The 72,089-nt window shown below is 32.1% G+C and overlaps 3 protein-coding genes across 4 annotated transcripts; 2 read left to right on the top strand and 1 right to left on the bottom strand.

Moving 5' to 3' along the window:
• Nucleotides 1-28,028: 28,028 nt before the first annotated feature.
• LOC124938286 lies at nucleotides 28,029-32,073 on the top strand. 2 transcript variants are annotated; one of them, XM_047478705.1, is made up of 5 exons: nucleotides 28,029-28,410; nucleotides 29,156-29,244; nucleotides 29,320-30,699; nucleotides 31,078-31,252; nucleotides 31,336-32,073. In XM_047478705.1, exons 1-5 carry the CDS (start codon nucleotides 28,383-28,385, stop codon nucleotides 31,929-31,931), a joined length of 2,268 nt encoding a protein of 755 aa, XP_047334661.1. In that variant the 5' UTR covers nucleotides 28,029-28,382; the 3' UTR covers nucleotides 31,932-32,073. The 2 variants fall into 2 exon arrangements, with proteins under 2 accessions (XP_047334661.1, XP_047334662.1); XM_047478706.1 differs by having other exon boundaries at nucleotides 29,143-29,244.
• Nucleotides 32,074-36,425: 4,352 nt separating this feature from the next.
• On the bottom strand, nucleotides 36,426-37,992 carry LOC124940679 (protein SODIUM POTASSIUM ROOT DEFECTIVE 3-like). The gene is made up of 3 exons (XM_047481211.1): nucleotides 37,480-37,992; nucleotides 36,775-36,850; nucleotides 36,426-36,653 (listed from the first exon to the last, which is right to left on the bottom strand). Exons 1-3 carry the CDS (start codon nucleotides 37,942-37,944, stop codon nucleotides 36,487-36,489), a joined length of 708 nt encoding a protein of 235 aa, XP_047337167.1. The 5' UTR covers nucleotides 37,945-37,992; the 3' UTR covers nucleotides 36,426-36,486.
• Nucleotides 37,993-57,860: 19,868 nt separating this feature from the next.
• LOC124939797 (ankyrin repeat-containing protein At5g02620-like) lies at nucleotides 57,861-60,872 on the top strand. Its single transcript, XM_047480244.1, has 4 exons — nucleotides 57,861-57,963; nucleotides 58,088-58,657; nucleotides 58,741-59,034; nucleotides 59,663-60,872. The coding sequence occupies exons 2-4, from the start codon at nucleotides 58,357-58,359 to the stop codon at nucleotides 60,652-60,654; spliced, it is 1,587 nt and encodes a 528-aa protein (XP_047336200.1). The 5' UTR covers nucleotides 57,861-57,963; nucleotides 58,088-58,356; the 3' UTR covers nucleotides 60,655-60,872.
• Nucleotides 60,873-72,089: the final 11,217 nt, after the last annotated feature.

Genomic DNA, 72,089 nt, shown 5'->3' with positions numbered 1-72,089 from the left:
TAGACATATTTTTTATGACATCTGTGCTTCACATGATTATACATGCTTACTCTACTATCATAATATATTCATATCTTGTACAAATTACATCCATATTCTTGCATGTGTTGTGGGCTTTCATTTTTTTTTTTTATATATGGTTATCAAAAGTGTTAGATTAAATATAATCTTTTATTTATGTACTACAAAATTTGTTCGTGTCCATACTAAACGAATTAGTTCGTGTCCATACTAAACGGTCGACCGTCTATGTGGATCCACACTTAGCATTATGGTTAACACGGTAAGGGTAAGGCAAAAACAAAATAAACATATTAAAATAAAGGTAAAATATTTCTAAAATATGGTTAAAATATTAACGGTAGAGACTATTCTTAACGGGAATGTGAGACATAGCGTCAATATTTTTTTTCACGTGTAACCAAACACCGAACACCAAAGGAATCTTTTTTTGAGGGCATTATTGTCTTACATGACAAAATAGATTTTTTCCTAATTTTGAAAGAAAAATTAGATGGCGACTCTTAAGTCACAAACTAGTTTTAACCAATATCCCAATTTGATTCAATTTAATTATTTCAAAATATTCGGAAAAAATTATATTTTATTTCTATTTTAAAAATTCGAAAACTGAGCATTTTTTCGGGGCGGACATTTTAGAATAAACTTTGCATAAACTTAAGAACAATTCGAAATCATCGAAACTTTGTTTTTAGGTGCTGCAATCACCCTGATATGTGTTATATAGAATAATATACATGTTCGCCCTTGTTCTCAAATAAGAGCCCAAGAACATTGTCAATCCAAATAAAAATTTCTTTTTCAAAATTTGTGCGTTTCTAAATGAAAATGAATCGACTAAATATGGGTGAACAAAAAGTTTTAAAACAAGTTAGACAATCTAAATATACAATCAATATATAATTAAAATCTCATAATTATGCAAAAATTTCGAAAATGCCAATGTACTAGCTTTAGAATAAATAAAAATGGGGTTCTGTTCTAGTAAATTTGGGAGACCCACTTGCTATGGAGCTAGCAAATAGTATATATAAGCTACTGTGAAAAATGAGAGGCTAATTTTAATCCTAGAGCCTAAATTTATGAAAATTGTTATATATAGGTGACCATTCGTACTTCAGAATTAATGGAAGATTATGAGACTCTCATTTGCTCCAAATTGCTGGCGCAGTTATATTCCTTCTTACGTTCACAGCGTCATGCATCTTTTTTCGGAGCTTGATTTGGCCAAGAAACGAGAGAGATATCTCTCCTCTACGAAATTGAAAATGCGTGGGGCGTGGGGCTTCCGAGAAAAACAGGAAAGAGGATGAAGGACAGTTGAAGAACAACTTAAAGGGCGGAAAGAAATTGCATTTGTTTTTAAAAAATAATTATTTTGACTTACTGTTTTTACATAAATGATAAGGAGAAAAGTAGTAGGAACTAGCCTCCATTTGAAAACACAAAGGTTTAGGTGGTTATCAAATAATACATAGTGCCATACAGGAAAATCAAGGTACTTTAGTAAGAAAAAATAGCTACCTCGATAAACTTTTCAATGGGGTCAAGCAGTTCCGCTTTCACGGTCTGAGAAGTGCATTGTTAGAACTAGGTTGGAAGGGCATTTTCCATTTTTATAGGAACTTCTTTCATGTTCAATTCTATAGTAGAGATGAAATTTAGAAACAACCATCAACTATAACCCTAAAAAAGAACTAGATTTTGTAAACAACATAGAGGACGAATGAAGGAAATATCTTTTCGAGGTAATCATGTTTGTTTGGCTAAATATGGTATTCAAGACCTTAAACTCGCTTGGATCACATTTAGACAAATAGAAGTAGGTCGACGAGGAATGACATGAACCAGAATAGAAGAGTTTGCCCCACCCATGAGTAAATATTTCATGGTAGCCTACTTTCATTAAATGATAAATTAGATGATCGAAAACAAAGGGTTAAGGATTTACCGGTGTGAGATATCACAACTTGTTATCCAAGAACTTGTTCAGAAATACGTTCGAGGAACCCTAAATGTTGTCGGAGTAATGAATTCGTAAGGGGGGCGTTCCAAGTAATGCGTTGTAGATTCTTATCAAAGACTTGTATCATTTGATGATCCACTTATTTATGTTGCTTCTGTTATTGATGTTGGATTGAAAGTAGGACTTGCTTCTATTAGACCTGGAGTTAGTCAAGGCCTAGGTCTGGGCTGTGTTGGTGGGACAGCTGGACTGCTGGAGGCTTGCCGACTGCGACTTTTCCGGCGAAAATTTATGTGACATTTATTTTATTTTATTTTCCAGATACCTATAAAACAAATAAAAATAACATTAATAATAGATAAATATATATATATATTCATATTTACCCCATTTACTAGTTTGTTTTTTATTTTGGATTTGTATCCCGGAATTAATTATTTTTAGAAAACGATTGCTACAATGCCTTCTCTAAGAAAATTGTTAATTTAAAATATGTACAATAAGCCTTAAATAATTTTTTAGAAAATAGTAGGCTCGAGATAAAAATATTATATATATCATTAATTGGGAAAAAAAATGAGTGTCTATTAAGTGTTTGTTTTTTTAACGTTTGGAGCCTAACTTTCAAAATAAAAATAAAATAAATAAAAATAAAAAGTTAACTTCAATATTACAATTGAATAAGGATATTCAGCAACCTCCACATCCTTTTAATGTGTACACTTATTAAAAAACAGTATCTGTTTAGGAATATTAAATGGGATGAAAAAAATTCATTTATCTCCAATCAACTATGGATTAATCAAGAAGAATTAAATAGGAAGCTGGTATGATTCTAACATAGAATTAGGATTTAGTATGACAAAATTGTAAACATTTTTCAATACACCATGAAGTTTATAAAAATTAAGTTTAATCGTAAACTTAATATTAACATATATTTTATCCCCTCGACACCTACTTAACCCCTTAATTGACCCTCACACTTTTTCATATGCAATTTTTATCCCCTCGGCAAACCACTCACCAATCTTAGTCGACCTCAATTGATGACACACCTCTTATATCTCGTCAAACTCAACCACTAATCCTCCAATTGACCATAATCTTGTGACTTACACTTTTTCATATTTCTCTTTATCACCTTGACAAATCACCCATTGATCATAATCTTGTGACTCATGTTTTTTCATATGTCTTTATCCCTCGATAAACCATTCACCAATCTTAGTCAACCTCTCTTTTATTCTCACTTTAACAAATCAACAATCATTCTCAATTGATCACAGACCTCTTATCCAACGTCAAATCAACCACTAACCACCACCCGACATTCATCTTGTGACATCACACTTTAAAATGCTCGTCAAACCAACCATTAATTCCAACCTCACACTCGACAAACCACCCACCACAAGAGCCTTAAATTTTGGTTAGGCCCGTTGGGTTGGCCCGCCCCGCCAAACAATTTAGACAGGTTGGGTTGAAATATTAGCAATTCATTTGGAAGTGGGCCTACACGGGCTAGTCCGCTCGGGTCGCGAGCCTAGGCGGGTCGGGCTTGGGTTGGCCCGTGTGTTGGCAAAAAAACATTTAATCTGATTTATAGCCTTATAGATATATGCCGCATAGACCTAGTTTTTTTTCTCTCCCAGGCAGCACTGCAGCAGTCAATACTCAATACTTTGCCCATCGACCGCTGGCTACTTATTTGTTCCACATTTCTTCTCTTCGTTCTCGCCTTCAAGGGTTCTTCACAACCACGATCTTTTAGCGCACACACCTCTCCAAAGTGTAGGAGCAGTTAAAGGAAATAACAAGAGAATCTTTGATGTAAGTTTTTTAATGTTATTTTACTTGTACTTTCTAATTAGTTATATTTTCTAATTATAACTATTTAAATTAATGTAGGAATTGATGGCATATGAGAGCCAAACAATTACAAGTGCTGGAAAATCTCAATTGGATCTCTATTTGGAGGAGCCAAAACTTGAATTTGTATATTATCAAGATTGGGATGTTTTGGAGCATTGGAAGAATCAAAAGAATCGGTACACAATCCTTTCACTTATGGCATGTGATGTTTTGACTATTCCTATAACTATTGTTGCATCAGAATCATCTTTTTCCATTGGTGCTCGGGTGCTTACCAAGTATAAAAGTTTCATTATTCCTAAAAATGTGCAAGCTCTTATTTGTACTCACAATTGGTTACATGGATATGCTATCGGTAATTTTATTTACAAATTTTTAATTATGTTCTTGACTTATTTGTGACTTATGACTTCATATATTAGTTTATTTTGATTTGAATTTTTAAATACCTTCATTTTGTGTATTTCATATGTAGATAAAAATCAAGAAGGCAACGTAATAGTTACATCAATATTGTCCAAGTAAATGTTCTAGAGGATGTTGATGCAGACAATGAAGAGAAAGGCGATGAAGGAGAAGGATTTGACATGGATTATATCTCGATTGATGATATTTAAAGAACGTTGACTTTACTAAAATTTCTATTTTATGAATTTTTCAAATCTATTTATATATAATGATGCTTAATTTTTAAAGTGTCCGGATTGCCGGGTCGAGAGTTGTGGTTAATTTGGATACTTGGGTCGGATTGTGGGTTGACCCGTTTTTAAATTTAAAACGGTTAAAAATAAAATTAAAAATGCTAGAGATATGTTTCGAACTTGCAACCTAACAAAACAAGTACAACTCTTTAACCAACTAGACTACAAAGACTTTATATTTTAAATTCAACACCAAATTTGATAAACGCGGGACGTTTTAATATTAATATAAGTTCAACTATTTAACTAACTAATCTATATATACTAGCATGATTTCCGTGCGATGCAAACGGACAAATTTATAAAAATAATTTAATCACACTATATACTATATTAACGGTTTTCATATTGTGTGTATATATTCTTTCCCATTTCCATTTTTATTAATATTTTGTGAAGTTATCTAATCTTAAATTTATTACAATTTTTCTTTATAAAATTTTTTTTTTAAATACAACTAAAATAAAATAATACAAATATGGTCATTTATTCAAAAATTTAGTTTTTTAGTTTTATTAATTTAATTAAAAAAAAAAATTAACGTGAATTATCACACTATCTTAAATTGGCGAAAATAATATTTGAGGAAAATATGTTTGATTTTTTTTCTCTTTTGTACATAATTATTTCAGCTTCATTATATCCTCTCAAAATTTCGAAATCAGTTTATTATACATTAAAAGTCAAAATATTAATTAAAATATATGTGAAATGTCTATTAAAAAACAATATTGAACCATCTTTTTTATGTCAACACCGTAAAACTCTTGTTTCAAAACTATATATATATATATATATATATATATATATATAATTTTATTTTGGTTAAACAATATCATTAATTATTATTTTTATTAAAAAAATAATTTAATTTTATAATATTTTGTATAAATATATATATATATATTTATAATAATATTATAAATTAAATTAATAAATATTTATCAATTATTTAAAACATATCAAAATATAGAGTTAAATATATTTTGTATTATATATATATATATATATATATAATATATATAATATATTTATTATATTTTTGTATTATATATATATATAAATAATTAAAATATTAATATTATTTGTTAAAATACAATTTTATTTATAATTTTCTTATAAAATATCTTATTAGGTTTTGTTATAGAAAAAAAAATAATAATAATAAAAAATCTAAATCTTTGGAGAAAGAGAATTATCGGGTTCCTCTTGATTTCAAATCATCGTCTTCTTTTGCTTCCCATTTTTTTCAAATCAAGATCGAATTTTTTCTTCTAGGTCTCTCTTACGTCGTCGTCGCCCTCCTTCGTCGTGTCGTCGTTGCCCACCTCCACTTCTCGTGTCGTCGTTTCCCCCCTCCACTTCTCGTGCTACTTATACCTAAGGAGAAATGAGAGTCAATTTAAGAAATACCTAGACCTAAGAAGAAAGGAGAGACGAATTTGATGAGAAATTCATATAAAATCATCGTCTTGATTTCAAATCATCGTCTTCTTTTGCTTCCCATTTTTCTTCAAATCAAGATCGAATTTTTTTCTTCTAGGTCTCTCTTACGTCGTCGTCTCCCTCCTTCGTCGCGTCGTCGTTGCCCACCTCCACTTCTCGTGCTACTTATACCTAAGGAGAAATGAGAGTCAATTTAAGAAATACCTAGACCTAAGAAGAAAGGTGAGACGGATTTGATGAGAAATTCATATAAAATGTGTAAAAAAAAATTATTTTCTTTTCTAAATCTACGGAGACAGAGAATACTCGTTTTCCTCTTGATTTCGAATCTTCGTCTTCATTCTCTTCTCATTTTTTTTCAAATCAAGATCGAATATTTTCCTCTATGTCTCTCTTGCGTCATCGTCGCCCTTCTCCGTTACATCATCGTCACTCTTCTCCATCACGTCGGCATCGCCCTCCTCCTCTTCTCATGCTACATATACCTAAAGAGAAAGGAGTGTCGATTTAAGAAAAACTTAAACCTAAGGAGAAAGGAGAGACAAATGTAACGTGAAAATTTGATAAACCGTGAGAATTTGATTAGAAAATCATATAAAATGTGTAAAAATAAAAAAAAATTAATTAATTTTAATTCTTTTTTTAAAAAATATCAGAATCCACGGAGGTAGAGAAATCCTCGATTTCCTTTTAATTTCGAATCCTCGTATTCATTCGCTTCCCGTTTTTTCTTCAAATTAAGATCGAATATTTTTCTCTGGTCTTTCTTCCGTTGTCGACACCCACCTCCTAAGAAGAAAAGAGAGATAATTGTACTGCGAGAATTTGATGAGAAATTCATATAAAATGTGTAAAATTTTGGTAAATATCACCTTAATTTTTTTGTTTTAAACATTATTATATATATTATCTTCGTTTACGTAGGGACTCAAACATGCCATCTTACCCTTACTTTTGGTCTTCCCCATCAATCACAAATTCACATACGCATTTACGTAGGGACTCACACATGCCATCTTACCCTTAATTTTGGTCTTCCCCATCAATCACAAATTCACACACGCATTTACGTAGGGACTCACACATTCCATCCACATAGACCACAAATTCACCCACTCATACCCGCATTTACGTAGGGACTCACACATGTCATCTTACCCTTAATTTTGGCCTTCCCCATCAATCACAAATTCACATACGCATTTACGTAGGGACTCACACATGCCATCCACATAGACCACAAATTCACCCACTCATACCCACTACGTAGGGACTCACACATGCCACCCACATCGACCACAAATTCACCCACTCATACCCACATGCACAATCATTTATAAATTCGCGTAAACTGAGACTCGAACTCTGGTCTCTAAAATGAAATTTGAACACTTTAACCATTAGACCACTTGTGTTTTTTGAATTTAATTTAAAATTTTATGTATGTATAAATATTTAATCCTTGTTAAATAAAATATATAATGAATAAAAAAAAAATTAATTAATTAATTATATAAATAATAAATATGTGAACAGTTTAACCATTACCACTTGTATTTTTTAAATTGAATTTAAAATTTTATGTATGTATAAATATTTAATCCTTGTTAATTAATAATAGATAAAATATATAATGAATAAAAGAAAATTAATTAATTAAGTATATAAATAATAAATATGCATAGAAGAATAATAGGAAAAAATATATATTTATATAAAATTAATGATAAAATATACTATATATAGATTTTAGGAGAGAGAAATGCTTAATATTAATTTTTTAATAAATTAAAATATTTATAATTTTTATTTTATGAAAAAAATTATAAAAATGATATGTAAGAAAATATGAAATATATATATATATATATATATTATATATATATATATATATATATATAAATATATAAATGAGGAAAAAAAATAAAAAATAAATTAATTATTAGTGTTATTAGGAAGGTATATTATGAATATGAGAGAGAAATGAATATAAAAGTAAAATTTGTAATTTTATTTTATGATTAATAAATTATTTAAACCGTTATTATATATTATATATAGTATTATTATGTATATTTTAAATATATATATATAATATTAAATATAAGTTTATATAAAATTAATGAAGAAAAATAATATGTATAATTAGGAAAGAAAAATTAGTAAAATAAAATAAAAATTAATTAGAAAAGATAAATTAATAATTATGGTACGAGAGATAAATTAGTAATTATGAATAGGTAATTATGACAAGAGAGAGAAATAGTTATAAAATATAATAAGTCTATGTGATATGTGGTGAGAGCGTGAATATCACCCTACATTTTATTTCTTAAGCATTATTAAATATATATAGATATATATTAGTTAGTTAAAAAGTTGAACTTATATTGTTAAAATGTCACACGTTTATCAAATTTTGGGTTGAATTTAAAATATAAAGTGTTATTAGCCTAGTTGTTAAAAAGTTGTACTTGTTTTTGTTAGGTTGCAAGTTCGAACCATACCTTTAACATTTTTAAATTTATTTTTAACCGTTTTAAGTTTATGGACGGGTCAACCCACAATCCGACCCAAGTATCCATTTACTTTCACATATATCCAAATTAACCACAACTCTCGACCTGGCAATCCGGACACTTTAAAAATTAAGCATCATTATATATAGATAGATAATGATGCTTAATTTTTAAAGTGTCCGGATTGCCGGGTCGAGAGCTGTGGTTAATTTGGATACTTGGGTCGGATTGTGGGTTGACCCGCCTTTAAATTTAAAACGGTTAAAAATAAAATTAAAAATGCTAGAGGTATGTTTCGAACTTTCAACCTAACAAAACAAGTACAACTCTTTAACCAACTAGGCTACAAAGACTTTATATTTTAAATTCAACACCAAATTTGATAAATGCGGGACGTTTTAATATTAATATAAGTTCAACTTTTTAACTAACTAATATATATATATATATATAATGATGTTGAGTAAATGGATATTTGGGTCCGATTGTGGGTTGATCCACCCATAAACTTAAAACGGTTAAAAATAAAATTAAAAATATTATCCGTAATTTTTTTTCACGGTTTTTTATATTATTAATCGTGCAAATGCACGGGCTAAATGCTAGTTTTAGTTACTTTGTTGAACTATTTTGTCAATTAATGTGTAACGATAGACAAGACTCTTGTTTGGTGTGTATTATGATTATTTGATCATGTTCTTGAACTCTTGTTTTCTAGAACTATTAATGATTTTTATTTATTTTTATTTGTAGTGAGACAACCCGTTGGTTGGCCCGCCTAACCCGCAACCCACCTTGGGTTGGGTTGGGTTGGGTTAAGGATTTTTAGCCCGCCAGGATGGTGGGCCGGCCCGCCGTCGACCCATCAAATAATAGATTTTGGTGGGTAGGCTCGCCCCGCTAGGGGCGGAGCCAGATGAAAAATTACATGGAGCTGACTCCAATTTTTTTCGCAAACCAAATCCTCAGCACCTCAGATTTAACTTTTTATGCTTTGCTTCTTTTTTCTTGTAATTGATACAATAAATTAATTAATTCAAACATATAAAATAAAATATGTATGAACATTTACTTTATGAAATTATGAAATAAAACAGTGATTCAAAGTATTTAGCTTACACATTATTGAAATTGTGTCCTTCTATTCTTCTTAATAAAAATAAATTTAAAAAAAGTAAAACACTAAAAAATATTTAAATTAAAAAATTAAAAATATATTTAATTAATCATTTTAAATTTTAAATTAGACTTATCATTCATCAAAATTAGATAATATATACCTTAAAAATAATTTGTAAATTTACATAAAATTTAAAAAGAAAACATACCAATTATTTATTGAATTAACTAAAAAAACTAAATTATTAGATTTTCTTTTATAGTTAATTTTTATTATATATTTATACTTTTAATATTTTTTTAACTCAAATCACTTATATTTTAATAATTAAAAAAACAAATAACCTAACTAGCAATTACTTAGAACACGTCCATTAATTATTTGACCAATAAATAATATTATAATTAAGTTAGGTAAGAATAAAAAGTCTTTTGTATTCATATTAAAAAAGATTAACCAAATATTTCAAAAAATGTTTTTCAACAAAACTAATGTCTTATGAATTATTGTCACTAAATTGCTAATTCAAATAAATTTTGATGTGGAGAAAGAAATTGTATTAAAAATGCGAAATTAACTTCTACACTAACTTATTCGAATATCAGAAAAACATAAAAACATAAAGTGCTAATTTAATTTTATTTATAAAAATAAAAGGCAAAAAGAAGTTTTGCTAGGTGGGACCAGACATATGGGAATCTAATAGTAGAGGAGAGAGAAAAGGGTAATTGCTCCCATTTTTATTTTATTTTTAATTTAATTGGGGCTAGAGCCCATCCTAGTCAAGTATTTTTTTTAATTTAGGTGGGGCTGGAGCCCACCCTAGTCCAAGCGTGGCTCCGCTCCTACGCCCCGCCATGGGTTGGCTCGTCTGACCGCTCTAACCACCACTCGACCTCCATCTCGTGATCTCACACTTTCAAATGCTCGTCAAACCAACCACTAATTCCGACCTCAAACTCGACAAACACCCACCACCGACCTCCATCTCATGACCTCACACTTTCAAATGATCGCCAAACCAACCGTTAATTTCAACTTCACACTCGACAAACCACCCACCACCCGACCTCCATCTCGTGACCTCGCACTTTCAAATGCTTGTCATACCAACCACTAATTATGACCTCACACTCGATAAACCATCCACCACCCGACCTTTATCTCGTGACCTCACACTTTCAAATGTTCGTCAAATCAACCCTAATTCTGACCTCACACTTTCAGATGTAGTTTTATGCATGAAATGTGAACACTTAAACCGTTAAACCACTAATAATTGTTAAAATAATTTTATTATTTTGTGTATGTATATATATTTTGTATTTAACATTTATTACTAATTAGTTAATTTTTATATTAACATAAAAATTATTTATACTCTATTTTATATATATATAGGGTTGTAAACGAATCGAATCGAATCGAAGCGAATATTACTGTATTTGATTCGTATTCGTGAAACTATTCGAATATTCGTATTCGTATTCGAAATTTTTTCGAATAATTAATGTGATTCATATTCGATTTGAAATTGATATTCGTATTATTCGATTCGAGTATTCGATTCGATTTTTTTTAAAACATATTTTATACAATTTATTCGGAAATTTGAAAAATAATATTTTTACATAATATATAACAATATTCAATAAAATTACCTAATAAAAATTAAATAATAATGTTCAAATTACAATTTCAATATTCAACTCCCAATTAGGGTTGTAAATGAATCAAATACTTTTGATTCGATTCGGTATTCGTATTCGAATTTTGATATTCGTATTTGTAATTTTGTGATTCAAATTCGAATAAAAATATTCGATTCGATAATAAACGAATACGAATACAAAATCAAGATATTCGATTCGGTATTCGCTAATATTCGATTAAATATTCGATTATATTTATATATTATATATATATATAAATATAATATATATATATATTATATATATATATACTATATATATATAATATATATATATATATATAAATATAATATATATATATAAATATAATATATATATATATATATTATATATATATATACCATTTTATTAATTTTAATTTTATAAATATTATTTATTCTAAAACCCTAGTATATATATATATATTTCTTCGGTTGAAAACTTGAAACCCGCGTCTAGTCATTCTACTGCTAATCACTCAAAATATATCGCCGCCTCCATGTAGTTCTCTTCTCCGCTCGTCGTCTTCTCCACTCGACACTACTCCAATGATTTCTCTGGTGAGTCCTTTTCTTCTCCGGCCATGTATTTCTTGACCAGTTGTAACCCATATCTAATGTAACCCATATCTAATATGACTATTAAATATTGTATATCATTTAGAATATAGATATATTTTTTAACATTTTAAGCTCTAATTACATATTTGTTATGAAAAGGGGAGAAAACTATGATCGAGATAAATGATGATGAATGTGATGGTACCTTGCGAATTGAGAATGTGAATGTTGATGGAGAGAAATATAAGAAAGAAAGTAAAGATGATGAAGTTGAGAAAGAAGGTAAAAATGTGGAAGATGATAAATATGATGAAGTTGAGGAAGATAAGGGGCATTTTGAAAGGAAAAAGAGAAAGAAAGTTTCCAAAGCTCATATCGAATTCATTGAAGTGATCGGAAATGATGGAAATTTTAAGTACCAATGTATATATTGCAAAAGTCTTCTTTCTAGGCCAACTACCGGTATAACAAGTCATCTTTGGAATCACTTGAAGAGGTGCGTGCAAAAGAAAATGCACACTGAAAATCAAAAAAAGACATTGTAATTTCAGCCTATCAAATCCAAGTTTGAGATGAATCCTTTGTCAGATGGTAAATATGATCATATGAAGCAAAGAGAGGCCATTTCCCATTGGATTTTAATGAATGAGCAACCGTTTAATGTTGTAGAAAGTTTTGGTTTTACTTTCATGTTGAGTATCCACCAACCACTATTTGAAAAGATTTCTCGTGCCACGACAAAGAAAGATGTCACTAATGTATATGACATAGAGAAGAAAAAATTATAATTGGTGTTGAGAGACATCAATAAGATTTCCTTGCCAAAAGTTTTAATTAAGGAAATCTTATTGATGTCTCTCAACGCCAATTGTAATTTTTCCCATGAGCTGGTAACAATAAGGCTTTCAAACATGTGTTTCTTTGGATGGTCATAATCCCATTCTGCCATACATGAGCTGAAGTCGACACTTAGAAAGTTTCCCAAAGTTCGGCTTGGCATGATTGTGGTATAGAGAGAGAGAGATTCAAGAGATGTTCAAGATGAATACAAGTGTTTTGCACTTTTGGATGTGATAAAATGAAGAGAGATTGGCTCCTTATATAGGATCGGTTTTGGAGGGAAAATCTGTGCATTGATGGTCAGTTTTGTTTTATTAAGGAAGAGAATCTTTCCCTTTTAATGATGCATGGGGAAGGAGCAAATTGCAAAACCCAAGGTAAGTGTTAGTTGAGAAGTAACCGGTTTGGTTGGATATTAAATGTTCAGGTGGTTGGGAGTTATCTCATTAATTTCGGATGATCTCATTAATTGCATTTAACACATAACGATATTGATTAGATAGAGACCGAAAATGGTAGGGATAAAGCCGAAACATGTCATACAGAAATGAAAAACGCAAATAGAACCGAAGTGGACATGGATGAAGCCGATATGATCAGATTTGAGTTGAACAATAATACATCCGGTGCATGAAGCAAAATGACCGGATGCAGGAAGGAGTAACTCAGTGGCCGCGGGGATTGGAGTTCCTCCTCCTCCACTCTCTCTCAACTCGATCGTAGAATGAGTCGATGACTTCTCTGGTGAACACCTGACTATGGGTCAAACCTTCGCCGGGACAGGTTGGGACTCCAAGCTCCTCAAAAAGTCGGCTTATCTGGGGAACGAAAGCCACTGACCGGGTGCCGATTATCCAAATAAGGACGTCGAACAGCACCCTAGACCAATTGACCGGCGTTCTGGTGATGATGGCCGCCATCATGTTGAACGTTGCCGTGCAGTAGATGTTGGTGACATCTTTTCCAAGGATGCCCCTTCCTATTATATCATTAAGGAGCTGGTACTCAGCCCTCAAAGGAGATTTGGAACCATGATCAGCAACAGGCTCGTCCGACCGAGCTAGGGCGAGAGAGACCTCAGCCTTGGTATCGGCCGGAGGGTTTAGGTCTGTTAGTCCTTGTTTAGGCAGATTGAAGCACCGAGCGAAGTCCTGCTCGGTGAAGTCAAAGAGAATACCCCCAACCTTAGATTGGATGTGGGTCTCAAAGTGGGGTGTCCCCCGGTATACCCTGGCGTTGTTGTAAAATTCCAAGACAGATTGAGGATAGATGATTTGCTTGTCATCCAGAAAATACCGGAGGCCAGTATCTTCCAGCTGTTTGATCATCCGATACAGATCATAATGATCGGTATCGGAGCAAGATTCAAAGTCTACTTGGAGAATGTTTGTGAAGATGGACATTGTTAGACTGCCTTAGAGAGAGGATGTTCTTGTGAGATTTTTGCCTTAGTGATGGAAAGAGTGTATTGTTTTGTGAGTGTTTGAGTGAAAGAGTGCTTCCTTTAAATACAGGTTTTGGGGCTAACCTATTATCCGGACATTAAATGAGATGAAGTATATTAACCGCAGGATAAGAATCTTTGCATAAAATAGGCAGTTTTGCAGGTCTAGGTGTCGGTCATAGGCCTGGACTGTGAAAGATATCAAAAGATCTTCACGTCTTTTTAGGCGTGACCAGGTTTATTCTGAAAAGGCAATGATGCAGAGCAGAGACCTTTAACCTCTGATAACTATTCCTCTTCTGTTTGAAATTCAAATAATCTGGGGTAGTCTTCTTCCGAACCGGTCAGACATCAGTTGTTCATCCCGATGCGGTTATTTGGTGCATGCACCAAGTAGCCGGTCGGTTTACTTTCTCTGATAGACTGGGCGGTTCTTCCGCAAACACCCCGAAGATTCAAAGTTCAACTTCTTAGGAAGAATTATCGGTTTGTCTGTCTGAACCGATTTCCCTTTAATTATCCTTTGGAAGGATTTGGCTAATGTCGGTTAAGCCGAGAGTAAGTCTAAATTGAGAAAACTTAGCTTCCTGCAGCGGCTTCGTGAAGATATCGGCCACTTGTTGATCGGTCGGTACGTATTCCAGCCGGATATGCTTCAGCGTGACATGCTCTCTGATGAAGTGATGTCTGATGTCGATGTGCTTGGTTCTGGAGTGGAGAACCGGGTTGTAGGTGATTGCAATAGCACTTGTGTTGTCACAGAAGATCGGGGACTCTTCGGCTATGATACCGAAGTCCTTCAGCTGCTGTTGGATCCAGAGGAGTTGAGAACAGCAACTTCCGGCCGCCAAGTATTCAGCCTCCGCAGTTGATGTAGCCACCGATGTCTGTTTCTTGCTGTGCCATGACACCAATCGGTCACCTAGGAACTGACATGTTCCACTGGTGCTTTTCCTGTCGATCTTGCATCCTGCATAATCTGCGTCTGAATAGCTTGTCAGATTAAATGATGAGTCTTTTGGGGACCACAGACCGACATCAGGTGTGCCCTTTAGATACTTCAGTATTCTCTTTGCGGCTGTGTAATGGGATTGCTTTGGATTTGCTTGGAATCTCCCACACACACCAACTGCAAACAGGATGTCCGGTCTACTTGCTGTCAGATACAATAGGGAGCCGATCATGCCCCGGTATGCAATCTGATCTACTGATTGGCCTTCATCATCTCTGTCCAGTTTAATGGATGAACTCATTGGAGTGGCCGCCGAGGAGCATGTGTCCATACCGAATTTCTTCAGAAGCTCCTTGGTATATTTAGGTTGACTGATGAATGTTCCTTCCTTGAGTTGTTTAACCTGAAGACCTAGGAAGAAACTTAATTCTCCCATCATACTCATTTCAAATTTGTCAGTCATCATTTTTGAGAACTTGTCACAGAGCTTTGGATCGGTGGAACCGAAAATAATATCATCTACATAAATTTGAACAAGTAGGATATGTTCCTTCTTTTCAAACTTAAACAAGGTTTTATCCACCGAACCGATGGTGAAGTCATGCTCTAATAAAAATGCGGTTAGCGTATCATACCAGGCCCTAGGTGCTTGCTTTAGACCGTATAAAGCTTTGTTCAGCCAGTATACATGGTTTGGAAATTTAGCATTTTTGAAGCCGGGTGGCTGTTCAACGTACACTTCTTCACGTATATCACCGTTCAGAAATGCACTTTTAACATCCATTTGAAAGACTTTGAAATTTTTGAAAGCAGCAAATGCAAGAAAAATCCTAATGGCTTCAATCCTGGCTACAGGAGCAAATGACTCTTCAAAATCAATGCTTTCTTCCTGTTTGTAGCCTTGAGCCACTAATCTGGCTTTGTTCCTCGTGACCAAACCGTCTTCATTGAGTTTGTTTCTGAATACCCATCTTGTTCCTATGACCGATTTATCTTTCGGTCTGGGAACTAAGTACCAGACTTTACTACTCTCGAACTGGTTTAGCTCTTCTTGCATTCCCAAGATCCAATCTGGATCTGACAATGCTTCATCTATTCTTTTCGGTTCAATCTGGGATATAAAAGCAGAGTTAAAATATCCTTCCAGAAGTTGACTCCTAGTTCGAACAGGTTCTGAAGGGTCACCTATAATTTGCTCAGGAGGATGTTTACTATTTCTTCTGAGATTCAGTTCAGGGGTGTCTACCAAATTGCCGGTAACTTGATCAAGGCTAGACATGTCGGTAGGTTGACCGAGATTGTCAGACCGACCGACTCCCTCGGATTGGACCGAAGTGTCAGCTTCCTGTTGTGAAACAGCTTGATCCGGCTGGATATCAATATTACCCATTAGGTCATGGACAAACCGCCTGAAGACCGGAGTCTCATCTTCACTGTCAGAATGAATATCATTATTTTCAAATCTGTTGTGTAGATCAAAGCATGACGCAGTGTTGCTTTCAACCGATTCATCGAAAACAACGTGAATTGTTTCCTCCATGGTTGCAGTTCTATTGTTATATACTCTATATGCTTTACTTACTGCCGAGTATCCAAGCATGATGCCGGTATTGGTCTTTGCATCAAAAGCGGTGAGTTGGGTTTTACCATTTATATGAATATAACATTTACAACCGAAATTCCTGAGGTACTTGAGTTTAGGAACTCTGTTAAAATAAACCTCATACGGTGTTTTGTTGTGAAATCTGTTTATTAAAGACCGGTTTTGTGTATGGCATGCAGTGTTGATAGCCTCAGCCCAGAATTTCTGAGCAATGCCGGAATCGGCTATCATAGACCGTGCGGCTTCCTTGAGAGTCCGGTTTCTTCTCTCGGCCAGGCCATTTTGTTGAGGAGTCCTAGCACTAGACAACTCGTGTCGAATGCCGGATTCATCAAGATATGCAGTTAATGTACTATTAGTAAATTCGGTACCTCGATCACTTCGAATGCTATTGATACGAGTTGATTTTTCATTTTGCAACCGCTTAAGAAGTGTGATCAGGTTTGATACAGCTTCACGTTTAGATGGTAGGAATATCACCCATGTATATCTAGAATAATCATCAATAACTACCATGGTGTAAAGCATGCCTCCTAGGCTGATGACCTGAATCGGTCCAAATAAATCCATGTGAAGAAGATCTAGACACCGGCTAGATTGAATATTTCCTTTACTTTTAAAAGATGACCTAGTTTGTTTACCCATCTGACATGCTGAACAAACCTTATCCTGGTTAAATACTATATCAGGAATACCTTCAACTAGCTTTTTACCGCGAATGTAGTTTAAGGTTTTCATGTTTAGATGGTTTAGTCTCTTGTGCCATAGCCAAGTTTGATCGGTCTTAGCTATCATGCATATAGGATATTCTATTCTTGTTTTCCAGTCTACCTTATAAATGTTACCTATCCTATTTCCGGTTAGTAGTACAATACCTTGAGAATTCTTAACTAAGCATGCATGTTTAAGGAATTCTACCGTGTATCCGGCGTCACACATCTGACTAATACTAAGTAGATTAAAACGTAGGTTTTCAACTAAGAGTACATTATCAATAGTTAGGTTACCATGGACAATCTTACCCTTGCCCACAGTCTTACCCTTTGAGTTGTCACCGAAGGTAATTGGAGCACCGGTTACTGATCTGATGTCGATTAGCAAATTGCTATTTCTGGTCATGTGCCTGGAGCAACCGCTGTCCAAGAACCATTCAGAATTTCCTAGCCGTTTCTTTGGATCCTGCAAAATGTACATATTTACAACTGTTTGGTACCCACATTTACTTGGGTCCACATGCGATTAGTCCCTTAGGTATCCAAACCTTGATGAACCGGACAGTTTTCTTTGCTAGGGTTTTAACTGTCCTTTTGGCACTCGGTCTCGTGTATTTCGGTTTTCCTTCAGATGACCTAAATGGAGATGGTCTTTGATTCGGTGATCTATAGTTTGACCTACGTGGCTCAGGAAAATCTTTCTTATATTTGAGGATTTCTGCTTTCCTTTTCTCAAGGTCAAGCCATGAATCGGTTGGGCCAACATAATCGTATTTTAGCTTCTCTTCCCTATAATATGCGGTTTCCTCTTCTTCGGCTGTCCAGGTGCTCTTAAGGAATTTTATAAAGGGGAGGTTTCCTTTTGTAAGCCTGGCTTTCTCTATGGGTTTTCGGTCTTTGGAGCTATTCCCTGTGTATCCTAGACCACGCTTACAACGAGGATGCCTATAGTGTTTATTCATATCCTTTACTATATCGCTAGATCTTTTATAGGCGGCCATCGTATATTGAAATCGGGCATTCTCTTCCTTGGTTAGGTCTCTAGTCGGTTCACTAGGTTGTTCGATCTTAGGATCTGACTCGGTTTCTAGGGTGTGGGCATCATCAGGTTGTATGACTTCCGGTTCGGTTATGATAGGTGCCTCTGGTTCTATTGGGATAGGTACTATGGGATCGGGCTTGATGTTGAGGTGTTTAGGTAACATGGTCAATAGGTTCTTATATTCTTCTACCATGTCATTCAATGCTTCATATAACTCATCTTTAGTAAATTCATCATAGGGAGAGTCAAATACCTGTTCCTCATTGGCCATGAGACACGTGAGTTCATCGTCACTGTCACTGCGAGCCCACAAACTTCCTCCATCGTCGGCTATCAGTGCTTTCGGTACCTCACTTCCCTCACCGGCTTGTTGATAATTATTTCTGTCATTTTGATAGTCCGGTTTCTGGGTATCCCTTCTTGGTTTCCTGCATTCCCACTTAAAATGTCCCATACAGTTACAGTTGTAGCATCTTACATTGGATTTGTCACCATAGTAGTTGTTTGTCGGTTGGCTCCTTTTCATGAACCTCCCAAACTTCTGTGCGAGCATGGCCATGGCGTCCTCAGTAAACTGTTCGGCTGTTCTGATAGGTGCAGGTGCAGGAGCCGGTATCGGGACAGGTGTAGGTACAGGAGCAGGTACAGTCGGTTCTGTAGATGTGATCAGTGCTCTGGTTGATGTTGAGGCTGAGACTTCCTCTTCGGTTCTAGATTTCATTTCGAACTCGTATGCCTTTAGATCTTCGAATACATCGTATAATTTCATCTTACGTAGGCTCTTTGATTCCCTCATGACCATCGTTTTTATGTCCCAAGCACTTGGAAGAGATCTCAAAACCTTCATAATGACCTCTTTATTGTCATACTTCTTGCCCAGAGTAGCTAACTCATCTAACACACCAGTGAACCGGTCACTGTATTCCTTCATAGTTTCTCCTGGTTTCATTTTGATGCTTTCAAACTTCTGTGTGGCTACCATTATCTTGTTCTCCTTTGTTCTTTCATTTCCCTCAAAGATCTGGATAACCGTGTTCCATGTCTCCTTCGCGGTTTGGCAGTCTCTGATCTTGCAGTATGTGTTTCTGTCCACGCTGTTGGAGATCCGGTTTCTTGCATGGTTGTCCAGATTGTTTCTTCTCCTATCTTCAGCCGTCCATTCTTTTCTGTCTTTATCAATGACTATTGGTCCTTCGGTTAGAACGGATTCCATTTCATCATCCAAGGTGACTAGATGCAGGTGCATGCGTGCCTTCCAGTTGGCAAAGTCATCACCTTCTAGCATTGGAGGCCTATCCTGATACATGTTTGCTTGAGTATTGAAACTAATTGCTCTGATACCAATTGTTAGGATCTAGGTCGCCGCTGGTGGACCGGGGGTTGGACCGGTTAGCGGTTCTCACTCGTAGGGTGGTGATTAATCCGGTTAGAGATTAATACCGGGGTTTCAATACTACACAACCTGTCACAAACCCTTGAACTAAGTTCAAGCGCGGAAGAGGTTTGCTTTCAGGTTGAAGCGGTATACTTGTATGATAGGCACGGGCGGTTTCGGATAATGAGGATTTGGAGATGGTGGGTCGGTTTCGGTAATCTGGATATTCGGTATGGTTAATTTATTATAGATTCGGTTTGGAGCGGTATGGTTAAGTTAGTCGGTTATGTAATGAAGCCAACAGAAAGTAAATAACACAACAGATTTTATGGATGTTCGGAGATAAAACTCCTACGTCACCCCTTCCTCTCGAAACCGCGAGAAGGATATTCACTAAGGAATACAAATACAAGCCGATCGAGACTTATTCTCTGCTCGATAACACTCTTACAATTCACACCGAAATTGTAACACACACTTAGAATTTAGCACTTAGGCTTTCTAGAATATCACACTGTTATTGTAGTAAATGCTCTTAGCTCTTGTTATCCCAATGTATGTCCCGCATTTACTCTTCTGCAACTGCCTCCTTTTATAGGTGAAATATGCCAACGGTCATATTTCACTGCCTTGAATCCGATTGGCTGATCAGAGGTGCAGTGATTCAGTGTCTCAGACCTGCCGGTCGTCTCCTCAGACCTGACGGTCAATCTCAGACCTGGTATCCTGTTTCAGACCTGCCGGTCTGTAAGGCAAACCTGCTGGGTTTGTCTTTTACTCAATATAGGCGCTGTCTGTTTGGACAGTTGTCTGTACTTTGAAGATTTCCTTTCTGGCTTATCCCGAAGTAGAAGGATCCGGTAGTACTGTTTTCTGCAGCCTACAGTCTTTCCTCAGACTTGCATGGATATGGAAGTATTCAGTCTGTTCCTTTGGTATCATTCTCAACAGATACCCAAAGTGTCTTCTTGTACAGGTCGGCCACTTGACTTGGCCGAATGTCTTTTGATAGTGAAGTAACCGGACTTCTTCCGGTTATACTTGTCTTGTGGGTGATCGGCTGTTTGATGGTTCCGGTTTTGAGCTTTGGCCGATCCTTTGTGCTGTCACGTTCAGAATGCTTTTGATCGGTATGGTCACTTGACCGGTTCGGTTTCTTCAGTTGGTTTTCTTTTGTTCATCCGGTCCGGTTCCTTATTTCTGCGTGGGAAGTTTGTTTAAGTTAGGTTTATTCGAACCGGTCTTGAATTTATCTAACACCGAACCTAACAGATAGCTTACTAGTTAACCAGTTCTAGCGGTTTCGGTTAACCAAATTTTATCAGTCAAACAGTTCGATTTTCAGTTGAACTATTTTTCTAATGGTTTAACCGGTAAACCGATAATAATTTAACTATATATTTATATATTTATATTTTATATTAGTTATTTAATAATCTATATATATTATAATATTTAATAATCTATATATATTAGTTATTTTTAAATTTTAAATTATAATTTGTATAGAATTGTTTTAAAAAATAAATTATAATTTATATAAAATTATACAAAAATAAACTAAACAGCTGAAAATAATTTTATTAAAAGATGTAAAATTATTTTTATAATATTATAATAATATAGAATTATAATTATGATAAATTCTTTTAATAAATTCAATAGTTAATTTAAAATTTGAATTACCTGTTCCTGGTTAGGTCGGTAAAATCAGAAACGATAAAACATTTATCAATACCGGTCGGTCAAGACCCTTCTCCCAAATCAATGCACTTCCTTTTCATTATATTCTATCTCTTGCAAGAGAGAAATGCGCCTGACTCGATCGGTACCACTCCATCTTGGGGCTAGCTATTGACTTTGATTAATAGTAGGAATAGGAATCGAGACTCTTTACAATTCAGATGGCTTTCTTCTTTCATCGCCCAAGGAATCCTGCCCTTCATCTCTCTAGCAAGAAGTAAGGGCTAATTCTCATCCTGGTGCCAAGTTGTCGATTAATCGATTGGTAAAATAAATTGTAAAATTAAACTTAATTTGAATGAGTAACCAGTTGAACTTATAACTTTCACCTACGTTAATTCTCCTAATTTAAAAAAAAAAAATTAATTTAAAGAAGTTTCTTAATACAATTATACCAAATAATATTTTGTCATTATCCTTAATGATGGGCCTTAAAAAAAGCCATGATTTGAGGATTTTAGCCTCTACCCTCATGCTTTTTTTTCAAGACAACTCACTCACTTTAGTTTAACCTTTTCCTTTAGTCACTGCCTTTAAGTCAAATGTTTATTCAGTTAAAATGGCACCATCAATCCAACCACCTTCGATCTGTTTATTATGCCATATTTTATATTATCAACAACCACATTTATTATTATTCCCAATAAAAACAGATATTATGCTAACCTATTTTTCCTTTTTTGCTAGGAATTATATTAATCTATTTCGGACTATATATATGATACATATATGTTAATTAAACTTGGGTTGTAAGTATATTTTACACTTGGTTGTGAAGAGACAAGAGATCCTTGAATTGTTCCTGTTTTGGCTCATTTTTTGTTAAGAGGAAACAGATATTTTGAGTTTTAACTCATTATTTGTATTATATATATATATATATAGTTCATACATTAGATATAAATGAGAGTTTTTAAGTATAACTATAATTTTTTTATATAAAAATACGAGTATCCTAAGTGTTAAAAAGAACGAACTATTTGTATTGTTCCACCAACTAACTATTTGATTTGTAATATATATTATTTTAACTATAATAGATAGACTTTTGGCATCCCAATTATTTTGGGGTTTATAGGGTTAAGCTTTTTTGTTTGAAATGCTTGTATTCTCTTCGCATTGATGAAATTGATTTTTACACATCGAACCAAATAAACAACCAAGACAAGAACATATATTTAGCTTTGTTTGTCATTGTTATAAAAAAACATTGAAGATAATCTATATTAATTATTGCGGATATAATTAATAGTCATTATTAAAAGATGAAAATATGTTATAGACAACCAATATAATTTGAAGTATTGTGTAGTAAAAAAACAAAATGAGGATAATAATGATAAAATGGTGGTTGTGAGAATAAATATAAGTGGGGGTGGGGATATTAATGATGTCTCAAAATATTTGATTATGGTTTATTGGGTCACTTTGATAAATCTATCTATCATTTGACATTCAATCAATCAATTAATTAAACGACCCTTATGTAGGGACCTTACTTACCCTTTGCGTAGAAAGCATTTAGAATTTAAATGAATACTGCATCATGTCATGTTGGTTCTATAAGGGTCCATTAATATTGGGTGGGGGTAAATCAAAAGGAATTAATTGAGATCTAGGCATGGGAAACTTGTGTGTAGATCTATAGAACAATTAATATTCTCTTGTTTCCATGTACACTGAAATAAAGGAGTTAAAAATAAATTAAATTCCATATAAGAAAGCATATATCAATGATCAAACTGACAAATGATAAATGTTCTCCCTTTTATACTTTGATGATTGTGGATCGTGTGGTCTTTTATTTATTTTATTTATTTTATTTAGAAGAGATTGATGAATGATAATTTTGAGACAGAGTTTGTATTGGGATAAGCTCAATAAACTTTCGTGCGAACATCTCATTTATCAACATCGCTTATTTACTAAAAATAATTAAAATATATTATTTTTTAAATATAAAATGTTGTAGCACAGTTTATGAAGATAAAACTTAAATTTTTTTATTTAGTTATGGGTTTAAATCTTAATAAAAAAATAATTTTTTTTTATCAATTTTTTAAATTAGACTTGCAGCAATAACAAAAAAAACATTCATAATTTTTTTTTACGGACAGTCCAAAACTCAGGGTCGGCTCTGCCAACACTCCAACTTAAAGTATTCTAAAGGTGACAATTCAAGTCAGATTCAGGTTAATAGATTTGACTTGGCAGGTTAGCGGGTTGAACGATACTAACTTGTACCTGACATGTTTAATAATTCTGATCAAAATCTCTAAACTGAACATGACCTATTTATTTATAATTGACCTCACTTAATTCGAACTCAACTAAATTTAACTCGGTGTAATTAATATCATATCTCTTATTTCGATTAAAATGACAACAACACAAAAGAACAATGAAACTAAATTACAAATATGTTTACAGAAAATTCTAGAAATAAAATAAGTGAGTGAATAGGAAATGACAAACACAAAACTCTAAAAAAAGAAAAATCATAAATTGGTTGACGGGTCTACTTTGGGTCATTTTGGTCGACCCGATTTTGACTTGTTTATTAATCAGGTCGACCTGATTTTAACCCGAACCCAAAATACATGACCATAACATGATTTTTCATGTTCGGTTCGGATCGTATTTTTGTGTCGGGTCAAAAATTGACATCCTAGTTTTAAGTGAGAATTAAACATGTAGCATTTGATTTCTTAGACTATTGTTACTGAAGGTATCATAGTGGATTTAAACAAATTATTAAACGGAAAAAAAATTTATTTTTTTTTGATGTAGGAAGCTAGCATACCTCCTTAACTATGACATTTACATTAATTTAAAACGTTTTTAAAGTGTGAATTGAACTCCTAATTTCTAGGCTTTTAAAAAAACCAAAAAGTTAAGTTTGTATATTTGTTGATATATCTGCACAAATCATAAATTTAATTATTATAATTCGAGTGTAGATAAAATGATTTTCGGTTCAAATTGAGTCGATATAACGATTAAATGGTTTAGATCGGTTTGAATGCTCACACTTATACTATTTCATTATTAGGGACAACTATTCTTTGATCATGAAGAATACAATTTTTTTCTTTCTTTTTCAATTCTCATTACAATGAATTGATTTCAAATAAGAGGGTTTTAATGTGAGACTCTAGTATTTTGAGTGGTTTTCTGGTTTTATTTTATTTCTAAATATGCTTTGTGGGTAAAATTCCTCATAGGTCAATTTTTATGTATCTTAACTATTAACTATATTGTTTAGTTTTTTTTAGGGTTATATTGGTAAATAAATCAAATATTTTGTTTTGAAGATAAGAATCTGCTTTGAAAGAGATAGACCAGGTAATTTGCATGTGAATGTCTCTATCTGTGTAGTTCAAAATTACATTTATATCCCTACTGATATATTTCCACAACCCATAGATAGCCATAGGGCATAGTTTAGTCCCCACTGGACACTACAACAGCCTTAAATTATTCAGCCAAATTAGGAAGGCTTGTTTATCTTTTGGTCATTTATATTTTTTAATATAAATTAATACATTATATTTAAAAACAGACAAAATATAAAAAGGACAACTTACACAATTATTCTGAACAAAAACAAAACCTGATTAAATATTGTGTATTTTGTTGGATGATTTTGTTCAGGATTTGTTTAATAATAAAAAAAATGTTATTTAAGTTTTTAATTTGTTGAATTATTATAATGTCTTTTTTTATTTAAAAATTAAATTTTATAATGATAAAATAAAAGTATTTTAATATTTTAATCGATAAACAACTGATTTGATGATTACACTATCGAGTATAAAATAACGATAAAATCAAAAAATATATATATAATCCACATGAAATGAGCTCTAGATGAGCCTCTTACTCTACCATATGTAATAATAATTGCATACAAGAGACGGATAAAAAATTATAGTCAGTGTGGGTTTAAAAAAATTAAAATCTAAAATTTATTGAAAAAAATTAAGGAATTAGTGAATAATGTCAATCCTCCACTATACATAAAAAAAATGTTTTTGGGTGTGTTGAAACCCATTCGCTCATTATTGATTGGATATTCATATTTATTATAATAATTTATTTATTTTTGTGTCAAATATCTTATTTATTTAAATATTTATGTGACTGAAAATAAATAAGAATAATTTATGGATCAATTGACAATTGTGAGACTTGTTTAAGGATATTTTGAACCTAAACTAAGTCATGCCACAGTTAAGATATATGCATATTTTTTCGTTTTTAGGAAAACGATAAAACGTTATTTCATTAAAAATAAAAATAGAAAAAATTGACATAAGTTTTTTTAATCAAATTAGACGAACCCTAAAGTTGATTTTAAAAGATATAAACGACAAAAATGAAGAAGGGAATATAACAATTCAAACAACAACCACAATTAAAAAAAAAAAAATTATACTATTTTGAAATTGTTTAAACTAATAACTTTCTCATAAGCAATGTTCCATCTTTGTCAAGTTAACCATTTGTTTCTCAAGTAATAAAATGAGATGTTTTAAATATAAGGCTTTTTTGAGGGAATCTAAATCAATTTGAATACATCGTTACCCTAAATTGATAAAAAAAAAAATGTACAAATTAATACACTTTGAAATTTTAATATAAAAACATTAATATTTTTAACAAAAAAAAATATACTAAAACTGGTTGTCCCAATGCATGACTCGATAGAAGCAAGCTATACTGATTTTGAAAAGAAAAATGTTAGTCTTACTCTTTCATTAGGTTTACCTTCGAAAACCTTAATAAGAAGTATAAAGAAACGTAGTGATATAAAAAAAGAAACGACAACATATCTTAATAAATTAAAATATTATAGCTAAAATCCCAAATTTCAATTCTAATTTTTATTTTTTTCTTAACAAAACATATTAAATATTTGTTATATGATTATATCTATATTTAAGTTAGTTTAATATAATATTTCACATAAGTTAATGTTGAAACTTGATTCTTATTAAGAATGTTCTTATTAAAGAAAAAGGGACTTTGATGTTCTAGCCAATTCATAAACAAATCAGGGACACATATAAAATAAAAAATTATTTATTAAGCTAGTGTTAGCTTAAAAAATTGTCTATGCTTTTGATGCAAACTTCATTACCTAGATTGTTAACTTTGTCGGGTTCTTTTGTCTTTGTCATTTATCTCCTCCACTAGTGGGATTTGGTCACTTAAGTCAATATATCTACTATTTTGTCATCTTTCTTGCAATTTCTTAATATTATATTATTTATTCACTTTTATTATGTTACCCACTCTAAAATCCATTATATATTGTCAATTGTTATATGTTTTGTAGTTATTTTATTATAAGGTTATTTTTGTGTATGAATTATTAATAAATTTATATATACATATTAAGATTAATAACATTGAGATCATATTAGCTATTTGAAGAATTAAATAAACCCGGATAAAAAAAAAGTTCTAACAAAATCAACTTCATATTAAAACAGGAATGAAATCATATTTTTAGTCAAATTGTCTAATTAATTCTCTAGTCATATTGTCTAATTAGATTATAAAAAATAAAATAGAACAAGATTTTCATTTTATTTGTATAACATTTAACTAAATAAATTAAAATTAAACTAATGATTTTAAACCTAATAAGGTAACTTAAACGGTAAGAATGTGGGTAAAAAAATTAAAGGTCACATATTCGATTTTCACTTACAAAATTAGCTACTTTACTTCGTTCAATTGTCTGGACGAGTTAATAAATGGAATAATAAGAGTTAGGGTTTTCTTCAAATTAAAAAGGTAATATAATTCACATTAAAAAAATAAGTAAATTATATAAAATTAAAATAATAATTTTAAACCCATAGCTTAAATAGCATAAGTGTGCCTAAAACATTCAAAAGTCACAAATTCGATTTTTATTTAAAAAAAAATAATTACTTACTCCATTCAATTGATATTTTTAGAAAAGTCAATAAGTAGAATAATAAAAAAGTTATGCTTTTTTAAAACTTTAAAAAAAGTAATATAATTCAAATAAAAAAAATATGTGAATTACATAAAATTCTAGTAATATATTTTATAAAACATAAAAGTAATTGTTTCTTTAAAAAGTTTTGATTTGTATAAGTGAGAGTAATCTAAATCCCTACCCAACTAAAGTGAAAAAGATTAGCATAATCTATTGCAATTGAACATAAATATATATTCTTTTTATGACTACAAAGTTCAAATTCAAATAAATGAAATTGTCACAATATATAAACTATTAAAAAAAGATTACATCTCAATTGAATTTTTTTTTTTTTTTTTACATTAGTAATAAAATAGTATAATAAATAATAAAATTGTAATTAATGAAGCTTTCAAATAAGATATTGAAAACTGGCTAAGAAGGATAAAAGTTGGCCTTGCCCGCCCAGAAGGGCAGAGTTTTCCAGTCTCTCTCTCTATATCTATATCTCTCTCCTTCTGCCATTTTACTGGTTTTCCTCTTCTGCTATCTATGTGCAGATTTATGCCTTTTCCATTTTGAAAGTTCAAATCTTGAGCTTATTCGGAAGCCTGAACAGGCCGCCATTAATGCTATCGTCCTTTCTTTCTTACCTGTCATCTATATCACTGTTCATCCTTCTTTGCTTCACCGAGAAATCAACCCACTATTTCTTTTCGAGAACCATGTCTTTGACAACAGATCATCATAAGGTTTTAGGTCCGAGAAGGTTCGGTATCTGATTCTGATATAGGGTTTTGTACCAGTGAAACATGGAGAGAGTTTTGCTTCAGAATAAAGGTTTGTTCTTGTTCTTCTTCTTCTTCTTCTTTCTTGTCAAATCTGATTTTATAATAATTTGATTTGTTTGTTAAGAGTGTTGTTAATTTTATGACTAGAATTTGAGTGGGCTCCAACCTGAATATAATATATTTGGCTGTTTATCGTCTCTGGTCATGAAAATTTCATCTTTTCTAGGTTTTGGTGGTCCTTCTATCTAATCTTTAAGGAATTGTGGGATCTGAATACACCCACCTATCTGTTTGTGTTTGTCTCTTTTTTCTGGGCTGGATTTTGATGGGTAAAAAAGGATGTGTAATCGATTTCTTCTCTTCTGTAGCATCATTGATATGATTGATCTTCCTTTTTTTTGACAATCTCTATAGGCATTTTGAGTCATAATTGAGGGTCTTGTGCTCTTAAGTCTCAATGTTTACCAATTTCATAATTCAGAAATTCTAGAGAAACTTTATCTCTTTACTAGTTTTGCAGCATCATTGCTGTTTGAAACGAAATGATGGCTTTTTCATCTCTTTATTCCTGCTTTTTGGCTTTGTCTTCCTTTACTTTTGACTTTTTTTTTTTCCATTGAGTTTTTCACCATTCATACAATCTGGGTTTCTTGTGTTTCATTTGCTTCTGTCCATCCGAATTGTTTGCTTGTGATCATAGGCTCTTACAGATCTACAAAACTATATTTGAGTGCCTGTCAGCCCACACAATTGTTCATATCTAGTGCTCATTATGTTATAGAATTCATTTGCAGGGGCAAGGCAGAATCAAAAGCAACGAAGTTTTCCAAAATATTCATCTGAATCGAGTTCTTACACTAGTGCAAGTGCTTTAGAGGATTCGGTATGATTAAACTTTCATTTTTCTGTGCGGCTTTCACTAACAAATCTAAACAAGTGTTTTTTTTTTTTATTTCAGATTACTTGTAAGCTAGAGAGGAGCTCTTTGAAAATGGTGGCCGGAACTCCAATGAAGAAACTATTAGCAGAGGAAATGTTGAAAGAAAATGAGTCAGAACAGAGACAACCAGGTCTCATTGCGAAACTGATGGGTCTAGACGGTATGCCACCTCAGCATCATCCTCGTCAAAGGAAAGACAGACACTGCTTTGGAACCTATGAACAAGGATCCGCCTCTGACTTCAAAATGCAAAACAAACACCGTCAAAGGCGACTCAATAAGACTGCGACCTCTTTGGGAGAACGTGAATTTAGAGATGTTTATGAGATTCAGGAATCAATCGAATTCGAGAAGCCTCGATGTAGCAAACGCTATTCAAGTTCGAAAGATTTCTTCGACACAATGGATGAACTAAATTCCAACAAAGATGTTTTGTTCACAAACGGTCATCAGCAGCCTGGCTCTTTATTTCATAGGAATCTTCTTGATATAAAAGATGCTACCTCAATTACTCAACCTAGTTGTATACAAGTTCTAAAGCCTTCAAAATTGACAATATGTGAAAGCAACAATATTGGCTGGAAATCAGATAAGGAAGGTATTTCGCACGTGACAAAGACATTACCTACAAAAATTGTTGTGCTCAAGCCAAACCTCGACCAGATGAAATCAACCGTCAATTCCGCTTTCTCCACAGATTCCTTTTCAAAGTCGAGGTCTGAGGATTCTAGAGAAATTGCGAGGGAGATTACTAGGAGAATGAGGAGATGTTTTCATAAAGATCCGGTTGAATGGACCTCCGTTTTGATTGGTTATGCTGGCGATGAGAGCTCTTATAGTGTCTATGATAGCGACTCTGGAAGTGAATCAGAGGTGATGATACTGACTTCTAGACAGTCGTTTCATTTGAGTAACAGGAAGAAGAAGAGTCTAGTTGAATCGTTTGTAAATAGAGAAGCTAAGAAGAGGCTTACTGACAGATGGACAATGTCGCAAAGGCAGAAAGCAATGGAAGTTTTTGGAAAAGGAAATACACTTGGTGAAATGCTTTCTATTCCCGATAGTGCAAATTCTTCACACACAATTAGTAGTATGGATGGTTCGATGGGATTACATATACAAAATCCAACTCATGAAGGTGGTACTACTTCTAGGAATAGAAGTAAACTGATGAAAGAAAGAAACTTGCGTTCAGACACAAAGAAACTTCATCGTTCTCAGCACATGCGCAATAGTAGCTCGGATTCTTCGGAGATGGATTGTTTTTACCAACCTCAAATGGTGGCCAATAAGGAAAAAGGAAAACTGTTTGAAGATTCGATTGTGTCTTCCAATGAACTCGCTCCCAAGACTTCAGCTGGTCCCTCTATGCAGGCCTCCAAGTCCAAGGCGATACAGGTTTGCACCATTTTTTCCTTATTAATTCATCTTGATTGAGTTTACTCTATGTGAATTGTTGTTATGATATATAAACGGAATCTATTGATTGCTGGCTATTTTCCCTTGTTAATTCATCTTTATTGAGTTTACTTATGAATACTATGTGAATTGTTATGATATATAAATGAAATATATTGATTGCTGGCTTTTATCCTTATTTTATATTTGATAACGTTTTAAAATATTACTACGAATGATATTTTAGTCATTTAATTCAGATAATCACACTTTTATTTCCTTAAGAAAACAAGATCTTTCCATTCAAATAAGATCCTGCTTAAAGGAACAGTTTTTCTTTTGGCATAATCAAAGTTTTCCTTTTGGTTTGATTTGCAGGATCCTCAAAAGGAGAAACTTCCCATGCCTTGTCCTGTAACCGAACCACAGTCTCCAGGAAGCTCGAAGGAAGCTGATCACACAAGTCCAGTTTCAGTTCTCGAAAGTAGTCCTTTTACAGAAGAACCGGTATCTGGTTCTAACTGTTTCGAAAGTGTCAGTGCAGGACTTTTAGGTAAGCTGACAACTCTTTTGTCCATAAACATATATACATGGATTCTTTTCTTTAACTAAAATTGATCTTTTTTTCCCATTCAGAGCTGAAGATGCAACTTAAGCTTCTCAAGATGGAATCTGGATCATGTGCTGACGATACAATGACTCGTTCACAAAACGATAACGACGTTCAATACTTTGAAGACGATAGCTTGATGTCTTCATACCTTACCGATATCCTAATCGACTCATGCATTCAGGATTGGGACCTGGACAACTTAATCTCGACATGGTACTCTCCAGAATGCCCTATCAGTTACGATTTATTTGAAAACCTTGAAAAGAAGTATGGCGATGATACGACATGGCTGAGGGAAGAAAGGAGGATTCTATTTGATCGAATCAATGTCTGCCTATTTGAGATGTTGGAACCTTTCACAGATTCATACCCGTGGCTGAAGCTGGGGGTTAAGAAGGTGGCTGGCTCAAACATGTTGATATCGGAGATGAAGTGGAAGCTTGAAGAAGTGTTGGAAAATGAAGAGAAGAGTACAGAGAAGGAGATTTCGGTTGATCGGGAGATGGAATGGAGGGATTATAGGGAGTATATGGATGTTATCGGTAGGGAACTCGAGATATTGTTGCTTAACGAACTAATAGAAGAGGCTGCCTTTATGACAATAATATGTAAAGGGTAATACATAATGGTGTTTAGGATAATGTTAGATTAATAATGCTTAAGCATGAATAATAGATGGAAGATTGTGTAAAACAAAGGACACATTTCATGTAATAGATCTCTTTAAAACGGGAGTTGATGTACTTCATGGAGCTTGAAGTATATGTGCAAGTCCTAAGTTTAATTTCTACCTTCATCATTTGAAAAACATGTTTTATGTCCAAAACTTTTCATATTATCACCAAATTTAGAAGCATAAATATACTTTGAGAGGGTTATTGTTATTTTGAATCGTTTATATTAAATGAAATTCGAACATTGAATTTTTTTATATAAGACTCGAATTATTACAAAAGTTTGTTTTAAGATATAACGTTCAGTCTTTTTATTATAAGAGAATATTTACAAGCATATTTTACTTGTTTTTTCAGCTTATAATTTTGTAAGATCTATCAGTTTTAAAATTGTCTTTTGAAAGGATGTTGTTGGTGGATGAAAATTCATTCATTCATATTTCAAGGTGTATTTCATCATGGGAAGAAAATTATGTGCTTAGTCAAAATTGGAGTAATCTTTTGGTGAAGTTACAAGTAATATACTATTTAAGATGAAGTAAATTTTCGTTGTTGTGTGGTTGGGATGTATGTTTTAATTTGTGTTAACTTTTTCTAGCACTTTTCCTAGCTTGATTTTGAATTCATATTTATTCTCATTTAAATTTTAAATAAAATAACACTAAAGGGATATTTGATTCAAATAAGGGAATGAAAATATAATTGATAGACATAAGAAATGAGAATTTATCAATGACAACAAAATAAAGGTTGAAAGGCGAGAGAAGAAAGAAAAATTTTCAACCAATCTTTCCAAAATTTTTCTCGCTGTAATTTCTCTATCTAAATAAAGGTTCTCGTCGGGTCTTCGGGCATAAAGAAAATTTCCACGAGTCTTAATATAAAAAATAAAATTTATTCTAAGGCTTTTCTTTCTCTTACTTATTCTCTCATTTTTCGCTTGGGTTTTGGACGGACATTTTGCCGCTCATGTCCGCACTGGATGAGCAATCCTCAATCCGTGGACGTTGAGTGACAGCTTCCTCTAGAAAAATCGTTAACGATTTTGAGCTAGAACGGATGAATTTCGAAGGTGATTCTACTCCCTTTTCGATCCCGTGGTAAGCTTTCTATTATTTCTTTCTCGAACCGAAGCAACATATGCATCACAAATCCTAAACTTTTTCCTCTCTTATGAATAAGGGGATGAGGTGGATTAACTAGGTGATCGATCTATTGGGTAACTAATAATAGAAGCACAACTTGAACTGAAGTTGATAGTGCTAGAAAAGTAGAACCAATTGTTTAGAACATCTTGGGTTTATCCTAGTGTAAAAATTGACGGTATAGCTAAATAGAGAGTTTCAAAAATTGTTAAAACATTATTGACCAATAAGAAATAAAAATGGAAGAATATAAGAATGTAAAATGGCCAATGAAAGAAATCATGAATGGGAGCAAGGTCAGAGCATAAGTTGAACAACAAAAGAGTCGAAGGAAGGTCTAAATTGGGTAACCAAGAGATGATTGGAATGTTAAAGATAGAAGAGTTTGGCTTAATGTTTAATTGGTTATTTAGTATTTTGATTAGATTTCAATTGGTTTTTTGATTGATATATACATATACACTTTTAGGTCGATTGTTTTCTTGCTTGTTTGATGTATATGATTTTTGTCGTGTGCTTAAACGACAAATTTTAACACATAAAAAAATAAATAATTATATTTCTTAAAAAAATAATAAGTGACAAAATTCGTTTATTTTTTTTAATAATAGTTTTGTCGTTTTCTCGAAAAAAACAAATTTAACCTAAAGTGCATTTAATATGCTATATACACATTGAACAAATTTAATCAGTAATGCAGAAACAATATTGATCCATGTATAATGGTAGAGAATTAGGAAAGAAATAATATTGATTCATGTATAATAGCAGAGAATTAAGAAAGAATTGGTTTGTGAGCATGTAATAGCATGCATATCTATTAGTACCACTGATCTTCTCTTTAGAATTTGTGTTTCTATTCTTGATATCAGTAACTTTATCTCTCCGGTTGTTATCAAATAACTATTTTTTTTTCATGTGTCCATCTAATAAAAATGTAAAAGACCTCTTGATTTGCATAATTCTAGCAACGGTTGGTATAATCGTTGTCGCTTTACTCAGCTGCAAAAATTTATGCATATGGGAGGACTAGAGATATTTCCAACAGCGTTCTTTTCACTTATTTACTGGAGCGTATACGTCGACATAAGGCATGATATCAAAGTTCAGGAATATTTCCCCGTATTTGAGTCGATCTGTTGACCCTATGCTTGGCGATGGTTGTACCTTTAGCAGCACCACTACTTATAAAGCTGAGTTGATTCACGTTGAAAATGCGGCAATCTCAAGTTATGCCCATATCGAATATAGAATCTAATAAGCTTTCAGACACACAAGACACTTATAGTGTCTAAAATCATACATGAAGGACAAAAAAAGAGAATGAGAAGGAAATACATGTGAAACTATTCTAGCATTGGTTTATACAAAAAAAACTTGAGACGAATATCCCAATCTCGTGAAAGCTACACATCTTTCATTTGGTTAGTCTTGTCTTCAACAATTAGTTTACTTGAGAAGGTCTTTGCAGCTACTTTTGATTGGTATACAAGGCATGAACTTATCTCTTATGACCAAAATCTTAGGAAAGACAAGCATTACATAATTTTTTTCCACAATGAAAATAATAAGAATTAGAGTTCATCTCTCGTATAACTTGTATGTTTCAATGACATGAGGTTATTGTCAAAACTAGCCATAATTGCGTTTATCATGATTCCAATGCTTGGTTCATATTTTTTACTTACAAGTGAAAGTGCATTAGTTTGTACATTAGCACATTCATTCTAGAAGCCTCATATGGAGCCATAAATTCAATAACCTTAGCCAAAGAAATTGGGAGTGGAAAGAACATATGCATGGAATTCAAATGCTATCAGAAAACATTTATTATCTAGGGATCACATCTAGGAGTTTTTTCATAAATAATTAGAGTTGATAGATTATCAGGCTCTACAAAATTTTATTCTCAATAGATGATTCCAATATGGTTACCATAAACATCACTACTCCGGTGGATTTCCTCTCAATGCTTAATTCTTATTTTTATTTAAAAGTAATAGAGAGAAATTAAGTTTTAATCCAATAAAATTTATTTATATTTATTTATTCATGTTTTGATATTGATTTAATTGTTTAAATAATTTAAAATTATTTTATAAGTAAATAAATAGTTAATATATATAATACTCCTCCCGTCGTCGTTGCACTACTCTAATATAAATATTTAATTTTTAAAATAAAATTATTATTAATTTTCTTTTCTTTTTAAGTTTTTATATTATAATTTTAATTTATTTATTATAATTTTATTATTAATATTTAGTATTTAAAATTAATTATATATAAATGACTATATTATTAATTATTATAATTATTATTAAGAATTTATTTTATTTTAAATAATTCCTTGATATTATTTAAATAATTGAAATAAATTTTTTGAATAAATAAATAAATTTTTTTATTATAATTTTAGTTATAAAATAATATATTTAATATAATACAATTATAATAATGAGAAAAAAATAAACATTATTTGTGAGAAAATGAACCTTATGGAAGAAAAAGTAGACCTCAGAGTAATGAGATTTATTTATCTAATTTAAAAGAAATAAAAAAATTAATTAGTATTCGATAATCAAATTAATATAGTGTAATTAAATTAATGAATCAAACAACTCAATTTATTCTTTTCTCATTATTAATACAAAACCACATATCAAGCATATTCAAATTCATTTCCAAAAAGAATTAATTAAATTTGTTAAAAGAGTTTGGATGACCAGAAAAAGTGTGTGATGCAAGAAAAATATTTGATAAAATTCAAAATAGATAGATTTTATATTTGTTTTTTAAATAACTTCAGAATCACCTAATTTTATGTAGGGTGTATATCATTTTACACGTATTTATTTTTTAAGTAAAGTATTCTTTTTTTAGATTTATGCCATCAAACTGTACCAACATTTTAGGTGATTAAATTTTTGGTAATATGTAAAAAAAAATTTTTTGAAGAGAATTGATATTTACACCTATTATAAAATAAAATAAAATATTATATTATATTAAATTAAATTAAAGTAAGAAAACATTTGTTTGAAACAAAACAATAAAATTGTAATAGTTCAATAAATAAATATATAATTAAAAATCGAGCATATTCAATAAAAAAAAAAAGTCCAAATTTTATTAGAATCTATTATTCAAATAAAGAAATGATTGATTAGATAATTTGAGTAAAAAATTATAAAAGAAATGTCGTGTTACAATTTGATTAACTAAAAAATTAAATAATTTTTTAGAATTAAATATTAAACAATTTAATTTGATAGGAAAAGTGGAATCTCATTAAGTCCAATAAATTATTTATTTATTATTTTAGAATTAACAAAACAATTAAAACAAGTTTTATTTATGATTGAAATTCATTCAACAAAATTGGGCCAGATGTGGGAGGAGGAAGAGAGATGATCTGCGCATTCTTGACCTTGGAAATGGTGGCCAGCACACTTAACGGCGTCACATCCCCAACCACCGTCACCTTCTTCTCCGTGAACTCTATCTTGAACGATGTAACCCCTATTCACAGATAATCAACAATTATTTATTATTATTATTATTATTATTATTATTATTATTATTATTATTATTATTATTATTATTATTATTATTATTATTATTATTATTATCTAGTCCTCACCTTTCATTCTAGAGATGTGCTTCCTCACTTTAGCTTCACAACCTCTACAATGAAGTGAAACCCTAATGACAACAACCTGCAATCAAATAATCCAATAATAATGAAGGATAACAAATTAAAATTAAAATATTATTTCATTTAAATCAATATAATTAAAAAAAAAAAAAGTTAGTTAAACATAATATATTTTCAAATAAATTGATCAGATATTTTCTCATCCAGATACTAAACCAGTTTCAAAATGTGTTTCCAAATAACTATATAAGTTAACATAGAATTATCTAATCTAAATTAATATGAACAAGATTTTTAAACAAAAACAAAAATGTTTAACTATATTTTTTCTTTCAAATCCCAACCAAAACCTAAACCCAAAATCTAGCTCCAAAATTATATATTTCTAAATGGGTCAATAAGATTGTCTCATCTAAATTAACTTATGTTCCACTTGATCATACTTAACAATTTTTTTATTGAAATTTATTAACATTTTTTAGAACAGAGATACAGATCGAAACCCAAAGAAATTTAATAAGGTTGATAATATCCTCATACTAAAGATATTTCAAATTTTCAAGGTCTAAGTATCTTTTAAAATACTAAACTATCTTAATTTTACTGATTAACCCATTCAAACAATATCAACTCTAATCAATAATCAATAGTATAACAATCTGAAAATCTCCACATTAATCGATCGAATACCTGATTATCAGGAGTGCTAGTGGGAGGAGGAAAGGAGGAGGAGGAGGATGATAAAGGAGAAAAAATTGATGTAGAGAAGTTGTCAGACTTGATCACCACCTTGTCAGTAAACGTTATCTTCTTCTTGGTCGGAACAGGGTCTTGGAAATGACCTAATATAGTATCCGACAAGCTGCTAGAATCATCATCCAAAAGGTATCTTGAAGAAGAAGAACAAGAAGAAGTTGGTAATGCCTTGTTGTTGTTCCTCTCATAGTCGACTAATTTCAAGCTATTTTTTCTCCCTTGTTCCTCCTTATCATCATCATCATTGTCTTCGTCGTCGTCGTCGTGATTCTGAATCAGCTGATTGTTGTAAGGTGGCGATAATTTTCCGATTCTTCTTCGGTCGTGAATGATGGGGTTGTGCCGGTCAATTGTCCGGCCACCGCATGTTGAGGATGAGGGTATTGAGATTTCATCCATTCTAAGGTTAATGGCTGTTGTGTGGCTTCAAGGGAAGAATAAATGGATGATTTCCTTCATTAATTTGTTACTTGTAAAGGGAAATCCAAAGCCAATGGTTCATAGAATCTTGCATTAATCGACTTTAGAGAAACATTCCTTAGGGATAAAAAAACATTTTATTTGTCGTGAGAGTTGGTGTCTAAGAAACTAAAAAATACGAGTTTGATTTTATTTAAAAATCATTAAGGTGAAATAGAGTTTATAATTGTAGGATTTATGTTACATTTAAGATCAAATATATGGTTTATTTAAATCGTCACATTAGAAATATCTTTATTAAAATTACAATATTAGAAGAAAGTTTTCACATGTACAATTTGTTTAGTAAATAATTGTTTTAAGATGTTATATATTAATGTTTTTTTTATAGTTGATTTTGTTTGAAGTAATATGAATTATTTGATTAATATTATCATGTCTCCAAATATTTTTAACGCGACATAAGATATATTAATATAATGATATAATAAAATTAAATTGGACCGGTGGATTCTTATTTAAAATGTCTTAAATAAGAGTGAAAGTTTAATTTTTATTTAAAATATATTAAATGAAAATGTAAGTCTATTAAAAAAAAATTGAAAGAAAATAGAAAGAAAGAAACTCAAAAGAAAGTAAAAAGCAAATTAAAGACTTATTCTTTCATCTTCTAGAATAATAATATATATAAAAAATTAAGGATTGAGGAATTAGATGCTGCATGCTTTGCCTTCTTTTGCTCCACAAGTCATATAGAGAATCAGATGCCCACAATTAAAGAAAAGGCCATATTTTAATTCTTATTTTTATTTATTCTTTTGAAAAATTCCATTGAAACCTGCAGTCTGGTTCTTTTATATAATAAAAAATAGTTGTTAATGATTTTGAATTTTGAAACATACTAATTATCTGAGTGATTAAATAATTGAGAGTCTTTTTTTTTCTTAAATTTCAATCTCAATTTGTCTTCTTCTATAAATATTTTTCTGATCTTTTATTTTCTTTTTGATTGAAAATATATAGTTTCTTTGAAGAGTTTCTCATCTGATTTTTTTAAAATAAATTATACAAATAAATCAAAATAGCAACAGTTCATAGGTGGGCTACACAGCCTACACCTAGTGGCGGGCCTGACCCAGTAGGTCAACAGCGACCTGGTCATGTGGAGTTGGATTTTCGGGCCTCTTTGGAAACACATTTATATTTGGTCTAAGTTGGATTAAAAAATTTAAAAATAATTTTTGAATGTATTTGTATGTACGTTTAAATTTAATATAGAATTAAATCCGTTAAAATCTAACTGACTTTAAAATTATACAATTTTACTATTTTAAAGATGGTTAATTAACTATATATTTTAGATAGTTAAATTGTTCAGATTTTATATTTACATATATTAAAAGAATCAATTTATATTTATAAATTAAAAAATATTATTTTGTAAATTTAACTTTTTATAATGTTATTTACAAGTTATTAATTTTTAAATAATTTTATATTTAAATATATATATATATATATATATTTAAAATTGTTAATGTATAAAATATTCATTATATATAATTAATAATAATATATAATTAATATTTTAAAATTAAATTATTACTATGTATGTAATTCTCAATTTTATGAATTTACAATTGGTCAACGATTTTAAATAATTCTGGATTCGGATTGTTTTATTGGAACAAATATAACTTGAGATATAATATGAAGCCATTTTTTAATTTGGGAATATGATATTATTTTATATTTATTCTTTTACTTTTATTTTAAGCATATACTTTTATATAAATACAATCTTATAAGTTAATAAAAATTTAATGGTACTCTATGAGAAGACATTTAGTATTTTGTAAGATAGTTTTTTCATTTCTACATAATATATACTTTCGTTCAATTTGACTAGGAAATATAAAATTTCTTCATTCTACTCCTCCTTGTACTTATATTAAATATTTCTCCTTCTCATTCCCACCCTTTCCCATCATGTTTTTATATTTGTTATCATTCTCTATGATTCACCCATTTGAAAAAATACTTATTTTTTTATAAAAAAAATAAAGATAATTAATAATTTTAGTTGATAAAGATAAAACACCAATTTCTAATAATATTTGGATTAGTATGAACTTTAAAGTTTGGCATACAGGACTATTAGAATTTTCACAATTTTAATTATGCTGAGATTTATTTGTTAAGCAAAATTTGTCTGTCTATTGAATACAACATGAATTTGTTTTACTAATATTTCGATAAGCGACCTACATATATTGTAGTTGCTTAGCCTATAATGATATCTCCAAGTAACGAACGGGTAGAGTGCCCTCTTGAATCCCCATAATGCCAAAAAGACTCGCTTTTGTCTCCTCCTTCACACCACCGTGAATGCCAAACTTTTTCCTTTATTAATAACCAAACTTATAAGATTAAAAAAAGATTGTTAATACTTCCTTAATAGTGTTAATAAAGTCAACATCAGCGTGTGCCATAATAAAGAGGTCGTACACAAAGTAGATGTGTGTAATATCTTCCTCCATGCATTGTGGATGGTGGATGTACAGAAGGTTGGGCAACAAAAAGATTATCATACAGGTCGATAGAGCTTGTTATAAAAGTCATTATGAGAATCATAGGGTATTGAGCATAACAAATCATTCTCCCAAAGAAGGTAGTGAAGAATCTTGATTGTCTTATGAGAAACTTTATTTGGGGGAATCAAAGAAGAGGTGAGAAGAAAGTGAAGTAGGCTGATGTGTGTAAGCCGAAAGAAGAAGGGGGATAGGACTGAAAAGTTGCATTGAATGGAACAAGGCTCTTACGATAAGGCACTTTTAGACGTTAGAAAAGAAACAAGACTCATTGTGGGTTAGGTGGGTGCATTCAAGGTTTATGAAGAATGAAAAGAGTGTTTGGACGTGTACAATTAAGGCAGAAATGACATGGTCACTCAAAAAAATCTCAAATTAAAAGAGAGTGCCATGAAGATGTTTGTTATTCGAATCGGATATGGTAGAGAACACTCTTTTGGCATGAATCGTGGTTTGAAGAATTTCTTATCGTTCTAAAAGAAGAATTTGGGCATATGAGGATTAGAAGAGATTGCCATGAAGCTACTATTCGGGACATTAAAGAGGGTGCATGGAACTCAATCTTGAGGCGCATCCCGGAAGGTATGAGAATCCTTAATCATTTGTATACTTTACTTTTCAATGTGCACATGGATACTCGAGTTTGAAAGGTGGAACAATGTGAGAAATTTGATGCGGGATTAGCTTGGGATATGTTACGAAATAAGGGTGATTATGTACAATGGTCTCATGTTGTTTGGTCTCCCAAGATTATTCCAATGCACCAATTCATCTTATGGTTATTTTTTAGAGGGAGACTTAATACTCGTGATAGAATTGTGAAGTACATGGAAATTCCCAATTTGAAATGTTTACTTGTAATGATGTGAATGAGTCCATTGACCACTTGTTTGGTTGCTACCCATTTACCTTGGAACTATGTGAAGGAATTGTGTCCTTTAATTTAATGTGCAATGACTAAACTTGGATAGGACAAATTAACAGATATAATTTAATCCGATTATTTTAGGAGTCGTAGTGCTTTGCTAGAAGCCAACTACAATTAATGGGGTTAAACCTATAACTATTATAATCGGGTCATATGAGGTCACACACTTAGAGTTGACCGACTAGATAAACGAGAAAGATGGTTAATTATTAATACATATTATATATTATTAATAATAAGAAATATTATTTATTTGTGAAATAAAATAATATATAATTAATGGTTAATTATGGAGTTAAGATTGTGAAATAAAATAATATATAATTAATGGTTAATTATGGAGTTAAGATTGTGAAATAAAATAATATATAATTAATACATATTAGATATTATTAATAATAAGAAATATTATTTATTTGTGAAATAAAATAATGTATAATTAATGGTTAATTATGGAATTTTATTTAATACAAAATGATTCACTTATTTGCAAGAAAACGAAAGTGAATAGAGAGAGAATTGCATGTTCCTATTTTAAAACGGCTTTTGCTATATTACGGTGAGAACTCCAAGAGAAAGAAATCATCTTTTAATCTAGCAATTGGATTGCTTCCCCTTTGTCTTTTTCGTCCTAGCAGTCGAAAGTAAAGAGATCTAGTCGGGCTCGTGTGGACCAAGTAGAGGAGCAACACGTGGGGCTCTCGACTATTCATTACTATCAGATCTGATCCGGTTCACGCATCAAAGGTATATTTCTATAAACTATATATCATGATTCTGTCAATTATGCATGATCATATGATTAGATATTTAGATTAGATCTATAAATTATTCCACTGCAAACATCTAATTAACCAACACTATGGAAGAATTTTGTTAAGTCTATGGCATTACCTAGTTTTCTGGGAATTGGAGGATGTAAAGGAAGTGGCTATGATTAAGGCAAAAGGTGAAAGCTTCCATTCTAATGTATTTAAGTGTGGCTTAAGTTCAATTGTATATCATATTTGGGAGGAAATGAATGCTAGTATGTTTTCAAGAATTCGTAAAAGCATTGAGAAAGTTTGGGAAAGCATTGTCATTGATTGTGGTTCACTTATGCGAAATTGGAGGTGTATTCCCGAAAGCGAGCAAAATTGGAGCCTATGCCAAAATTTGAAGATTCCTTACAATGAAGTCACTCAATTGAGAAATTCGAAGGCGATATGAAACTTTAAATTGTGTTGGTTTGTAATTATTCGTAACTTTTGATTTGTATGCTTGTGGTTATTCATTTGGTTGTTATTTTCGGTTTTAAAAAAATTAGAACAAATGTTTGTTTTACTCTAATTCATGAACTCATATAAGTTTTTTTAAGGGTTTTTAATGAAATGACTATGTCATTTAAAAAAAAATAAAATAATAAAAGCCCTCCACCTAATCTCCACTATTCAAAACCAATTTATTGAAATTTTGTTAATTTCATCTTTCAATCTAAAGAAATGTTTTGATCGTTCTCCACATAAAAGAATTAAGGCTAAAATTTAAAATTAATTAATTTAAGCCTACTCCAACTATTCTCTGTTTGTCTTCCTAACATTCTTTTTAATTGATATATATATATATATATATATATATATATATATATATATATATATATATATATATATATATATATATATATATATATATATATATATATATATATATTAAAACTTTATTCGTAATCAACTCAATCCATACTCTTACTATTTAATTAAGTTTTTTAAGTATTGATTTAAATATCTTGTCCTAAAAGAACATTTTGATGTTTGGTTATTTGAAATTTTTAATTTGTTAAAATTTTATAATATATATTTTTTTAAAATTTTAAATTTTATAAAAAAAAAATATAAATTTGTTCGGTCATAAAACCAAGTCTCTTTGTTCTTGGTTGCTTGATTGAATAGTTGAAAATAATGTAATAATTGAGTTTTTATGTAAAAACCTAACATCAAACAAGCTTTTAGTCAAAAGATGCTTTTGATTTGAGAGGACTTCGTTTGATATTTTTATTATTTGGGAGGTTTTCTCCTAAGGTTTTTTATATAAAAAAAGTTGTTTGATAAAATTAATTTATTTGAATTTTTAATTAGTTAAATTTAATATTTTTTATATTTAAAATTTAAAATTTATAAAATAAAATAAATATATTTTAATATTTTAATTATTAAATTAAGTAATTTGATTGCTTAAAAAAATATTTTTAAAAAAAATGAAAAAATATTTCAAACTCCCTCTATTTAGTCGGTCAAAGCAGGAACATTAATTTAAGGGATTGAGAGTCTCTAGAAAAGTGACTCAACTGGATTTCTTATTTTGACTTAAAAATTTAATTTATTAATTTTAGAATAAGGTTTAATTTTCATTTCTATTAAAAAAATATTTAGCAAAACTCATAAACATTTCCCTTAGTAGAAAGGTTGTCAAATATTTATTTATTATTGTCTTAAAGATCTATATTTTATAGTTTGTGAATAGTTATCTTTTGTCAAAAAAAAATTATAATAATTCAAAAAGTATATGATCTAAAAGAAAATAATTATGAGTCAAACATAATATATAATAAATACTAAATGAATGAAGATGTAAATGATACTATCAAAAAATGAAAATACTCATCTTCTCTATAAAAAAAATAATAATAAAAATAAAAAATAAAAAATTGTAAAGAGATTGATAAGACATTCATTCTTCTCTCGATGACTTTTCTAGCATTAGAATTTTGAATTAGTGTTGTATTTTGTTCGACGCGGTATCTTAGTTAGCTGGGTTGAATTATTTATCCTGAATTTTTGTGATCGAATAATTCTCCCAATATTTGGTGGATCATTTGTTGCTCACATTCTCTTATTATGTTGGTGATGTTTTCTCGAGTCTGTATCTGTCTCCTCTTTAACAACAAATGAGATGAAGTTACTGAATTTGAAGTTGTTTTTCATTTTCCAATAAAGAGTCACCGAATAGAATCTTTCAGTCGGAGACCCTCTTACATATATCTTCTCATTATTTCTACGAGTTTCTCATTTTTTTATCATATATGTTGATGATCAGTTATCACTTGACATAACATTTTTCGGCGTTGCTTACCAACTTTCGGTCAAGGACAAAATTAATTACCGCTCAAAATATTTTGTAGAGATTTTCCGACAACGTTTGATTGATTAGTTTGGTTTGCTCTACTTGATCACTCATCGTTACAGACTTTTGGAATCGCTCTAAAAAATTACAAGATTGTTTCATTTCATCATTAGAATTTTAATTATTGCAACTATGTCATATTATTTAACACCTAGATTTTTATTTAATTGTTTTGCTTTTGTTGACATTATTTTATAATTTAATTTTTAATATGTAATTTTTTTTTGAATAATGAAAATTAAATATATTATTTAATCAAAAGTCACTAATATATGGCCTTATATATCCATAAAAAAATATATCAAATAAAGTAATAAAATTACATTAATATAAAACATGAACTTAGATGATCTACATAATAATTCAAAAATAATCTAACTATAGATAGTGTAGTGATAAAAGTAAAAAAAAAAAAGGTTTAAAATCACATTTTTTTAATTAGAATTTATTATTTAAAAGATAAAATATCTCATAATTATGATATCACTCTTCAGTTTAAAATGATTTTAATATTTTATTTTTTTAATAAAAAAATATTTGAGATTTTGTGTTGTGATCGACGTCAACAACAACATGTGGAGTTGAGTATTGTTGAACGACTTTTAACTTCCAATTCGGTTTTAACCCGGTTAGAGGTTAAGACATGTTTCTATTCTCGTAACAAATCTTTGCGAGCTCTTGAATCAAATTCAAGTGCGGAATAACTCGCTAGATTTAAAGCGTATTGAAGTAGTATGAATAAGATAATAAGAAATGGACACGGAGTTGTTCATAGATGTTCGAAGATAAAAGCTCATACGTCACCCCTTTTTCTATTACCAGAAGGATATACTAGAATACTTTAACTTGTATAGCCTCTACATAAGTTCGGTCAGAAACTCAGGACTTAACAATGCCTATTCTGAACTCCTAGCTCTCACTCTGTTGAACAGACACCTCTGTTCAACTTACAACGTTTAATATGCTTAACAGATGTCACAACAACTTCTCTCTCAACTTATCTTAATTGAGAATACAAAGTATATGAATTACAATTTGGATAGTGAGAGAGTAATCCTTTTTATAAGCAGCAATAACAACAAGCTTCTTCTATATTAAGATCCACTTATATATATGAGTCACAACTTCTTTGCATTCAATGATGGTGTGTTGTAGAGCTTCGCGTGCTGATGTAGCGTAGCTCTACTTGAGTGTTGTAGCCGCACTTGAGTATCGTAGCAAGGTTTGTATAAATGATGCACGATATTCAATGCTCGTATCTAAATATTAACATGTGGCATTATTCCGTTGATTATTGTGCGTGCTGATGTGGTAGTCTGCCGTTTATCGAGCGATGAGTAAGGAAGATGAACGGGCGCTGCTACAGTCTTCTGCTAAAGCAAAGCGTCTGAACGCCCTTCTTCAGACCACTACTAACTTGAATGGCGTTCTGAATATGGCATTATTCCGTTGATTATTGTGCGTGTTAATGTGGCAGTCTACCGTTTATTGGGTGATGAGTAAAGAAGATGAACGGGCGCTGCTACAGTCTTCTACTGAAGCAAGGCGTCTGATGCACGACATTTAATGCAATGGTCGAATCTGAATATTGACATAAAGTATTATTCTGTTGATTAATGTGCGTGCTGATGTGGAGGGTGTTGCTACATTGTGCTGATGTGGAAGTCATTATTCTGTTGATTAATGTGTGTGCTGATGTGGCGGGTGCTGCTACAGTGTGCTGATGTGGCAGTCTGTCGTTTATCGGGCGATGAGTAAGGAAGATGAAGGCGTATGAACGCGCTTCTTCTGACCACTGTTCTGCTTACTTCCTTTGACTTTAAGGCGTCTTCATAGGTGAGATTCAAACCCACGATCTTTATTATATAAAATGAACACTTAATCACTACACCACTTAAGATGTTGATTTCTTTTTATATATTTATATAATTGATATGACTAACAATTATATATATATATACTTAGTTTAATCCATTCATTATCAAAATCATTTCAACAATCATCAATCATCAAAATTAAGTATGTTAATTATCCTAAATCAATTAAGACTTTAATCTAACAATTTCTCTTTTTTTTGATTATTTAAGCTAAATTTTCAAAACTAAGTGGGTTAATAATTTAAACACAATTAAATAATTTCTGCATTTTTGATTATTTAAACCATATTATCAAAATCAGCTGAGTTCATAACTTAATCACAATTAAAAAAATTCTCCATTTTTGATTATTTAAACCAAATTATCAAAACTAGGTGAGTTCATAACTTAATCACAATTTCAACAAATTCTCCCTTTTTTATTATTTAAACCAAATTATCAAAACAATGTGAGTTCATAACTTAATCACAATTCAACAATTTCTCCCTTTTTGATTATTTAAACCAAATTATCAAAACCAGATGAGTTCATAATTTAATCACAATTCAACAATTTCTCCCTTTTTTATTATTTAAACTATATTATCAAAACCAGGTGTGTTCATCATTTAATCAGTTTAGGCATTATCGTAATCTAACAATCTTAAAATATTTCTAAGGTGAGAAAACATAGACTCGGGAAGTGGCTTTGTAAAGATATCTGTCACTTGTTGGTTTGTTGAGAGGTATTCCATTTGAACGTGTTGTTTTACCTGCATCCATAGACAATAACAAATTTGGTACCCATTTTCTTTGGGTCCGTGTCTTATTAGTCCCTTGGAAATTCATACTTTGATTATTTGATGAATTTCCCACTTTGAGTTGTTAGAGGTGCGTATGATTTAGTCTTGGAAGACGTCTTTCTGCCAGCTGATAATCCCTTACCTTTAAAAGATAATTTTTGATAAACATCTTTTAACTTTTTGTCAAAGTTTTGTTTGTTAGACCAGCTGGTTGCTCGCTTCTTGGGCTTGAGCCAACTGTTAGTTGGCTTAACATATTTAATCTCATCTTTTAACGTTAAGTCATCACTGCTGTGATTAGTTCATGTGTTAGTTAAATTACCCTTGACATAACTTATGGGTTTAAGTTTGTCTTTAACTGGGTTTAACTTATTGTTGGACTTAGCTGGGTTGCTCTCAACATACTCCAAACCGGATTTGCATCCGGTAAGCTTTTGCTGCTCATACAGTTGTTTGAGAGTATTTCCAGGTTTCGTCCATGAACTAATCACATAGTTTAATCTTTGTTTTTCAGTAGAAAGAGTTTGGATTGTTTCTTTGAGCTTTTCATTCTCAAATGAGAGCTCATTTAATTTTAAAACTTCAAGTTCATTGTTTTGAGATGATGATCTTGTACTGTCAGATTTATTTTTCAAATTTATTTTATTAAAAGAGTCTGACAGTTTCTTGTACTCAATGACCATGTCATTGAGTGCAGAAGTTAGATCTTCTCTCGTAAATTCGTCAGAGTTGAAGTCAAATACCTCGATGTCGTCTGCCATGAAACAGTTCACAGTTTCTTCCTCACTTTTATTTGAGGAGCTTTCATAGATTTGAGTCAATTTCTCCCAAATCTCCTTAGCGGTGGAACAAGATTTAATTTTGTTGAACATATTTTTGTCCAATATTTTGTATAGAATATCCTTAGCCACATTGTCGAGATTGGCTTTCCCCTTGTCTTCATTTGTTCACTCATATATTGGCTTCTCCGTCATCTCAGGAGAACCATCATTTGTAGTTGTGGCTATGCTGATCTTCATGATTTTCATCGGACCGTCGGTAATGACATACCACATGTCATCGTCTTGAGCGGCCAGATGAACTTGCATTCTTATCTTTCAGATATCATAGTTTTCCTTTGTGAACATATGGATCTTGTTAATGATAGACATACTGATGACTGTTGCTTAGAGAGTAGAAAACCTTACTCTGATACCACTTGTTGAGATCAGTGTCAACAACAACTGGTGGGGTTGAGTATTGTTGAACGACTTTCAACTTTCAATTCGGTTTTAACCTTGTTAGAGGTTAAGACATGTTTCTATTCTCGTAATAAATCTTCGCGGGCTCTTGAATCAGATTCAAGTGCGGAATAACTCGCTAAATTTGAAGCGTATTGATGTAGTATGAATAAGACAGTAAGAAATGGACACGGAGTTATTTATGGATTTTTGGAAATAAAAACTCCTACATCACCCCTTCTTCTGTTAGTTTCTACACAAGTTCGATCAGAAACTCAGGACTTAACAATGCCTGTTCTTTTTATATATTTGTATAATTGATATGACTAACAATTATATATATATATATATATATATACTTTGTTTTATCCATTCATTATCAAAATCATTTCATCAATCATCCAAATCAAGTAGGTTAATTATTCTAAATCAATTAAGATTTTAATCTAACAATTTCTTTTTCTTTTTATTATTTAAGCTAATTTATCAAAATTAAGTGGTTCATGATTTAAACACAATTTAATAATTTCTTCCTTTTTGATTATTTAAACAAAATTATCAAAATCGGGTGAGTTAATAACTTAATCACAATTCAACATAGTGTATAAGATAAATCTAGCCTAGCGGCAACATGAGGTGGATATCCCTCAGGCCTCCATGAGGTCTTGGGTTCGAGCCCGTCGGGCGGCAAGTTATGCGCTTGGTTAAATGGTTAAGTGTGTTTGCGGGCTATGTACTTAACTCTCGGGGATTAGTCGCACTCCATAGGAGCAGCGAACCCAGCGTTCTCAAAAAAAAATGATTAAAATGTTTCTTTTATATTTAAAATTTAAATCTAATAAAAATAAAATAAGGGTACATTTTTTATTAATAAATAAAATATTTTGATAGTTAAAATAATAATGACTTGATACATATATTTTTTTAAAATTAAAATCAATTTTAAAAAATCAATTAAAACCCAAGATTAACTAGTTGTAGGGTTATTTATATACTTTATGAGATTATTTAAATAAATTTGTTTGGTAAAAGTTTTAAAAATTAAGATTTATTTTAATAATATATAATGATAAAATATATATATATATATATATATGTTTTTTTTTATTTAATAAATTGATTGATATTAAATGAATGGAAAGATAAATAAAATATTAATTAGTTTGTTTAAAGCATTTAGCCCGTGCATTTGCACAAATAATAATATAAAAACAGTGAAAAAAAATTACGGATAACATTTTTTATTTTATTTTTAACCGTTTTAAGTTTATGGGTGAGTCAACCCACAATCCGACTCAATTATCCATTTACTCAACATCATTATATATTAGTTAGTTAAAAAGTTGAACTTATATTAATATTAAAACGTCCCGTGTTTATCAAATTTGGTGTTGAATTTAAAATATAAAGTCTTTATAGCTTAGTTGGTTAAAAAGTTGTACTTGTTTTGTTAGGTTGCAAGTTCGAAACATACCTCTAGCAATTTTAATTTTATTTTTAAACGTTTTAAATTTAAAAACGGGTCAACCCACAATCCGACCCAAGTATCCAAATTAACCACAGCTCTCGACCCGGCAATCCAGACACTTTAAAAATTAAGCATCATTATATATATATAGATTAGTTAGTTAAAAAGTTGAACTTATATTAATATTAAAACGTCCCGCGTTTATCAAATTTGGTGTTGAATTTAAAATATAAAGTTTTTGTAGCCTAGTTGGTTAAAGAGTTGTACTTGTTTTGTTAGGTTGCAAGTTCGAAACATACCTCTAGCATTTTTAATTTTATTTTTAACCGTTTTAAATTTAAAAACGGGTCAACCCACAATCCGACCCAAGTATCCAAATTAACCACAGCTCTCGACCCGGCAATCCGGAAACTTTAAAAATTAAGCATCATTATATTTTAATATTTTAATATTTTAATTATTAAATTAAGTAATTTGATTGCTTAAAAAAATATTTTTAAAAAAAATGAAAAAATATTTCAAACTCCCTCTATTTAGTCGGTCAAAGCAGGAACATTAATTTAAGGGATTGAGAGTCTCTAGAAAAGTGACTCAACTGGATTTCTTATTTTGACTTAAAAATTTAATTTATTAATTTTAGAATAAGGTTTAATTTTCATTTCTATTAAAAAAATATTTAGCAAAACTCATAAACATTTCCCTTAGTAGAAAGGTTGTCAAATATTTATTTATTATTGTCTTAAAGATCTATATTTTATAGTTTGTGAATAGTTATCTTTTGTCAAAAAAAAATTATAATAATTCAAAAAGTATATGATCTAAAAGAAAATAATTATGAGTCAAACATAATATATAATAAATACTAAATGAATGAAGATGTAAATGATACTATCAAAAAATGAAAATACTCATCTTCTCTATAAAAAAAATAATAATAAAAATAAAAAATAAAAAATTGTAAAGAGATTGATAAGACATTCATTCTTCTCTCGATGACTTTTCTAGCATTAGAATTTTGAATTAGTGTTGTATTTTGTTCGACGCGGTATCTTAGTTAGCTGGGTTGAATTATTTATCCTGAATTTTTGTGATCGAATAATTCTCCCAATATTTGGTGGATCATTTGTTGCTCACATTCTCTTATTATGTTGGTGATGTTTTCTCGAGTCTGTATCTGTCTCCTCTTTAACAACAAATGAGATGAAGTTACTGAATTTGAAGTTGTTTTTCATTTTCCAATAAAGAGTCACCGAATAGAATCTTTCAGTCGGAGACCCTCTTACATATATCTTCTCATTATTTCTACGAGTTTCTCATTTTTTTATCATATATGTTGATGATCAGTTATCACTTGACATAACATTTTTCGGCGTTGCTTACCAACTTTCGGTCAAGGACAAAATTAATTACCGCTCAAAATATTTTGTAGAGATTTTCCGACAACGTTTGATTGATTAGTTTGGTTTGCTCTACTTGATCACTCATCGTTACAGACTTTTGGAATCGCTCTAAAAAATTACAAGATTGTTTCATTTCATCATTAGAATTTTAATTATTGCAACTATGTCATATTATTTAACACCTAGATTTTTATTTAATTGTTTTGCTTTTGTTGACATTATTTTATAATTTAATTTTTAATATGTAATTTTTTTTTGAATAATGAAAATTAAATATATTATTTAATCAAAAGTCACTAATATATGGCCTTATATATCCATAAAAAAATATATCAAATAAAGTAATAAAATTACATTAATATAAAACATGAACTTAGATGATCTACATAATAATTCAAAAATAATCTAACTATAGATAGTGTAGTGATAAAAGTAAAAAAAAAAAAAAGGTTTAAAATCACATTTTTTTAATTAGAATTTATTATTTAAAAGATAAAATATCTCATAATTATGATATCACTCTTCAGTTTAAAATGATTTTAATATTTTATTTTTTTAATAAAAAAATATTTGAGATTTTGTGTTGTGATCGACGTCAACAACAACATGTGGAGTTGAGTATTGTTGAACGACTTTTAACTTCCAATTCGGTTTTAACCCGGTTAGAGGTTAAGACATGTTTCTATTCTCGTAACAAATCTTTGCGAGCTCTTGAATCAAATTCAAGTGCGGAATAACTCGCTAGATTTAAAGCGTATTGAAGTAGTATGAATAAGATAATAAGAAATGGACACGGAGTTGTTCATAGATGTTCGAAGATAAAAGCTCATACGTCACCCCTTTTTCTATTACCAGAAGGATATACTAGAATACTTTAACTTGTATAGCCTCTACATAAGTTCGGTCAGAAACTCAGGACTTAACAATGCCTATTCTGAACTCCTAGCTCTCACTCTGTTGAACAGACACCTCTGTTCAACTTACAACGTTTAATATGCTTAACAGATGTCACAACAACTTCTCTCTCAACTTATCTTAATTGAGAATACAAAGTATATGAATTACAATTTGGATAGTGAGAGAGTAATCCTTTTTATAAGCAGCAATAACAACAAGCTTCTTCTATATTAAGATCCACTTATATATATGAGTCACAACTTCTTTGCATTCAATGATGGTGTGTTGTAGAGCTTCGCGTGCTGATGTAGCGTAGCTCTACTTGAGTGTTGTAGCCGCACTTGAGTATCGTAGCAAGGTTTGTATAAATGATGCACGATATTCAATGCTCGTATCTAAATATTAACATGTGGCATTATTCCGTTGATTATTGTGCGTGCTGATGTGGTAGTCTGCCGTTTATCGAGCGATGAGTAAGGAAGATGAACGGGCGCTGCTACAGTCTTCTGCTAAAGCAAAGCGTCTGAACGCCCTTCTTCAGACCACTACTAACTTGAATGGCGTTCTGAATATGGCATTATTCCGTTGATTATTGTGCGTGCTAATGTGGCAGTCTACCGTTTATTGGGTGATGAGTAAAGAAGATGAACGGGCGCTGCTACAGTCTTCTACTGAAGCAAGGCGTCTGATGCACGACATTTAATGCAATGGTCGAATCTGAATATTGACATAAAGTATTATTCTGTTGATTAATGTGCGTGCTGATGTGGAGGGTGTTGCTACATTGTGCTGATGTGGAAGTCATTATTCTGTTGATTAATGTGTGTGCTGATGTGGCGGGTGCTGCTACAGTGTGCTGATGTGGCAGTCTGTCGTTTATCGGGCGATGAGTAAGGAAGATGAAGGCGTATGAACGCGCTTCTTCTGACCACTGTTCTGCTTACTTCCTTTGACTTTAAGGCGTCTTCATAGGTGAGATTCAAACCCACGATCTTTATTATATAAAATGAACACTTAATCACTACACCACTTAAGATGTTGATTTCTTTTTATATATTTATATAATTGATATGACTAACAATTATATATATATATACTTAGTTTAATCCATTCATTATCAAAATCATTTCAACAATCATCAATCATCAAAATTAAGTATGTTAATTATCCTAAATCAATTAAGACTTTAATCTAACAATTTCTCTTTTTTTTTGATTATTTAAGCTAAATTTTCAAAACTAAGTGGGTTAATAATTTAAACACAATTAAATAATTTCTGCATTTTTGATTATTTAAACCATATTATCAAAATCAGCTGAGTTCATAACTTAATCACAATTAAAAAAATTCTCCATTTTTGATTATTTAAACCAAATTATCAAAACTAGGTGAGTTCATAACTTAATCACAATTTCAACAAATTCTCCCTTTTTTATTATTTAAACCAAATTATCAAAACAATGTGAGTTCATAACTTAATCACAATTCAACAATTTCTCCCTTTTTGATTATTTAAACCAAATTATCAAAACCAGATGAGTTCATAATTTAATCACAATTCAACAATTTCTCCCTTTTTTATTATTTAAACTATATTATCAAAACCAGGTGTGTTCATCATTTAATCAGTTTAGGCATTATCGTAATCTAACAATCTTAAAATATTTCTAAGGTGAGAAAACATAGACTCGGGAAGTGGCTTTGTAAAGATATCTGTCACTTGTTGGTTTGTTGAGAGGTATTCCATTTGAACGTGTTGTTTTACCTGCATCCATAGACAATAACAAATTTGGTACCCATTTTCTTTGGGTCCGTGTCTTATTAGTCCCTTGGAAATTCATACTTTGATTATTTGATGAATTTCCCACTTTGAGTTGTTAGAGGTGCGTATGATTTAGTCTTGGAAGACGTCTTTCTGCCAGCTGATAATCCCTTACCTTTAAAAGATAATTTTTGATAAACATCTTTTAACTTTTTGTCAAAGTTTTGTTTGTTAGACCAGCTGGTTGCTCGCTTCTTGGGCTTGAGCCAACTGTTAGTTGGCTTAACATATTTAATCTCATCTTTTAACGTTAAGTCATCACTGCTGTGATTAGTTCATGTGTTAGTTAAATTACCCTTGACATAACTTATGGGTTTAAGTTTGTCTTTAACTGGGTTTAACTTATTGTTGGACTTAGCTGGGTTGCTCTCAACATACTCCAAACCGGATTTGCATCCGGTAAGCTTTTGTTGCTCATACAGTTGTTTGAGAGTATTTCCAGGTTTCGTCCATGAACTAATCACATAGTTTAATCTTTGTTTTTCAGTAGAAAGAGTTTGGATTGTTTCTTTGAGCTTTTCATTCTCAAATGAGAGCTCATTTAATTTTAAAACTTCAAGTTCATTGTTTTGAGATGATGATCTTGTACTGTCAGATTTATTTTTCAAATTTATTTTATTAAAAGAGTCTGACAGTTTCTTGTACTCAATGACCATGTCATTGAGTGCAGAAGTTAGATCTTCTCTCGTAAATTCGTCAGAGTTGAAGTCAAATACCTCGATGTCGTCTGCCATGAAACAGTTCACAGTTTCTTCCTCACTTTTATTTGAGGAGCTTTCATAGATTTGAGTCAATTTCTCCCAAATCTCCTTAGCGGTGGAACAAGATTTAATTTTGTTGAACATATTTTTGTCCAATATTTTGTATAGAATATCCTTAGCCACATTGTCGAGATTGGCTTTCCCCTTGTCTTCATTTGTTCACTCATATATTGGCTTCTCCGTCATCTCAGGAGAACCATCATTTGTAGTTGTGGCTATGCTGATCTTCATGATTTTCATCGGACCGTCGGTAATGACATACCACATGTCATCGTCTTGAGCGGCCAGATGAACTTGCATTCTTATCTTTCAGATATCATAGTTTTCCTTTGTGAACATATGGATCTTGTTAATGATAGACATACTGATGACTGTTGCTTAGAGAGTAGAAAACCTTACTCTGATACCACTTGTTGAGATCAGTGTCAACAACAACTGGTGGGGTTGAGTATTGTTGAACGACTTTCAACTTTCAATTCGGTTTTAACCTTGTTAGAGGTTAAGACGTGTTTCTATTCTCGTAATAAATCTTCGCGGGCTCTTGAATCAGATTCAAGTGCGGAATAACTCGCTAGATTTGAAGCGTATTGATGTAGTATGAATAAGACAGTAAGAAATGGACACGGAGTTATTTATGGATTTTTGGAAATAAAAACTCCTACATCACCCCTTCTTCTGTTAGTTTCTACACAAGTTCGATCAGAAACTCAGGACTTAACAATGCCTGTTCTTTTTATATATTTGTATAATTGATATGACTAACAATTATATATATATATATATATATATACATACTTTGTTTTATCCATTCATTATCAAAATCATTTCATCAATCATCCAAATCAAGTAGGTTAATTATTCTAAATCAATTAAGATTTTAATCTAACAATTTCTTTTTCTTTTTATTATTTAAGCTAATTTATCAAAATTAAGTGGTTCATGATTTAAACACAATTTAATAATTTCTTCCTTTTTGATTATTTAAACAAAATTATCAAAATCGGGTGAGTTAATAACTTAATCACAATTCAACATAATGTATAAGATAAATCTAGCCTAGCGGCAACATGAGGTGGATATCCCTCAGGCCTCCATGAGGTCTTGGGTTCGAGCCCGTCGGGCGGCAAGTTATGCGCTTGGTTAAATGGTTAAGTGTGTTTGCGGGCTATGTACTTAACTCTCGGAGATTAGTCGCACTCCATAGGAGCAGCGGAACCCAGCGTTCTCAAAAAAAAATGATTAAAATGTTTCTTTTATATTTAAAATTTAAATCTAATAAAAATAAAATAAGGGTACATTTTTTATTAATAAATAAAATATTTTGATAGTTAAAATAATAATGACTTGATACATATATTTTTTTTAAAATTAAAATCAATTTTAAAAAATCAATTAAAACCCAAGATTAACTAGTTGTAGGGTTATTTAAATACTTTATGAGATTATTTAAATAAATTTGTTTGGTAAAAGTTTTAAAAATTAAGATTTATTTTAATAATATATAATGATAAAATATATATATATATATATGTTTTTTTTTATTTAATAAATTGATTGATATTAAATGAATGGAAAGATAAATAAAATATTAATTAGTTTGTTTAAAGCATTTAGCCCGTGCATTTGCACAAATAATAATATAAAAACAGTGAAAAAAAATTACGGATAACATTTTTTATTTTATTTTTAACCGTTTTAAGTTTATGAGTGAGTCAACCCACAATCCGACCCAATTATCCATTTACTCAACATCATTATATATTAGTTAGTTAAAAAGTTGAACTTATATTAATATTAAAACGTCCCGCGTTTATCAAATTTGGTGTTGAATTTAAAATATAAAGTCTTTATAGCTTAGTTGGTTAAAAAGTTGTACTTGTTTTGTTAGGTTGCAAGTTCGGAACATACCTCTAGCAATTTTAATTTTATTTTTAAACGTTTTAAATTTAAAAACGGGTCAACCCACAATCCGACCCAAGTATCCAAATTAACCACAGCTCTCGACCCGGCAATCCAGACACTTTAAAAATTAAGCATCATTATATATATATAGATTAGTTAGTTAAAAAGTTGAACTTATATTAATATTAAAACCTCCCGCGTTTATCAAATTTGGTGTTGAATTTAAAATATAAAGTCTTTGTAGCCTAGTTGGTTAAAGAGTTGTACTTGTTTTGTTAGGTTGCAAGTTCGAAACATACCTCTAGCATTTTTAATTTTATTTTTAACCGTTTTAAATTTAAAAACGGGTCAACCCACAATCCGACCTAAGTATCCAAATTAACCACAGCTCTCGACCCGGCAATCCGGACACTTTAAAAATTAAGCATCATTATATATATATAGATTAGTTAGTTAAAAAGTTGAATTTATATTAATATTAAAACGTCCCGCGTTTATCAAATTTGGTGTTGAATTTAAAATATAAAGTCTTTGTAGCCTAGTTGGTTAAAGAGTTGTACTTGTTTTGTTAGGTTGCAAGTTCGAAACATACCTCTAGTATTTTTAATTTTATTTTTAACCGTTTTAAATTTAAAAACGGGTCAACCCACAATCCGACCCAAGTATCCAAATTAACCACATCTCTCGACCCGGCAATCCGGACACTTTAAAAATTAAGCATCATTATATATATATAGATTAGTTAGTTAAAAAGTTGAACTTATATTAATATTAAAACGTCCCGCGTTTATCAAATTTGGTGTTGAATTTAAAATATAAAGTCTTTGTAGCCTAGTTGGTTAAAGAGTTGTACTTGTTTTGATAGGTTGCAAGTTCGAAACATGCCTCTAGAATTTTTAATTTTATTTTTAACCGTTTTAAATTTAAAAACGGGTCAACCCATAATCCGACCCAAATATCCAAATTAACCACAGCTCTCGACCCGGCAATCCGGACACTTTAAAAATTAAGCATCATTATATATATAGATTTCCAATCTATCTAGTGAATGTCAGTCCTTTCTTCATTGGTTGAAACAAAATTATGTTCAGCTTTCATGTTCTAAAATTATCCCAGACTTCGCCTATAAGAGCCTCTTGTTTGAACTTTCTTCTGCAATACTCGAAGAGTTAAAGAATCCTATATTATCCATGTGAGTATTTCATGATTTGATTAATTTGGATCCATGAATCTTATTTCAGTTCACCCTTTTGATTTTCCAGTTAAAGTCTTTAATTTTTAGGGTTCTTACCTTGAAATGGTTTAAAACTTTACAGATTTTGCCTATTATTGAGGCCACGTTGATGATTGAATATTTGACCGGATAATTATTAAGTGGGTTTCTGTGTGAAGAAAACAAATTTCCAGCCGGCTGTTGAGTCAAGAACTTGTCACTTAGCTAAATAAACAAATAACCCCAAAAAGTTTATTCCACTATAATTAACTTTATCTTGAAATTGGAATATGGGTCTGCATAGAAACACTGGATTTTGAATAATCACGGTTCTATCACTCTATTGAAGCTCTGGTAAAACATCAAAGCTTGATGATCAACAAAAAGAAGCAGATGATTAGGAAACGTGATGATACCCCTTTGCATTCAGCAGCAAGAGAAGGGGATTTACAATTTGTATTGGAAAAGTTGATTGATTGTTCATCTGATGAGCTAAGGAAGTTTTTGTCCATGAAGAATCAATCAGGTGAAACTGTTCTTTATGTTGCTTCAGAATGTGGATATTTTGGTCTAGTCAAAGAGTTGATTAAGTATTATGATGCTGAAATGGCTTCTCTTAAAGCTACAAATGGTTATGATCCATTTCATATTGCTGCAAAACAAGGCCATTTAGGTATGTTTTCTTCTACAAATGGTTTTGAATCTTTTGAATGAAATGACATTTTTTACCTAGTTCATTTGTTATTATTATGACAGGTATATTGAAAGTCTTAACAGAGGCTTTTCCTGAACTTTCATTAACATGTGATCAATCAAACAGAACATCATTACACACAGCAGCATCACAAGGCCATACTGAAATTGTAAATTTCCTTTTGGAGAGAAATAGTGGCTTGGCTACTATAGCTAGAAGCAATGGGAAAACCGCTTTACATTCTTCTGCTAGAAATGGACATTTGAACGTTGCTATAGCCCTTTTAAGTAAAGAACCAGGAATCGGAACAAGAATTGACAAGAAAGGCCAAACTGCTCTCCATATGGCGGTGAAAGGTACAGTTGAAAACTAGTATTCTGTTACGTTCACAAATACAATCCCTTTTGAAAATTGTCAAAGTAAAAGTGATTTTGTTTTCATTTGTTATTGTGTGATTAAATTATATGAAACTTTTTTAGGTGAAAAAAGTGGTTTTTTGATATATTTTTAGATCAAGCTACATAAAAAAATTTGGATCAACTATTTTTAACAATCATAATGAAATTGTTTTTTGTAACTTATTTTAAGTTAGTATTATTGTTAGCATGTAAGAGCTTGATCGAGTGGAGATACCATTCTTTTATACATGTTAATGGAGTTTTGAAAAATTCAAACATCTCCGAGATAGAGAATTAGGAATTTATCAAAGGAACCGCACTCCCCTTCGTATATGTCAAGAGTCCACGAGAAGGGCCGGGTAGGGAAAACTTGAACTCAATTCCTACATTTTGTTTGTGTATTGATAAGACATCCCCATAATGAACCAAAATAGAAGAGGTTGCCCATCTGTGAATAGATAGTAAAATACGAAATTGAAAGATTTCAATGAAATTGTTCGTTGGAAAATTTCCCTAGAATCTAATTATAGGTTCATTATCTCCATGGGAACAACAGGCCTTTATGCTCATTTTATATTCTCAACAGGTACAAGTATTGAATTGGTAAACCAACTTATTAACTCAGATCCAGTTTTACTTCAAATGGTTGACGGAAAAGGCAACGGTCCTCTGCATATAGCAGCGAGAAAGGGTCGTGTTCAGATCGTAAAAACGTTACTTAATCACGAATCAATCGATACAAACGTAATAAACAAATCAGGAGAAACAGCTCTTGACACCGCAGAGAAAGTCGGGAATTCGGAGATTACAAATATTCTCAAAGAGCACGGCGTCCCAAATGCAGAATCTATTAAACCACGGGAGACGATTACAGTTAGAGTCCGAGAGCTGAAACAAACGGTGAGCGATATAAAACACGAGGTTCACAACCAGCTCGAACACACCCGACAAACGAGAAGGCGAGTTCGCGGTATAGCCAAGAGGCTAAACAAAATGCACGAGGAAGGACTCAATAACGCCGTCAACTCGACGACGGTTGTCGCGGTTCTGATCGCAACCGTAACTTTCGCAGCGATTTTCTCCGTCCCCGGTCAATACGAAGACAATCCTAAATCCGTTCCCATCGGTTTATCCCTCGGAGAAGCCCGGATTGGTTCGAAAGTCCCGTTCGCAGTTTTCTTCTTGTTTGATTCGTTCGCATTGTTCATATCATTGGCGGTAGTCGTGATTCAGACGTCTGTCGTGGCTGTGGAGAGGAACGCGAAAAAGGAAATGATGTTTTTCATTAACAAACTAATGTGGTTGGCTTGCGCGTTTTTGTCGGTGGCTTATCTAGCGTTGTGTTATATTGTTGTCGGAGATGGTCAGAGGTTGTTTGCGGTTGGAGCGACATTTGTTGGTGCGGTTATAATGATGGTTACGTTTGGGACGTTGTGTTATTGGGTAATCATGCATCGGATAGAAGGTTACAACTTGAGGAGCGTTCGAAAGTCGACAAGGGGCAGTAAGTCGCAATCGCGCTCATTGTCTGATTTGGATGTTCATAACAATGAGTATACAAATGTCTATGCGATTTGAGATTAAACATTCAATTAATCTCGGGAAGACTTGTCTAACTAAGTGATATAGAGCACGAGACTAATGTTGGTAATGAAGTGAATTCAGGTTCAAGCTTTGGTTACTATTTTCAAAATAATCAGTTAATCTCGGGGAGAATGTAAATAAATGTTAAAAAATCATCGATTAACTCTTTACACTAATGAAAAAAAAAACTGTTTTTCTTAATTGCCTTAGAATTTGAGCTATGTTCATCATTTTTCTTAGTTTCAAGGAAAGCTTCATATAAGTTCTTATGCAAAATTACTATCTTAGTTTTTCTATCATTTATTCAAGCAAACAATATTTGAGGTTATATCTTTTGGTGTCCTTCAACTTATTTTTATTTTTCTTTTAATCTTGTGTTTATCTTTCTTTTATTAATTATTTTAAAATATCTATTTTTTTTCTACTATAGAGACATTAATCCTCTCTTCTAGCCTAGCGGTAATAAGAGGTGAATATCAATCCTAAGTTCCTGGATTCGAGCTCTAACTGGTTAAATGGTTAAGTGTGTTAACGGATTACATACTTAATTCGTTGTCTCGTACAAGAAGAAAATCAATTAATTAATTTTCCTTTGTGAAAAATAATTTCACACTAATAAGTTAGGTCTATAGTAGAACCTTGATAAATGAATAGCCTTGTTTAATAAATAATTTTTTTCGGTCTTGACTCAGTCTAGTACAAATGAATCTTTATAGACCTATGTAAAATATAAATGAATAATCACTATATTTTAAATAATATATTTTTATTTATATAATATATCATGCATACATTAAATTCAATGACAAATTTCTAAACAAATTAATAAGTCATATTTTTTTTTGAAAAATGCTTCCAAATTGTTTCTTTCCTCCAATGCTATAGTCTTATACATGGTACTATGCACTTTATTTATTCTAATCTAGAATTCTGAAAATATGAATGTAATTAAAATTTGTTACATCTGAACTTAATATATACAAAATTATATAATTATAAAAAAAAAGTCTAAAAATATCATCTAAATGAACTATTATTAATTTATCGATAAATAAATATTATATTCATTAATCGATAAATAAATAATCTCGCCAAATGAATATATTTTTTATTTGGTCTCAAAAGTATTCATTTATTGAGGTTCTATTGTAGTTTATACTCAAATTTTAAAATAAATTATTATAAATCTTATAACTAATAACTCATCAATAGAAATAATTTATCTATATATAAAAAGTGATTTAAGGTCAAATATTAAATATGTGATCATGAACAAAAAAGAACAATAAAAAATTATATGAATCTTTTTTACTTAAAAAAATACTAATTTTATCGACATAAAATAATTAATAATTTTACGTATTTAAGTAAGAATTTAACATTCAATTTGTGCTTGAAGCAAGTATTGCTTGTAGCTTGAAAATTTTATAAACCCATAGCATAATGTTATGACATTTTGCAACTTTATATTTTTAGTTTTAAAAAATTGCTAGAGTAGTTTTGATTTATTAAATAAAAATCTTCCTAGTCAATTATTTGAGAAAAGTATAACTATAGATAATTTTTGGAAATTTTAGTCTTATGCGAAAAGGCCCATGCGCCTGGGGTTGGGCCGAATTAGGCTCATGCGCCTGTGGTCGATAAGAAAACCCTAATTTTGTGTATAAATATGTGTTTCTTTCTTGTTAAGCACAATCGCCTGCATCTTTGATTGTATTCCTCTAAGTGTTGCTTCATATTTCTCTCTAAAAGTACTTATTAGTGAAGAAGTCTAAGATTGTTCTATGTATGCGGTGTTAGCTAGATTCTTGGATATCAATATTTGAGACATGAGGTTTCGCATGGATACTATCATATTTATCACGGTCTTAGTGCTCGATCTAGGACGTGGGATATTCATAAGTTGTTTGAACACATCTTTGCTTTTTAAGAATCTAATAAAACTTAGGAGTGCAGATTTAAGACTAAATCAAATGATAAAAGGTATATCATTGTTATGTTTTTCTTATTAAGGATTATGGTACATATTTGATTTTTCTTATTGTTTTATATGTTCATGTTTTTAGGAGAAGACTCTGATACAACTTACAAGTGTCAGCAATGAATATCAACAGGTAAGAAGACCACTATTTTAATTTTTCAATGGTTCTGTATAAATTAACTTGTTGATATGTATAGTAAGATGAAAAATTAATCAGGCAATACATAGGCATTTGATATTATTTTTGGAAATATAGTTCTTAAATATTCTTAATTAGTTGTTATTTATATGTTACTTGATAAATTATTTTATTTTAGATTATTTAGATAGGGTATGGTTCAGATTGAAAATTATTATAAATATTTTTTCTTTTCTTTTTTGTTATGGTAAGAAATGGTTGTTTGAGGACAAAATCCAAAAAAAATAAGGTTTAAGAGCATGAATTGTGTTTAATTCTAGGAATACTTATTCTTTTTTAGTATTAATTAATATAATACAGTACATATTTTTTTATTTACAATTCCGTATGCTTATAAATTATCAGCATATTGTTGCAAATTTAACAAATTCATTTTTAGAATTCTTTATTTTATTTATATTGTGATTCATATTTACTTTATTTTATTTATTCATAGATTATAATTGCTTATTTTATATATTTTATTTCTAAATTGTATTATACATGTATAACTATTTCTAAAGTTAAAGTGATTTTGGAGTTTGTTGTAATCATGATGATTAATGTTACATAAAAAAAACATGAAATTATTACTAGAAAATGTTTTAAATTGCATAATTTATTATTTTGTAATGGTTCATTCATCCTATACAGAATGTCTTAGACGAAAAAATTGAGAATTTTGATGTAAACATGATTATCCCTATGAAAAACTGTACTACTTATGGGTAGAAATACGATGCGAGAAAGATAAGGACGATGATAGTGATAATGATGAGTACTTGTATTATGTTCAGACTATCCCGGAGTCCAACATAATAATTCCAAAAGATGAACCCGCAGAGGAGAATGACAACCTTCAAGAAGGGGAAAATAACGAAAGAGAAAGTAATAGAGGGAAGAGACCACGTCACGAGAATATTATGACTTGTCGCGGTGGCGGCCCAATACTAACAGGAAATAACATCAATAACCAAGGAACTGGAAACTCGTAATAAGTACGGAAAGAGAAAAAGAAATAAGTAAAAGAAAAGTGACAACATCGCGTCACTTAAGACACTTATATATGTTTCTTATGAATGAATATTTAAGAGTCAAACTAATCAACTTCTATCCTTTTTATTACTTGGATTATATTTTAGAGGTGTATTATTTACTTTTAAAGAAACTCAATGATATACATTTTTTTTTGTTCAGTCTAGCTACTTTTACAGAAAAATATGTATTAAGGGTTCTCTCTATCAATGGATTTGACAAATCCAATCTTGCTAGTTTCTAATTAAAAGTGAGTTTTTTTTATTACATTTTAGTTTTGATGTCTAATTTTGAATATTGTATTATTATGATTGAAATCGCTATATTTCCTTTGTTCTTGAGATAAAGTATACCTTCAATATTTTATATTACATATGGTATATTTATTTAGAGTGCCAGTAATTACCCTACCTTATTTTAGGTTACTTGCATTGTTGTTTATGTGTCTATTCTCATTTATTCTAATAATAGTATTTATTCTAATGAAAAGAAAAGGTTGACATGGCAAAGATGAGTAAAAGAAAGTTTAGGATTAGAAAAGCATAAAGACGATAGTTTGAAGTACGTAATACTAGAATGAGAATGTATGATATGAATGGAGAGTGTAGTAAATCTCTAAAATCTTATATTAAACATTATTAGATATATAATTATTAAGTATTATTAGATATATAAGGTCGGCTCCGGGTCAATTAAAACAAGACCAACCAAAGTTTTCCCGGAGAAAGCCTAATTTATTAGATATAATATTGTAGGATAGAAAAAATAAAAAACAATAAAAAAATTAATTAGAAAAAAGAAATGAATTATTAATTCAAGAGAAAATATTTATTATATTAAGAGAGAATGAATGATCGTGGATGAAATATGTAATTTGACTACAAAGATAATGCAACTCATGCAATTGCATATGACTTTGATTCCAAATTTTTATTATATAATATTATACATTATATATTATATATTATAAAACATCTTTTTATTTTTTATTTGTATAATATCATATTATTTTTTATTTATTTCTATATTTTCTCTCTTTATATATTATAAATAATAATATATTATTTTCTCTCTCTCCATATTATATAAGAGAAATGATTGGGAGAGAGATTTGAGAGAAGGAATGATGTGACGCGCAATTTGATTAGCAAAAAAAATAACAAAATTTATCTATTTCTCTTTTCTCACCTTTTATCATTTTTTTCTCTTTCCTCACCTTTTATCTATTTTCAACTAGTGATAATGACACATCATTCTCTCCCTCAAATTCTCTCATCTATCCCTCCTCATTATATAATAATATATTACTTATTTTTCTCTCCATATTATATATAATATAATAATGCACTAATTTTTTCTCTATATATTGCAATTTGTAAACGTTTTATTATTTTTTTATAGTAATTTTTTATCCTTAATATTTAATATTAGACTTATTTTCTATTTATCCTTATTCTAAATATTTTATATCACTACCATTTTTATATTATTTTCAAGTTTACAAAGAAAGATGGTGAAAATCATATTTAAGGTTATATTTTAATACCCTTAAATTTATTTACATCGCTTCGGAATGGGTTTTAACAATTTGAACAATACAAATAACTCTTTAGAGTTTTATTCAATGAAAAAATAAAAATATTAGTGAAGAACAATTGTTAAATAATTGTATTAAATTAAAAAAAAAATTGAAACACAACCAACAAATAGACATGGTGATACATTATTTAAAGAGTTTAGTCATTTGAAAACAATACTACCAAGAGAAATAAAAATTGAAATTCTTAATGATTATGATGTAGTTTTTAGTTTACAACTAATTATATTCAGAGTAAGTCGTCCATCATATCATCGGTTGGTTCTTCCTAATTCGGTTGATATCGCGGTTGACCGACCGTGCTGATTGGAACCGTATCGAGAACTCGCTGTCTTGTAGACCGCTGCTCGAGATGCTCTTCGTCTTCATCCTCGGTTTGCTGTGGATTTGGTGGAGTATCGATATTTGTCTCGGTGATCCTCTCCAACATTTTTCTTGCAGAAACCTTTCTTTTTTGTTTTACCGGAGCCGAAGAGGAAGAAGTTGCCTTTTTCTTCTTGTGAGCCCTGGCATATTCTTCGAGCCCTTGTTTTTGTGCGTTTAACCGCTCTGCATCTTTGGCCGCTTGAACTGCTATGGACTTCGCAAGTCCCGGATATTTAGCCGCAGTGTTTCGTTCGCGCTCGGCTATTTCTTCTTCGGTCAGACGCGGTGTCTCATTTGCTATTCGTGTTTCTTCGTCCAACGCATCTTGGACTTCCTTAGCCGCTCGGGCGTTTGCTTCCTCAACCGCTATGTCAGCATTGATCTTGACATTTATCAACTCATTGACCTGTTCGGTTAGCGCCTTAAGATCGGCTTCAAGCTTGTCGTTGCGGTCTTCAAGGCGTGCATTCTTCTTTTCCAGATCTGTGACCCTGTCAAGTGTCGAGCCGACTTCATTTCTTGACCGCCCCAGGTCCTCATCGACCTCTTTGAATCGTTGCTCGGTTTCCCTTTCAAACCGATCCATGTCATCCGCCATCCTTGAGGTCTTTTCTTCCAAGTCATCGGTTTGTTGATAATGCTCGTTGTGTAGAACCACGTTGTCCCGGTATTCTTCTTCGATGATTGCGATCCGTTCCTCTGCCTTTACGAGATCATCCCTCGTCTTTTCGGCGAACAAGAGTGTTTGGCGCATGGCTTTCTTGACTTTCGTCTCCAATGGTTGAACCGTTGAGTCTGCAAACTCTTGAATAAGGGACTTGACCCTTTCTTCTATGACGCCTGGTTCGGAAACCCCGGGTTGATCAGTTTTAAGTTGCCCGGCGAGAGGAGTCCCCGTCCTTTCGTCTGTTTCGTTTATGACCGGATCCACTAGAGGAGGCGTTTTACTTCGATTCTAACTGTCATTGGTCTTAAGACGCGGAGAATGTGTTGTTTCTCGTTGTCTGTGCACCGCTTCAATCTGCTTTATTTCCTCAGTGAATTCTCCTTTCTTTATCTCAATCTTGTTCAACACCAAGAGCTGTAAATTAGCCTTCGGTGTTCCTGGAACATACCTTTCTGAAAGCTTTCGGTACGTACGGTGAGCTTCTGTAGCCGAGCACGCGGTTTCACGATTGCGTGTCGGTCCATGGCTTTGTAAGGATCCTCAACGTTTGTGAGGCTTATAACGGTTTCTTCTATCTCCTTCAGACTTCTGAAGCATTGTTCATCGGTCAGGCCCGATAACATGTGTTTGAAAAATTTGTCGCATCGGTACCCGTGCCATTCCCGGTATACTGCGGCAACCGCTTGGACTCGTTGTTCGATTTCCTCCAAGATTCTTCGTACAATGATTTCGGTCGTCTTCTGGTTGTCTTCAGCGGTATCCTCTTCCTCAAGGCCGTCTGCACCGGCATCGGTGTTCTCAATGCTTACGGCCGCATCGTTGTTGTCAGGACTTGCACCCGAGTGTTCTTCCTCATTCGGTCCTTCTCTATCGGAAGGATTTTCATCGGTTTTTTGTGAACCGGTTTGGTCAGACGCGGAAGACGATTCTTCATCATCTCTTGTGGACGGTTCTGAAAATACTATCTTCTCCTTCTGGACTTTTCTTTTGCCGGGGCCGGTTTCTTGGCGGTAGATTTCTTCTTTCGGCCACCTGTGGAACCGGGGGCCGGCTGCTTCCTCTCCAGGAATTGTTTGGATTTTATTATCCTGCTTGATGGGAGAATAACACCAGGACCGGTGTTGATGTTATGGTGGAGCATGATTTTTCCAAGGGGGATGGCGTATCCCCATGACCGGGCGGAATCCGGGTTCACCATGTCTTTCAGGTTGTGGAAAATTTCATTCGCCCAGTTGACTCTTGTACCTTCCAGCAAACCGATAAGCATCTCGATCTTGGCCTTGGTGAGGTTGTCGTAGTTTCCACCTCTCGCCTGAACCGACTTTGTGAAGATGTCACAAAGCGGTATGTATTCTGGTCGTAGTGTCGATTTCTTACCAGATACTTTCACCGGTTCCGCGTCTGCAGAGAGAATCTGGCAGGCCGCCTCGAATGTTGTTGGTGCGAGCTCCATCAAAGCGTTTTGGCCATCTGATGGAAGACGTAGAATCTCCGCAACCGATTCTTCGGTTAACTCGAACTGAGTACCTTTAACAGTTGCGGTTATCTTGTCACCAGAGAGAGTTGCGGTTTCGAAGAATTCTTCAACCGCTTCTTTGTAGAGAACAAAGGGACCGCCTAGGAAATATTCAAGTCCGGCTTCGGAAATTATGTCAATAACTTCCTTTGCCGCAACCGAGCCCTTTTGTCAGATTTCCTCGAAATCCACCTGAATGATGTGTTTGAACAAAGTCGAGGCACGACCCATCTTAGATGATTAAGAGGGTTTGAGAAAATAAGAGAATAACCGTTGAGAGAGAGTTTGAGAGCTTAGAGAGAGAAAGCAGTTTCGCGTGAGAGAAGAATGAAATGGCCAAGGCCCCCTTTTATAGGCGCGGTTTGGAAACCCAATCGTCCCATCAATTTTTGGCGGGAATTTTCCCTCCAAGCCAAAGAGGCGGCAAACTGTGGGCGGGAAGCCAAAAGGCGGTAGATCAAGAGGCGGGAATCAAGGGGCGGTAATCCAAGAGGCGCGAATCAAGGGGCGGGAAGCCAAAAGGCGGCAAACTACGGGCGCTAAATCAATGAGCGATAATTTTGAACGGAAGCTCTTTGGGCGGGAAATTTCCCTCCAAAGTTTTTGATTTTGACTTTGATGACGCAATCCCCCCCTTTGAAACCGTTTGATGCTGCGGTGTTCTTATTTTACCCGGAGAGTTTGGTTATCGAAACTTAACCGGTTTTTTGAATAAGCAGAATTTTTGCAATCTTTTGAGTTTAAGTGGTTTTTCTTGAGACCGGATAAGAACGCGGTTACTTTGATATTGACCGGATAAGAACGAGGTTATTTTATAATATTAACCGGTTACTTAGATTCCGATTATTATGTTGACCCGGTTATTTAGACTTGAAATAGAATTTCATTGAATGAAAGGGTACAAGATAGAAACCGATATATGAATCGGTTTGGAAATAGAAATACATAAGAAATAAAGATAACTTATGTAATGACTACCCTAGAGAGCTTTTCTTCCACCCCATCCATGTCAAGAATGTTCGAGGGAGATGCCGGTGTGCCCGGTCCAAATTCTGGCCGGTACTTGAGAATAATTTGACTTATATGAGGAGCATAACCGAGACCTTTCTTGGTTATCACCATGGTTTTCAGATTCTGAAAGATGACCGTTGACCAATTGATCGTCGTATTGCCAATAATATGGGTCATTATGTCGAATGTTTTCTTGGAGTAACGTTGATTCAGGGATTGACGGATGATAGAGCGGGTTACAATCTCAAGAAGGAGTTGGATGTGATGAGCAAGACGGGTTTTTAACCCATGGTTTTCCACCGGAACATCGGTTCTAGAGAAGAACAGTGCGTGATTGGTTGCCGCACTTCCCACCTGGGTTGGAAAGTCAGAAAAACCCTTATGTGGGCAAGTTGAACATGTGGGCAAATTCGGCTTCATCCAGCCAGAAGGTGTGGTCTCTCACCGTGGAGACGATATAGTTACCTCTGATGCAAGCGCTTCTGAAGAACGTCTTGACATCCTCAATAAGTATGGGACCAGATTCTTTGAGAAAGGTTCGAAGACCGGTGTCAATAAGAGATTCAAACATGACCTCTTTTGTTTCTCCGTCCCAATGTTCCATACACGATTCGAAATCGATGCTCAAGAAGTTTCCTAAGGTTCGACTCGGCATGATTATGGCTTTGCTAAGAGAGAAAGAGAGTTCAAGAGAATTTCGTGTTTAGGATGTGTTGAGTTGATTAGAAGATAGCTCTTTATATAGAGTCGGTTTTGGAGGGAAAATATTAGCATTGAATGTCAGTTTTGTCTCATTAAGGAAGAGAATATTTATGTTTTCAAAACGCATTGGGAAGGGGTTACTTTTGAATAATTGCGGAGCTCGAGGTGGGATTTGGTTGAAAAGTAACCAAGTTAGTTGGGTATTGATTACTCATGTAGTTGGGGGTTACTTCATTAATTAAATGTTACTTTTCATTAATGACCCATGCAACAACACACTGAAAAGTAACCGATAGAAACCGAAGATAACTTAGACTAAACCGAAAAGAACATAGATAAAACCGAAATGATCATAAGGATGTTGAACGAAGATACACCCGGTGCGTGCAGCAAAATGACCGGGTGTAGGAAGGAGTGACCTAATATCCGCTTGAGGTGGTGTGACCGTTGGAGTGACGGTTCCTCCTCTTCCATGCCTTCTCAAACCGCTCGTAGAAGGAGTCGGTTATTTCCTTGGTTAGCACTTGAGCTTGATTCATCCCTTCCCCCGGGCATGTTGGAACTCCAAGTTCCAGAAGCAGACAGCTGATTTGAGGAATGAGACCCACTGATTGAACACCAATCATCCAGACTAGGACGTCAAACATTACCCTCGACCTATTGACCAGTGTTCCAGTAGTTATAGCCGCCATCATGTTGAAGGCAGCGGTGTAGTATGTGTTGGTCACATCCCTTCCCAGGATGCCTCGATCGACTACATCATTGAGAAGCTGGTATTCAGCTTTCAATAGTGATTTAGCACCGTGGTCATCCACCGGATGGCTTGACCGGGCAAAGGCTAAGGAGATTTCGGCTTTTAGTTCAGCCGGTATGTTGAGGTCGGTTAGCCCCTACTTTGGTATGTTAAAGCATCTGGCAAAGTCATTTTCGGTGAAGTCAAAAACGATTCCTCCCACCTTTGACTGGATGTGAGTGTCAAAGTGTGGAGTACCACGAAACACCCTGGCATTATAAAAGAACTCCAGGACAAACTCAGAATAGATGACATGTTTGTCATCTAGAAAGTGTTGAAGGCCGGTGTCTTCAAGTGATTTGATCATCTTGAAGATCTCATAGTGCTCAGTGCTCTGAGCAGAGTTGAAATCCACTTGAAGGATGTTTGGGAACTGAGACATTTTGTCTTAGTGAGAGAAAGGGTTATACAACTTGTGATTGTTTTGTTTAAGGTTTGTTCATCTTATATACTAGTGGAGAGAGAAGCCTATTATCCAGGTATCACAGGTGATAATATCTATTATCCATAGGGTAAAGAGTTTTGCATGAAATAAGCATGTCTAGAGCCTAGGATGTTGGTCATAGACCTGGACCATGAAAGATATCAGATCTTCACGTCTTTTTAGGTGCGACCATTTTACTTTGAAAAGGAAATGTCTCAGAACAGATAAATTTAAACACTGATAATTATTCCACTTTTGTTTGAAGTTCAAATAATCTAAGATAACCTATTTCTGAACCGGTCAGTTATCAGTTGTTCATCCCGATGCGGTTATTTGGTGCATGCACTAAATAGCCGGTCGGTTTACTCTGTCTGATAAACCAGGCGGTTTTTCCATAGATACCTTGAAAATTTGAAGTCCAACAGTTTAGGAGGAACTACCGGTTTTGTCTGTCCGAACCGGTTTCCTTTAAGCATCCTTAGGGATGATCTGACTAATATCGGTTAAACCGAGTGTAAGTCTGAATTGAGAGAACTTAGCTTCCTGTAGAGGCTTGGTGAAAATACCGGCTACTTGTTGATCTGTTGATACGTATTCCAACCGGATATGCGTCAGCATGACATGTTCCCGACTAAAGTGGTGCATTATGTCAATGTGCTTGGTTCTGGAGTGTAGAACCGGATTGTAGGTGATTGCTATGGCACTTGTGTTGTCACAGAAGATCGGAGACTCTTCGGTTATGACACCGAAGTCCGTCAGTTGTTGTTGGATCCAAAGGAGTTGTGAGCAACAGCTTCCGGCCGCTAGGTATTCAACTTCTGTGGTTGATGTGGCCACTGATGTTTGTTTCTTGCTATGCCATGAAACAAGCCGGTCACCTAGGAATTGGCATGTTCCGCTGGTGCTTTTTCTATCAATCTTGCAACATGTATAGTCTGCATCTGAGTAGCTCGTTAGGTTAAAGGATGAATCCTTTGGATACCACAGGCCGACGTCAGGTGTTCCCTTTAGATATTTCAATATTCGCTTTGCGGCTGTGTAGTGAGATTGTTTTGGGTTGGCTTGGAATCTTCCACACACACCGACTGCAAATAGAATATCCGGTCTACTTGCTGTCAGGTATAGAAGAGAATCGATGATGCCCCGGTAAGCGATTTGG

This window comes from Impatiens glandulifera, chromosome 5, assembly GCF_907164915.1.
Source record: "Impatiens glandulifera chromosome 5, dImpGla2.1, whole genome shotgun sequence".
Lineage (NCBI taxonomy): Eukaryota > Viridiplantae > Streptophyta > Magnoliopsida > Ericales > Balsaminaceae > Impatiens > Impatiens glandulifera.
Note: the sequence above shows the minus strand (reverse complement) of the source record. Positions and strands in the feature narration are given on the sequence as shown.

Excerpts from the sequence above, each read along its gene's own strand:
- LOC124938286 (XM_047478705.1), top strand. The coding sequence starts at position 28,383 with ATGGAGAGAGTTTTGCTTCAGAATAAAG. Across the intron at positions 28,411-29,155 it reads AGTTTTGCTTCAGAATAAAG|GGGCAAGGCAGAATCAAAAG; the intron begins GTTTGTTCTTGT and ends ATTCATTTGCAG. Across the intron at positions 31,253-31,335 it reads TGTCAGTGCAGGACTTTTAG|AGCTGAAGATGCAACTTAAG; the intron begins GTAAGCTGACAA and ends TTTCCCATTCAG.
- LOC124940679 (XM_047481211.1), bottom strand. The coding sequence starts at position 37,944 with ATGGATGAAATCTCAATACCCTCATCCTCAACATGCGGTGGCCGGACA. Across the intron at positions 36,851-37,479 it reads CTAGCACTCCTGATAATCAG|GTTGTTGTCATTAGGGTTTC; the intron begins GTATTCGATCGA and ends ATTTGATTGCAG. Across the intron at positions 36,654-36,774 it reads GCACATCTCTAGAATGAAAG|GGGTTACATCGTTCAAGATA; the intron begins GTGAGGACTAGA and ends ATCTGTGAATAG.
- LOC124939797 (XM_047480244.1), top strand. The coding sequence starts at position 58,357 with ATGATCAACAAAAAGAAGCAGATGATTAGGAAACGTGATGATACCCCT. Across the intron at positions 58,658-58,740 it reads TGCAAAACAAGGCCATTTAG|GTATATTGAAAGTCTTAACA; the intron begins GTATGTTTTCTT and ends TTATTATGACAG. Across the intron at positions 59,035-59,662 it reads TCTCCATATGGCGGTGAAAG|GTACAAGTATTGAATTGGTA; the intron begins GTACAGTTGAAA and ends TATTCTCAACAG.